Below are 72,089 nucleotides of genomic sequence, written 5' to 3' on the forward strand. Positions count from 1 at the left end.
CTTGTAAATCTCAATACCAGGAAGACAAACAATCCAATCAAAAAATGGCAAAAGAAATGAATAGACACTTCTCCAAAGAGGATCTACAGATGGCCAATAGGCATATGAAAAAATGCTCAACATCACTAATCATTAGAGAAATGCAAATTAAAACCACAATGAGATATCACCTCACACCAGCCAGAATGGAGCTCATCAACAAAACAACACAGAATAAGTGCTGGCGAGGATGTGGAGAAAAGGGAACCCTCCTGCACTGCTGGTGGGAATGCAGACTGGTGCAGCCACTGTGGAAAACAGTATGGAGATTCCTCAAAAAACTGAAAATCGAACTGCCTTTTGACCCAGCTATCCCACTTTTAGGAATATACCCCAAGAACACCATAGAACGGCTCCAAAAGGAGAAATGCACCCCCATGTTTGTGGCAGCATTGTTCACAATAGCGAAGATCTGGAAACAGCCCAAGTATCCGTTAGAGAACGAGTGGATTAAAAAGCTTTGGTACATATATAACTATGGAATACTACTCAGCCATAAGAAATGATGACATCGAGTCATTTACAATAACATGAATGGACCTCGATAACATTATATGGAGTGAAATAAGTAAATCAGAAAAAACTAAGAACTATATGAATCCATACATAGATGGGACATAAAAATGAGACTCAGAGACATGAACAAGAATGTGATGGCAATGGAGGTGGGGGGGTAGGGGCGAAGGGACGAGGAAGGAGAGAAGGGGTGGGGGAGGGGAGAGGCACAAAGAAAACCAGATAGAAGGTGACAGACGACAATTTGACTTTGGGGGAGGGGTATACAGCACAATCAAATGTCAAAATAATCTAAAGATGTTTTCTCTCAACATATGTAGCCTGATTTATCAATGTCACTGCATTAAATTTAATAATAAAAATAAATAAATAAATAAATAAATAAATAAAATAGTACAAACTTTCAGTTACAAAATGAATAAATTTGGGGGATCTAATATACATCATGGTGATTGTTGTCAACAACATTGTTTTATATAAAGTTGCAAAAAGAGTACATCTTCGATATCTCACCACAAAAGTGAAATGTGAGGTGATGGAGGTGTCAGCTGATGCTATGGTGGTGATTAATTTGCAATTTATATATGTGTGTCAAATACACTGTAGATCTTAAACACAGACACTGTTATATGTCATTAATATCTGAATAAATCTAGAAAAAACTTCTTAAATTAAAAAAGAAGAGTACAGTGAAGTACAGATGTTATACGAAGAAGAACTGGAGACATGGGCTGGGTGCCAGCTGGCCATTCTCCCCAGTGTACACTGCTCCAGCGCACCAGCCTCCCTGCTCTCCTACTGTGACAAACACACTGCCACCTCTTGTTCCTAGCGCTAGCTGTTTCTTCTGCCTAAAATCCCTTTTATCTTCTTGGTTTGTCCCCTCATTTTTTTAAGCTTCTTCTCAAATGCTACTGTCTCTGTTAAACTTTCCTTAAAACATTATTTATAAAAGTCCAAGTCTTGCCCATTTCCAATCCATCCTACTCCTATGCTTCACTTATTTCAAATAAAGATTAATTCACTTGTTCACTAACTGTTTATTTTTCTGTTGTTCTTCACCCCCAATTGAATTGTTCTAGGTAAGTAGAATTTTTTTTCAAGTTTGATTATTCTGCTATAATCCTAGTATCCATTAAGTACTCTATAAACATTATTGAACAACCTATACCAATCTTAGCGCTTAAAATATAATTTTTCTAATGGCTATCATAAAATTGTAACAGAAATGTCTCAAAATCACAAATTTGAGAATATCAGTTGGTAAAGAATTGTTTCTCTTTCTTCAAGATAAATACAGGGAATCTAATGGTCCATCTTCTTATTGCAGCTATTACAACAAACTCTATTACTATTTAATGATTCCCCAGGAACCTTTTGCAATGTCTGGTTAGTAGAAGCACAAGAGAAGATAAGAAACTAGTTCTGTTAAGTGCATTGTTCCTCAGGGAAGGGCAAAACATGGGATTTCATTATAGAGTAATAAAATCCAAAGACTATCCCATTTGTTGAACAAATACTTAAATTATCAGGGGAGAGGGTCCTGAATCTCAAAAGGCCATGATGCAAGGAAATACATTTAGATAATACCTTCATCTAGGCTTTCATCTTTACTATAAATATGAGTTTCAATCTGGGGAGAAAAACATTTTTTAAATTTATTCTTTACAATTCATGGAAGGTTACAAACTGGATCATCCAGTTCTCCAGAAGTCCTTCACATGCTTTAAACTCTGTGGGGTAATATTTTATCCATCCTCTCTGACTTTTCTTCTCAGCATGTATCCAAAGAGTGAGTTAAAACTTTGCATGCGTTATTATGAGTGATGACTTTTCTGCATAAATGGATTTACTGGAAAGCACTTCTTGCTCTGAAAATGTAAATATCTGGTTAAAATAAAATTCAGAAAGAAAAGTTTGAAAATATTAATTTTTCTCACTTCTCCAAATCTTGGGAAATACAATTATGTAATTTTCTTATCCCTTTTAAATATTAATGAGTATTGTTTACAAAGAGGCTTAGGAATTTTGTGTGAAATGTGTAACTGATAAATTTCTGAAGGTAGACTTATTATCAATATTAGAATCAATTTTGTTACTAGTTCAATAGAGAAAATATGACAAATCTCTGATACCACTCATAACTCTCTGACATATATTTCTCTTAATTAAATATAGCACTACTGTAATGTGTCTTGTTTTAATGTGAAATAACTCTTCCTTAAATGGCAAAACCATTCGGTATCTGTATGCTGTTTCTTGCATTTATAGGCTCTTCTTTGAATTATGACCTTATAAAGTTTGTATTTCCAAGAAGTACTGTAACAGGAAACCAAAATAGGGTGAGTATTGACCCTAATTTCATATAACAATTATCGGTGAAAATGACTAAGATTGCCTGACTTGTGGTGGCGCAGTGGATAAAGCATCAACCTGAAATGGGGAGGTTGCAGGTTCAAAACCCTGGGCTTGCCTGATCAAGGCATGTATGAGGAGCAGCTACTATGAGTTAATGCTTTCTGCTTCTCCCCCCTCTTTCTCTCCTATCTAAAAAATCAATAAATAAAATAATTTTTTAATTGAAAATGACTAAGATTGCACAGAGTAGGACCCAGCAAGGTATCAGAAGACAGGTCAGTGTGAAAGACAACAATTAAATGAGTTTAAAAAATTAAGTCAAATGAGTTATAAAGATAGCAACTAAGACCTCTGTGCAGCTAAGTGAGTGTTTTTCTCAATGAAAGCAGCAGAATAATTTGTGGGCATCTCATCAGTTAAGGAATGTTTGAAACATTTCTATCAATTGCCTCTTACATTAATATTAATATTATGCTTTCTCTCTCTTTGCTTCTGTATATGTACTATATATAGAATCTCACTGTATGTATTTAAGTATATTTTAAATGTTCTAGCAAATGGCCAAGATTCATTAGCTCTGTAGTTTGTTGTCTCTGGACAAGATGACATTTATTGTTTTTCAGATACTATATGACAACCTCAGCTAAGAAAAATCAAACAATTATTCTGCATAAAATAAATCTTAAATAATTTTTTTAATCTTACTCTGCAATCACAACAGATCAAAGGGAATCAATGTCTTCCAGGACAACACACACACACACACACACACACACACACATCCTCTTATAATTTGAGAAATTCTGGTGCCTGCCTTCCATTATCACCTATATGATGTGATTACTGTGAGAAACAAATAGATTGAATTACCACATTGCATTCAGACTTGATGCGATCTACCTTGCCCCAAGAGCAATGAGGATACATAAATGGCAGTTCTTCCACTTTAGATTGCAAACATGCTAGCCAAGAATAGGCTCTAAGAAACCAAGATGTATAAAATATTTAATTGAGTAACAATAAACTGGGAACCAGGGGAAAGCAGGAATGAGTGAAGCAAGGCATTCCATGTTTCAAGGTTGTCTCAAAAAAACGCCTAGAATGGGTGTAAAAATGTATCGGAGGTATGTGTAAAAAGAGAAAAAAAAGACCAAACATAGAAAGTCACTATGAAAGTAATATGGAAATGCCATGCACATAAATCTAAAAATTTTTCTCTCCTTCACAACATTTTTTGGAGCAACACTGGCCAATCCTGATCACATTCAGTAATCCAGTCAGAGCAGTGTTCTCTCTAAATCAGATGCCTTCAGTGGCACATTTAGTTCTCACATTCACAAGAGACTGCATCAAAATTTTCAACCTCTAATTTTAGGTGTCAAAGTGTAAGGATCTTTCCCACATGTGAAGCTGAATCCAACAGCTGGATATAGAGAAAACCTGTCTTTTATACCAAACATGTGTTGAGTATGATCAGATATTATACCATTTATGTTGGACCCAGAAAAGCCCTTTGGGTCATCACTTTAACAATGCCAATAACAAGCACAAAAGGGAGTATTCATTGTGTCCTTTCGCTGTATCTCAGTGAGACATAACCTTTTGAAGTGTCTTAATGTAACTAGTATTTCATTTGGTATTATCAATATTACTAACTATAATAAATTACTTTTGCATACTGCTTTAGAAAGAAATTTTACATATACAGATTTAAATATATGATAATCTATATAGTGAACAGATGAAGTAGACAAAAGTTCAGTGACATACTCAAAATTACAAATTTTGTATTATCACATAATCCAGTATCCTGACCTGGTTTAATGAATGCCCCAATGCATTTTTTTTACTTATTTGTATTTTATCAAAATAAAATCATACTCTTGGGGAACAGATTGTAATGATCACAATTTTGTTGCTTTAACAGAAACCTCACTATGCTGGGGGGAGGTGGAGAAGGGTATGGGGGAATAAATAGTGATGGAGGAAGACGGGACTCAGCAGAGATGAGTGGTGGTGAAACACAATATGGTGCACAGAGATGTGATGTAAAATTAGGCACCTGAAACCTGTATAATTATGTTAACCACTGTCACCCAATAAACACAATTTAAAAAAAGAAAGAAAAAGAGAAACCTCATTGTTTATTTCAAAAATTATAAAGAAATTTGGTATTTTCAAGAACCATGCTCTACTAAAGTACAATAACCAGGGAGAGGGGTGGCTAAAGGGTGTAGAGAGGGACATTTATGGATCTTGATAACATTATACTGAGTGGCCTGACCAGGCAGTGGTGCAGTGGGTAGAGCGTCGAACTGGGTATGCGGAAGACTCAAGTTCGAGACCCCGAGGTTGCCAGCTTGAGCGCGGGCTCATCTGGTTTGAGCAAAGCTCACCAGCTTGGACCCAAGGTCGCTGGCTTGAGCAAGAGGTTACTCAGTCTGCTGAAGGCCTGCGGTTAAGGCACATATGAAAAAGCAATCAATGAACAACTAAGGTGTCGCAACAAAAAACTGATGATTGATGCTTCTCATCTCTCTCCATTCCCGTCTGTCTATCCCTCTCTCTGACTCTCTCTGTCTCTGAAAAAAAAAATTACACTGAGTGAAATAAGTAAATCAGAAAAAACAAGAACTATATGATTCCATACATAGATGAGACAAGAAAATGAGACACTGAGGTCACCGGTTCAAAACCCTGGGCTTGCCTGGTCAAGGCACATATGGGAGTTGATGCTTCCAGCTCCTCCCCCCTTCTCTCTCTCTCTCTCTCTCTCTCTCTCTCTCTCTCCCTCTCCTCTTTAAAAATGAATATATAAAAATAAAAAATAAAAAAAAAGAAAATGAGACACATGGACAAGAGTGTGGTGGTTACCAGGGGGAGGGGAAGGGAGGAGAGGAAAGGTGGGTGATACAACATAATCAACAGTTCAAATGCTATAGAAACGTTTACCTAAAACCTTTGTACTCTTATTGAGCAATGTCACCCTGTTAAAGTTAATTTTCTAAATAAAATTTAAAAATTAAAAAAAAAAGTACACTAACCAATGTCATCTCCATGTCTTCCAGACTAATGAATGTATCCAGCAGAGAAACCAATTCTGTGAGTCACTTTATCCTCATGGGCTTTCCCTCAAGCCCAGAAATGCAGCTCCTCTACTTTGGGCTCTTCTCAGTAGCCTATACCTTGACCCTGATGGGGAACTCAGCCATTGCTTGTGCTGTGAGGTGGGACCGACGCCTTCACACCCCCATGTACATCTTCTTAGGTAATTTCTCTTTCCTGGAAATATGTTATGTTACCACAACCATTCCTAACATGTTGGTCAATTTTCTTTCCACAAGCAAGTCCATCTCCTTTGTGAGTTGTTTTGCACAGTTCTACTTCTTCTTCTCTTTAGGGTGTGATGAGGGCTTCTTCCTTTGCATCATGGCTTTTGACAGGTACCTTGCCATCTGCCGTCCTCTTCATTACCCACGCATCATGACTAAACAGCTATACACTGGCCTCCTCATCTTTGGATGGTCGTGTGGATTCATCCTCTTCCTAACCCCAGTTGTTCTCATTTCACGGTTGCCCTATTGTGGCCCAAATATCATCAATCATTTTTTTTGTGATCCTGTCCCATTGATGATGCTGTCCTGTGCAGAAGATACCACAACACAGTTCATTTACTCTACTTTCAATTCTGTTTTTATAACTGGAACATTTCTCTTTATTCTTTGCTCCTATGCTCTGGTGATTTTGGCTGTGTTACGAATGCCCACAGCAGCAAGCAAGTACAGGGCTTTCTCCACATGTGCTTCTCATCTGGCTGTGGTGATCTTGTTTTTTGGATCTGTTATGGTGATGTATGTTGGTCCTACATCTGAACACCCAGTGGAAGTGCAGAAAATTGTGACCTTATTTTATTCTGTGATAACACCCCTCTGCAATCCTCTAATTTATAGCTTCAGGAACAAAGAGATGAAGGCTGCCCTAAAAAAATGTCTTTGGCACAGAAATACCTATTTATAAAACATAAATCAGAAGTAATAGTAAATCAAGTTCCATCACAGCTTATCTTAATAAAATATAAGCAATATCGTTTTCTAGAAAATTTAATAGTTTTGGATAGGAAACAATAAAACCTGTTGTCACCTTAACTGTCACTCACTACATGATGGGTTAGTCTTGAGAAATAAAATTGAACTCCTTTATATAACTGAGTTTTTGAAAGTATAAATAAACTTTGTATTTCAAAACTGAAGCTACATAAAAGGATGTAACCTAGGTTATAACTTTGTTTTGGGATTAACATTGTAAACAAATTTTTCTTCACTAAGAGTTACTGACTAAAAGGAAGGATTTCTATATTAAATAAGTCTAACTTTGCAGATATGACCTTATCAGTAACCTCCAAAGAATGATAATTTTTAATCTAAGGGTTTAAAAATAAACTAATAGATCCAGATGAATATTAAATAAGTCACCCCTCAGTATCAAAGAGGAATTGGTTCTAGCACCCACCTTCCTCACCCCCACCCCTGCAAATACCAAAGTCTATGCAATTGTTCAAGTCCCTATGTGAAATTGTGTGCTATTTGCATATAACCTGCACACATCTTAACATATACTTTAAATCAGTGGTTTCCAACATTTTTACACCTGGGGGCCAGTGAAAATAGGAGAATTAGTTTGGGCACAACTAACACAGAAATCACCTGAGCATAAGCAAATTTGACTGAAATCATTGGGTCTATAATCTTCATACAACATCAGGGTGGTAAACTCACAGAGAAGCACAAGTTTCTGGCAGACCAGTCCTCAACAGGCAGTCTCTACATTATCTATATAGCCATGTGCTGCATGAAAACATTTTTGTCAATAATGGACTGTACATAAAATGGTGGTCCCATAAGACTATAATGAGCTTTAAAAAATAACTATTATTTAGTGATATTGTAGCTATTGCAATGCCAAAACAAAATTTACTACTCACATGTTTTGGTGATGCTAGTATAAACAAGCCTACTGCCCTGTCAGTCATATAAAGGTATACCACATACAATTATGTACATTATATAATACTTGATAAAGATATTAAATAAGCCCTGGCCAATTTGCTCAGTGGTAGAGCAACAGTCCAGCATGTGGATGTCCCAGGTTTGATTCTGGTCAGAGCACACTGGAGAAGCCACCATCTGCTTCTCCACCCCTTCTCCTTCCCTCTCCCCCCACCCCTGCCCCGCAGCCATGGCTCAACTGATTCGAGTGTACCAGCCCAGGTATTGAGGATGGCTTTGTGGAGGCTCTGCCTCAGGCACTAAAAGTAGCTCAGTTGCAAGCATGGTCCCCAAATGAGCAGAGCATCAGCTCCAGACGGAGGTTGCTGGATGGATCTCCGTCAAGGCAAATGCAGGATTCTGTCTATCTCCCCTCCTCTCACTTGGAAAAAAAGAGAAAAAAATTAAATGACTGTACTACTGTTTTGTGTATTTGCTATACTATACTTTTTACCATTACTTTGGAGTGTAGTTTCTACTTATAAAAAATTTAGCTGTAAAACAGTAGGTTGTATTCTGCCATCAGTCTCATATATCTGTTTACTAAGTCTTGATTGGACCATTTTCGCTTGTGATTTATTTACTCTTGTGTTGTTTTATATAGTAACATGCTGTACAGGCGTGTAGTCAAGGAGCAATAGGTTATACTGTACAGCGTAGATATGCAGTAAGCTAGGTCATCTAGGTTTGTGTGAGCATACTCTATGATGTTTACACATAAACAGAATTGCCTAATGGCTTATTTCTCAAAATGTATCCTGTCCTGAAGTGGTGCATAGCTGTAATACCTAACACAATGTAAATGCTATGTAAATATTTGTTATACTATATTGTTTAGGAAATAATAACAAGAAAAACAGTCTTTACATGTTCAGTACAGATGCAGCCATCAATCCACAGTTGATTGAATCTATAGTGCTAAACCTGAGAGTATGGAGGCTAACTTTAGTAGGTTAGAAAGCACCCAAAATAAATATTAGGAATCTAGTGGCTATTGTTTATCTTCAACAGAGTTAAAAAAGATGCTAAATGAAAAGGGTCAGGCATTGGTCAGGACTAAACTCCCATTGCTACAAATTCAGTGTTAATTGACAGATTTTAGGACCATACTTTGTTTCAGTATTTTTGCAGTGTAACATATTATTCAAAATGTCGATAAAGATCTTCTCTTCTTTAAAATATAGAATCACAATTGTTTGTTTGATTATACATTTTATTTTCACCATTTGCCATCTACTTTTTTAAGGATAATTCTCTAAGATGCAAAAAAAGGCAATAGGGAAACAAGATACAATTTACAGAGCTACCTATACAGCCTTAGAAAAGTCATTGATTCCACAAAGTGAGGTACAAATGTAATTAAACTTCCTTTAGGGTCCAGGATGCTCAGTTGGTTACAGCATTGTCCCAACATGCCCAGGTTGCGAGTTCTATCCCCAGTCAGGGCACAAATAAGTAACCACCAATGATGACATGAGTAAGTGAAAAACAAGTTGGTGTTTCTCTCTCTTTCTCTCCCTTCTTATCTTTCTAAAAGTCAATTAAAAAAAAGAGTCTTGCCTGACCTGTGGTGGCACAGTGGATGGAGTGCTGACCTGGAGTGCTGAAGTCAATAGTTCGGAATCCTGGGGTCGCCCAGTCAAGGCTCATACAAGTAATCAATGAACAACAAAAATGAAGCAACTATGAATTGATACTGCTCGTTTCTCCCCTCCTTCTCTCTGTAAAATCAATAAATAAATTTTAAAATCTTAAACTTCCTTTAGGAAAAAATCAAAGATTTTAGTTTGTCTGGACTTGAAAGGACTAGCTTTCTGGGAGTTTCATGACAACAGGGAAGTTTGTTCTCTTTCACAGAAGTAAAGTGAACTAAATAGACAAACAGTTGCCTGGACAAATTATTTTTATAAGCAAAACTTCATCCAAAGTATGTTTAATATAAGTGTAAGATGTTCTCTTCCTGATTGTTTTAATTATGGTTTCCCTTTGAGAGCTTGTCGTTCATTCATTCTGAAGTGATCTATCTTTCTTAGCAGATTTGGAAAAGAGATGAAAATGTGTGATAACTAATAAAATGTACTGTTGATTGCTTCTAATAGTGTGCAGTTTCTGCATCTGTAGCCAACTTTGAGATAATAATTAACTAAGCTCTTTACATCTCAGAGTTTCCATGTCCCAGAAAGATGTTCACCTCATATTTCATGTTGCTGACACTTAATGGGATGAAATACAACTTAATTTAATAACTTTGGCTTAATTCAGGACTTTATAAATTAAGAATATAGTGATGACAAAATTTGAACTTTAAATTTGTCTAATTCATATTAAGATAAACTATAAGAATACGAAGAAAAGTATTTTTTCTTACTTAATAGATGATTTCTTGTCTTCATAATTTCCCTCACACACTGCCCTAGCCACTATCAAAAAGCTACAATCTTGCCTTGGCTGGATAGCTCAGTTGGTTTGAGTGTCGTTCTGAGCCCAAAGGTTGTTGGTTCTATTCACAGTCAGGGCACATACAGGAACAGATTGACATCCTGTCTCTTTCATTCTCTCCCTCCTCTTCTCTCTCTAAAACAATAAATAAAACAAATTTTTTGAAACTACAATCTTTTCATACCATGTAATAAATTCTTACTTCCACACATAGAGGACAGCCTTTCAGCCTTCTTCACTTATTTTAATACATGCACTACTCTTTGAGCATTTATCACCTGCTAGTCACTGAGATAAATCACTTATGTAACCTATCTCCCAGTGTTTCAACATGTTTTTCTAGGAATAATCCATGTGGAGTTAATATGAAAGAAAAAATAATTATGCTCAATTAAAAAAATTATATTTAAGTAAAGCAAGTAATAGGGTATACCAAATTCATGAATCCTTCAAGAATATCATAAGCATTGTGAATCTCCAAAATAGATGTATCAGAATGGACCATTATCCACTTCTGATAGGAGAGCTTCCTTTTCCCTCAAATTGCCTCGTTGGACTATTATTCCATTGACTGTTTTAAGAACAGTCACTGCATTTATTATATACAACAGCCCTCTTGAGCAAGCTGTTCTATTATTATTAATACCATGTCAATAAATTAGAAAACTAACAGTTTTAATGAGGGTTAGCAATTTCTCTAATGTCACATACGTAGTAAATTATAATGAAACTGGAAGATTATTGTAGCAATGCTTTTAGCAAGCTTCTCTTTTCAGCTACAGCTGTGTTGAACAGTTCTGTAAATTTTGACTCATACTGGCAGTGTCCCACATGGAAAGCACCATGTTATCTTTTAAATTCCTGACTCAGAGGTTCTCAGAAGCTACCAGAGCTTCTACAGCTATGTGTAGAGGCAGTATTATGAAGTATTATGGGATCAGAACAAACGCATCAAACAATTTTTCCTTTTGGGAGACATTTCCTATGCTTTTCAGAGACCCTTGAATCAAGTCTTCTTCTACAGTGACTTTTCTTCCTCCCCTCTTACTCTCCCTGCTCCTTTTTTCTTTCTAAGGTCACTTCACATATGTAACATCAGTACCCAAGTCCTTGTCTCACGTCTTCTTCTAACAGAGCTGATATTAATACAGTTATAATATAAGTGGCCCTAGAAATTAAACCTTCAGTATAAGATCCTGGAAGAATAGCAGCAAAGACCCCAGCACAGTGAATAAGTCAGGTGGTGATAACCACTAGTATAAAAAAGCATTGCACTTGCTAAGACTTTGAATTTGGAGGAGGCACAGGTGAAGGGAAAGCACTGTCTATGGAATGGTTCCAGTACTTGAATGGATGACAATGGTAATTATAAGAGTCATAAAATTTGGTGACTTTTTATCTCCTTGACATATTCAAAAAGGATGACAAACTCAGAGCAACCAATTATCAAGTCAGGGCACATCTCTTCTAAAATAAAAGATAAGTTTTTATATTTTGCAACCCCTGCTATTAAGAGGCAAAGGAATTTGTAGGGCTCATGATATTTAGGAAGCAGATAAAACCAAATTGGTTAAATAAGGCTCTGACACATTTTGTTTAATACTATTCTGACACATTAATCAAATGATTGACTTGTAAGACTGCTCCTGATTTTGAGTGGGGTTTGGTGCAAAAAAAATCTCTACAATCAGCTAAGGCTGCTGTTTGTGTTGCCCTACTCAGTCTATACAAATACAAATATAATGATAAGCATCATTAGACTTGTAGAGCATTTCCTTAGAGTCCCAGAATAAGGTTATGCTTTTTATTGCATAGAACTGCTGATTATTAGCAAAGAATATACTGATTTCCATTGATTGAAAAAGACTAAACATCTTACCATGAAAAATCAAGTTGCTATGCAAAGAGAGCTTCCCAGAATGAGCTGGATATTGTCACATACAGAAGTCATACATTGAGTTACTAATAGCAGCAAGTCATAATGCATTAGAAATGATATATTAGTGAACTTGTCAAGAACGTTCAGAGGACACATCACCTATCTCTGCTGTAACAACACCTTGTCCTTAGTTTACACCTGTGGCTTCATCAAGAGTTTCCAACAACCAGTAATTAATGGGAAAAGCTCTGTCTTAGTTTACGTATGAGTTGACTCCATATATTCAGGTGAACCAACAATAGATGGATGCTGCATTCAGCCTAACTCAGAGCCTGACTCTATATGATAATGGTGATGGCAAGTTCTTCCAATACACACATAAAAGTAAACTTAGTTGTTCAGTTGTATGATGTGAGGGGATGGGATGACCCTGAAGTAAGAACGTAACTAGGCTCTTGGGTTGTAATAAATGACTTTCCTAATTAGTCAGGGATCAAGAAGAAACAAGTTTGGAAAATTAAAGGTAGGAAGAAGACATGTGGATGGATCTGTGAGAATGGACACAAAATGTGAAAATCCTCATGCTTCATATCAATGCCCACCACCGTGGATAAGCTTGAAAGCCAGTGAATAGAATTATTTATACTGCATGTCAGGCAGCTTCTGTCCTGTCATCTGAATGCTTGCACATGGAGGGATTGAGCAAAAAAGGACAAAAAAAAGAGAGAGAAAAAATCATGACACAGACAACGAGGTGGTGATTGCTAGGGAAGCGGAGAAGGGCATAGGCAGTATAAATGGTGATGGACAGAGACTTGACTTGGGGTGGGGGGTGAACACAATACAGTGTACAGAAGATGTGTTTTAGAATTGTGCACCTGAAACCTGTATAATCTTGTTAACCATTTTCATACCAATAAATTCAATTTAAAAAGAGAAAAAACAGTTTTATACCCCATCTATATGTGAAATCATATAGTTCTTAGCTTTTCCTGATTTACTTATTTTACTCAGTGTAATGCTCTTAAGGTCCAACCATGTTGTCATAGATGGCAATAGGTTACTATTTCTTATGGATGAGTAGTATTCCAGTGTATATATGTACCACATCTTCTTTATCCAGTCTTCTATCGAGAGACACTTTGGTTGTTTCCATGTCTTGGCCACTGTGAATAATGTTGTGATGAACATGGGGGAGCATATGTCTTTTCACACCAATGTTTTCAAGTATTTCGGGGAAGATACCCAGTAGAGGGATTTCTAGGTCACATGTTATTCTATTCTTAATTTTTTGTAGAACTACTATACTTTCTAGAAGAATTTAAATTATAAAAACAATATGCTGGGAGTGACATCACGGAAATGGCGCCGTGAGCAGCGCGTCCGACAGATCTCCCCAAAATCTCAACAAATTTATCAACTAGAAACAAAAATTTATCCTCGGAGCATTCCGGAGTTCCACACAAACTGAAAGCGAAAGGACTGTTATCACTTGAATCTGAGAGACGAGTCAGAGCTGAGGGTGTGGAGGAAGTCAACTACCGCACGGACGTTCATTCAAGCCGAGGAGGGAGTACGCCTGTGGTGAGTCAACCCACACATGCAACTGCCCGCCCACACTGGGGAGCGGCAGCCTGGGCGCTGCGAGCAGCCGCCGGCATGCCAGTGTCGCGGTCCGGTCGCAGAGCGAACTCCCTTGCACCGCCAGCGTACCCAGCGACCCGCGCACTGCGAGTGAGAGTCCCCAGCCACCGGTGCCCAGAGCACCCCACTCGCGCGCATGCCCTGAACATCTCACTCGCCCACACGCCCAGAGCACCCCACTTGCCAGCACACCCAGAGTGCCTCATTTTCCCACGCTCCCAGTGCACCCCAGCCGCCAGCGGCAAGGCGAGCGGGAGAGGCGCCAAGGCTATCTTTCCTAATCGGGAGATTCTCTCCGTGGGTGGGGCACCTCACCCAGCCATTCAAGCTAACAATCAAGTGTTGGGGGAGGGACGCACGGGAAGCCTGAAATACTTTCTGGAGCACAGCTGCGGATCCAATCACTGAAATTAGCTTAGCCCACGAAAACTGCGCACCCATGGGGCTCTAATTGATAAGATCTCTCTCAGTTCAGCGATCCAAGACAAGAGGCATAATATTTTTTAGTGCCTCTCACTAAAGGGGCGGGGGCAACTTCTGATTGACAGAGCCTCCATATTCAGGGATATACGCTAACAAGAGGGACTTGGCAGATATTAAGATCTATACAGCAAGCAGCAACTAGTGCCTCTTCTTCCCAGCCAAAACAGGCTACAAAGTGTGGAAAGCCTGGGTTGAGTGGTCCAACTGAATGCTAGGCGCTGAACAGTCACCTTGACAACAATTGACTCCCAGCCCCGCCTGATTATGCTGGAGGCTCTGACTGCCAGAGCCTTACCCAAAGCCTTGAGCTGAGTGGGGATAGAGTGGGGATATCCCAGCTCTTTGGCCTCTTACTCCCTAGGCAGAAGCAGTAGCAGCCTTATAGCTGGATCACCAGGCTGCTAATTCAGGAAGGGGGGACTAGGAGAGAGACTCCAGGAAAGCAAACTCTCTCATCGTTGGACCCTGCAAACGCCAACAAGCCTTGACTACCAGCAAGACTAAAGCCAATTATATGACATTGCCATAGAATCCCATCAACTGCAAATCCCTACCTAAGCGTGACACAGGGGCAGAGCCTGGGGTACAGAGTCACCAACCAGGAAGAGGGAGAGAAAAGAAAAAGGAAGAAGTTAACCTCTCTTTTTTTTTTTTTTATAAATTTTTATTAATGTTAATGGGATGACATTAATAAATCAGGGTACATATATTCAAAGAAAACATGTCTAGGTTATTTTGTCATTAAATTATGTTGCGTACCCCTCGCCCAAAGTCAGATTGTCCTCCGCCACCCTCTATCTAGTTCTCTGTGCTCCTCCCCCTCCCCCTAACTCTCTCCCTCCCTCCCTCCCATGTCCTCCCTCCCCCCACCCCTGGTAACCACCACACTCTTATCCATGTCTCTTAGTCTCATTTTTATGTTCCACCAATGTATGGAATCATGTAGTTCTTGTTTTTTTCTGATTTACTTATTTCACTCCTTATAATGTTATCAAGATCCCACCATTTTGCTGTAAATGATCTGATGTCATCATTTCTTATGGATGAGTAGTATTCCATAGTGTATATGTGCCACATCTTCTTTATCCAGTCTTCTATTGAAGGGCTTTTTGGTTGTTTCCATGTCTTGGCCACTGTGAACAGTGCTGCAATGAACACGGGGCTGCATGTGTCTTCACGTATCAATGTTTCTGAGGTTTTGGGGTATATACCCAGTAGAGGGATTGCTGGGTCATAAGGTAGTTCTATTTGCAGTTTTTTGAGGAACCACCATACTTTCCTCCATAATGGTTGTACTACTTTACACTCCCACCAACAGTGAATGAGGGCTCCTTTTTCTCCACAGCCTCTCCAACATTTGCTATTACCCGTCTTGTTGATAATAGCTAATCTAACAGGGGTGAGGTGGTATCTCATTGTAGTTTTGATTTGCATTTCTCTAATAACTAATGAAGCTGAGCATCTTTTCATATATCTGTTGGCCATTTGTATCTCTTCCTGGGAGAAGTGTCTGTTCATGTCCTCTTCCCATTTTTTTATGAGATTGTTTGTTTGTTTGTTGTTGAGTTTTATGAGTTCTTTGTAAATTTTGGAAATTAGGCCCTTATCTGAGCTGTGGTTTGTAAATATCATTTCCCATTTAGTTGGCTGTCTGTTTATTTTGTTGTCAGTTTTACTTGCTGAGCAAAAACTTTTTATTCTGATGTAGTCCCATTCATTTATCTTTGCCTTCACTTCTCTTGCCATTGGAGTCAAGTTCATAAAATGTTCTTTAAAACCCAGGTCCATGAGTTTAGTACCTATGTCTTCTTCTATGTACTTTATTGTTTCAGGTCTTATATTTAGGTCTTTGATCCATTTTGAATTAATTTTAGTACACGGGGACAGGCTATAGTCGAGATTCATTCTTTTGCATGTGGCTTTCCAGTTTTCCCAACACCATTTGTTGAAGAGGCTTTCTTTTCTCCATTGTGTGTTGTTGGCCCCTTTATCAAAGATTATTTGACCATATATATGTGGTTTTATTTCTGGACTTTCTATTCTGTTCCATTGGTCTGAGTGTCTATTTTTCTGCCAATACCATGCTGTTTTGATTATCGTGGCCCTATAATATAGTTTAAAGTCAGGTATTGTAATGCCCCCAGCTTCATTCTTTTTCCTTAGGATTGTTTTGGCTATTCGGGGTTTTTTATAGTTCCATATAAATCTGATGATTTTTTGTTCCATTTCTTTAAAAAATCTCATAGGGATTTTGATGGGAATTGCATTAAATTTGTATATTGCTTTGGGTAATATGGCCATTTTGATTATATTTATTCTTCCTATCCAAGAACAAGGAATATTTTTCCATCTCATTGTATCTTTTTCGATTTACCTTAACAATGCTTTGTAATTTTCATTATATAGGTCCTTTACATTCTTTGTTATGTTTATTCCTAGGTATTTTTTGTTGTTGTTGCAATCGTGAAGGGGATTATTTTTTTGAGTTCGTTTTCTAATATTTCATTGTTGGCATATAGAAAGGCTATGGAGAGAGAGAAGATGGCAGCGGAGTAGGCGGATGCACAGACACCCAGCTCTCAACACCAAACTGGAATACAAATCAATTTAGAAAAAATCAGCATGAAAAACCAACACTGAACTGCAAGAACAGCTCTCAAAAACCAAGGAGCAAAGAGGAAGCCACAATAATCCTGGTAAGGAGTGCCTGAATCTCCTCTGCTTACAGGAAGGGAAGGAGGGGGGTGAGGCTGAGAGCCCAGAAAGGATTTCACAGAGGAAAAAGAGCAGAAACTACTGCTCACAGCCACTTACCTGGCGACCAGGGAGCAAGGTGGGTTGAAAAGACCAGCTTATCTCCCAAGTGGAAAAGACAGGGAGAGGGACAGACTGTGAGGGGCTAAGGTATGCAAGAAACAAAATTAAAAAGCTGACTCATTCGTGCTGGAGGCGGCCATAGCTGGGGGAGGGACTGAACCTTTCACAAAACAGAGCTGAAGTGCTTCCGGATCAGAGATCTCCGGACATCTATCCAACTCCAATCAGCACAACAAGACACAGCTGAAAACAAGAAGTGGGGAGGAGGGGCAGTAACTCAGGTCTCCATGGAGATCTGAGATACACCTCCCCCTACTGAAGCTGAGAGAAAAAACCCTGCCCCCAGTGAGATTAGTTGGAGGAAGAGACCTTCAGCGTCTCAGGTTACACCCACAGCATTCCTGGATACAGTTTCAAGGAAGCCCCCTGCTGAGATCAGTTAACAAGACTATCACCTGTTAAGAAAACAAACAAATCAAGACTTCAAAGCTGCCCAAATCCGAAAGTGGATTACAAATAATAGCTGATACCAACCCACGAAGACCTAAAAATAACACAACTGAAAACTGGAGGCAGACAACACCAAGCCTAGACTCAATCAACTCTACAAATAAAAAAAAAGAAGAGGAAGATGAGAAAACAAAGGAGTGCAATCCAAATGAAACCACAAGAGACACTTTCGAGAGATGAACTGAGTGATATGGAAATAATCAAACTTCCAGATGCGGAGTTCAAAATAATGATTGTAAGGATGCTTAGGGATCTTAGAACAACAATGGAGGGGGAGTTTGAAAACCTAAATAAAGAAATAGCAAGTATAAAAAAGAATCAGTTGGAGACGACAAATACAATATCAGAAATAAATACCACAATGGAAGGAATTAAAAACAGGATAGATAGAGCAGAGGATCGAATCAGCGAGTTAGAAGACAACTGGAATGAAGGCATGAAAGCAGAGAATAAAAGAGAAAAAAGACTCAAAAAGTCAGAGGAAACTCTTAGAGAGCTCTGTGACAACATGAAGAGAAATAACATCCGCATCATAGGGGTTCCTGAAGAAGAAGAAAAAGAACAAGGGATAGAGACTTTGTTCAATCATATCATAGCTGAAAACTTCCCTAAATTAATGCAAGAGAAACTCTCACAAATCCAAGAAGCACAGAGGACTCCATTAAAGAGAAACCCAAAGAAACCTACACCAAGACACATCATAATTAAAATACCAAAGCTAAGCGATAAAGAGAAAATATTAAAAGCTGCAAGAGAAAAAAAAGTTATCACCTACAAAGGAGCCCCCATAAGGATGACATCTGACTTCTCAACAGAAACATTTGAGGCCAGAAGGGAATGGCAAGAAATATTCAAAGTAATGCAGAACAAGAACCTACAACCAAGACTACTTTATCCAGCAAGGCTATCGTTTAAAATTGAAGAAGAAATAAAAAGCTTCCCAGACAAAAAACAACTCAAGGAATTCATTACAACCAAACCAATGCTGCAGGAAATATTAAGGGGCCTGGTAAAAACAGATAAAGTGGGAAAAGAATACAGGAAAAAAGAAAAAGGAATACACCTTTAAAGAAGAAAATGGCAATAAACAACTACATATCAATAATAACCTTAAATGTAAATGGATTAAATGATCCAATCAAAAGACATAGGGTAGCTGCTTGGATAAGAAAACAGGACCCATACATATGTTGTCTACAAGAGACACACCTTAGAACAAAAGACACACACAGATTGAAGGTAAAAGGATGGAAAAAAATGTTTCATGCAAACAGAAATGAAAAAAAAGCTGGGGTAGCAATACTTATATCAGACAAATTGGACTTTAAAACAAAGGATATAGTAAGAGATAAAGAAGGCCACTACATAATGATAAAGGGAGTAATCCAACAAGAAGATATAACTATTATAAATATCTATGCACCTAATATAGGAGCACCCAAATATATAAAACAGACTTTGATGGATTTAAAGGGTGAGATCAACAGCAATACTATAATAGTAGGGGATTTCAATACCCCAATAACATCACTAGATAGATCCTCAAGAAAGAAAATTAACAAAGAAACAGCAGACTTATTGGAAACACTAGATCAACTCGATTTAATAGATATCTTCAGAACCTTTCACCCTAAAGCAGCAGAATATACATTCTTTTCAAGTGCTCATGATACATTCTCTAGGATAGACCACATATTAGGGCACAAAAGTGCTCTCAACAATTTAAGAAGACTGAAATCATATCAAGCACTTTTTCTGATCACAACGGCATGAAACTAGAAATGAATCACAGCAGAAAAGCTCAAAAATTCTCAAACACATGGAAACTAAATAGCAGGGTGTTAAATAATGAATGGATTAAGAATGAGATCAAAGAAGAAACAAAGAAATTCCTAGAAACAAATGACAATGAGAATACAACAACTCAAAATATATGGGACACAGCAAAAGCAGTGCTGAGAGGGAAGTTCATAGCACTACAGGCACACTTTCAGAAGCTAGAAAAAGCTCAAATAAACAACTTAACCCTGCATCTAAAAGAATTAGAAAAAGAACAGCAAGGAAAGCCCAAATGTAGTAGAAGGAAGGAAATAATAAAGATCAGAGCAGAAATAAATGACATAGAGGCTAAAGAAACAATACAGAGGATCAATGAAACTAGGAGCTGGTTCTTTGAAAAGGTAAACAAGATTGATGCACCTTTAAGTAGACTCACCAAGAAAAAGAGAAAGAGGACTCAAATAAATAAAATTAGAAATGAGAGAGGAGAAATAACAACTGACACAACAGAAATACAAAATATTGTAAGAAAATACTATGAAGAACTGTATGCCAAAAAACTAGACAACCTAGATGAAATGGACAAATTCCTTGAAACGTACAATCTTCCAAAAATCAATCTGGAAGAATCAGAAAACTTAAACAGACCAATTACACCAAAGGAGATCGAAACAGTTATCAAAAAACTCCCAACAAAGAAAAGTACGGGGCCCGATGGCTTCACAACGGAATTCTACCAAATATTCAAAGAAGAACTAACTCCTATCCTTCTCAAACTATTTCAAAAAATTCAAGAGGAAGGAAGATTTCCAAACTCTTTTTATGAGGCGAGCATAATTCTGATTCCAAAACCAGGCAAAGACCACACAAAGAAAGAAAATTATAGGCCAATATCTCTGATGAATATAGATGCTAAAATCCTCAACAAAATATTAGCAAACCGGATCCAACAATATATGGAAAAAATCATACACCATGATCAAGTGGGATTTATTCTGGGGAGGCAAGGCTGGTACAATATTCGTAAATCAATCAATGTGATTCATCACATAAACAAAAAGAAGGAGAAAAACCATATGATAATTTCAATAGATGCAGAAAAAGCATTTGATAAAATCCAGCACCCATTCAAGATCAAAACTCTCAGCAAAGTGGGAATACAGGGAACATACCTCAACATGATAAAAGCCATCTATGACAAACCCACAGCCAACATCATACTCAATGGGCAAAAATTAAAAGCAATACCCTTAAGATCAGGAACAAGGCAGGGGTGCCCCCTTTCACCACTCTTATTTAACATAGTCCTGGAAGTCCTAGCCACAGCAATCAGACAAGAAGAAGAAATAAAAGGCATTCAAGTTGGAAAAGAAGAAGTAAAACTATCATTATTTGCAGATGATATGATATTGTATATAGAAAACCCTAAAGTCTCAGTCAAAAAACTACTGGACCTGATAAATAAATTCAGCAAAGTGGCAGGATATAAAATCAATACTCAGAAATCAGAAGCATTTTTATACACCAACAATGAACAGTCAGAAAGAGAAATTAAGGAAACAATCCCCTTCACAATTACAACCAAAAAAATAAAGTACCTAGGAGTAAACTTAACCAAGGAGAATAAAGACTTGTACTCGGAAAATTACAAAACATTGATAAAAGAAATCAAGGAAGATACTAACAAGTGGAAGCATCTACCGTGCTCATGGTTAGGAAGAATAAACATCATTAAAATGTCTATATTACCCAAAGCAATTTATAAATTCAATGCAATACCAATTAAAATACCAATGACATACTTCAAAGATATAGAACACATATTCCAAAAATTTATATGGAACCAAAAAAGGACACGAATAGCCTCAGCAATCTTAAAAAAGAAGAATAAAGTGGGAGGTATCACACTTCCTGATATCAAGTTATACTACAAGGCCATTGTACTCAAAACAGCCTGGTACTGACATAAGAACAGGCATATAGAACAATGGAATAGAAAAGAGAACCCAGAAATAAACCCACAGTTCTATGGACAACTGATATTTGACAAAGGAGGTAAGGAAATACAATGGAGTAAAGACAGCCTCTTTAACAAATGGTGTTGGGAAAATTGGACAGCTACCTGCAAAAAAATGAAACTAGATCACCAGCTTACACCACTCACAAAAATAAACTCAAAATGGATAAAAGACTTGAATGTAGGCCGTGAAACCATAAGCATCTTAGAAGAAAACATAGGCAGTAAGCTCTCCGACATCTCTCGGAGCAATATATTTGCTGATTTATCTCCACGGGGAAGTGAAATAAAAGACAGGATAAACAAATGGGACTATATCAAACTAAAAAGCTTTTGCACAGCTAAAGACAACAAGAACAGAATAAAAAGACAAACTACACAATGGGAGAACATATTTGACAATACATCTGATAAGAGGTTAATAACCAAAATTTATAAAGAACTTGTAAAACTCAACACCAGGAAGACAAACAACCCAATCCAAAAATGGGCAAAAGAGATGAATAGACACTTCTCCAAAGAGGACATACAGATGGCCAATAGGCATATGAAGAAATGCTCAACATCACTAATCATTAGAGAAATGCAAATTAAAACCACAATGAGATATCACCTTACACCAGTCAGAATGGCGCTTATCAACAAAACAACACAAAATAAGTGCTGGCGAGGATGTGGAGAAAAGGGGACCCTCCTGCACTGCTGGTGGGAATGCAGACTGGTGCAGCCACTGTGGAAAACAGTATGGAGATTCCTCAAAAAACTGAAAATCAAACCGCCTTTTGACCCAGCTATCCCACTTTTAGGAATATACCCCAAGGACACCATAGAACAGCTCGAAAAGGAGAAATGCACCCGCATGTTTGTGGCAGCATTGTTCACAATAGCGAAGATCTGGAAACAGCCCAAGTGTCCATCAGAGGACGAGTGGATTAAAAAACTTTGGTACATATATACTATGGAATACTACTCAGCCATAAGAAATGATGACATCGGATCATTTACAATAACATGGATGGACCTTGATAACATTATACGGAATGAAATAAGTAAATCAGAAAAAAAACTGAGATGAATCCATACATAGAAGGGACATAAAAATGAGACTCAGAGACATGAACAAGAATGTGATGGCAACAGGGGCGGGGGGGTTGGGGGAGGGGGGAGGGGGTGAAGAAAAAGAGAGGGGTTAGGGGAGGGGAGGGGCACAAAGAAAACCAGATAGAAGGTGACAGAAGACAATTTAACTTTGCGGGCGGGGTATACAGCACAATCAAATGTCAAAATAATCTAGAGATATTTTCTCTCAACATATGTACCCTGATTTATCAATGTCACTGCATTAAATTTAATAAAAAAATATTAATATTAAAAAAAAAAAGAAAGGCTATGGACTTTTGTATGTTAATTTTGTATCCTGCGACCTTACTGTATTGGTTTATTGTTTCTAATAATCTTTTTGTGGAGTCCTTCGGGTATTCGATGTATAGGATCATATCATCAGCAAAAAGTGATACCTTTACTTCTTCTTTTCCGATATGGATGCCTTTTATTTCTTTGTCTTGTCTGATTGCTCTGGCCAGAACTTCTAGCACCACGTTAAATAAGAGTGGAGAGAATGGACAACCCTGTCTTGTTCCTGATTTAAGGTAGAAAGTCCTCAGTTTTATGCCGTTTAATATGATGTTGGCTGATGGTTTATCATATATGGCCTTTATCATGTTGAGATATTTTCCTTCTATACCCATTTTGTTGAGAGTCTTAAACATAAAATTGTGTTGTATTTTATCAAAAGCCTTTTCTGCGTCTATTGATAAGATCATGTGGTTTTTGTTCTTTGTTTTGTTGATATGGTGTATTACGTTAACCGTTTTGCGTATGTTGAACCATCCTTGAGATTCTGGGATCAATCCCACTTGATCATGATGTATTATTTTTTTAACATGTTGTTGTATTCGGTTTGCCAGTATTTTGTTTAGTATTTTAGCATCTGTATTCATTAGAGATATTGGTCTGTAGTTTTCTTTCTTTGTGCCATCCTTGCCAGGTTTTGGTATGAGGGTTATGTTGGCCTCATAAAATGTATTTGGAAGTATTGCTTCTTCTTCAATTTTTTGGAAGACTTTGAGTAGAATAGGAACCAAGTCTTCTTTGAATGTTTGATAGAATTCACTAGTATAACCGTCTGGGCCTGGACTTTTATTTTTGGGGAGGTTTTTAATAGTTTTTTCTATTTCCTTCCTGCTGATTGGTCTGTTTAGGCTTTCTCCTTCTTCATGACTCAGTCTAGGAAGGTTGTATTGTTCTAGGAATTTATTCATTTCTTCTAGATTGTTGTATTTGGTGGCATATAATTTTTCATAGTATTCTACAATAATTCTTTGTATATCTATGATGTCTGTGGTGATCTCTCCTCTTTCATTTTGGATTTTATTTATTTGAGTCCTGTGCCTTTTTTCCTTGGTGAGTCTTGCCAAGGGTTTGTCAATTTTGTTGTTCTTTTCAAAGAATCAGCTCCTTGTTTTATTGATTTTTTCTATAGTTTTTCTGTTCTCTATTTCATTTATTTCTGCTCTGATTTTTATTATCTCCTTTCTTCGGCTGGTTTTGGGTTGTCTTTGTTCTTCTTTTTCTAGTTCCTTAAGGTGTGAAGTTAAGTGGTTTACTTCGGCTCTCTCTTGTTTGTTCCTATAGGCCTGAAGTGATATGAACTTTCCTCTTATTACTGCTTTTGCTGCATCCCAGAAATTCTGATATGTCGTATTTTCATTTTCATTTGTCTGTATATATCTTTTGATCTCTGCGCTTATTTCTTCTTTGACCCATTCATTTTTTAGAAGTATGTTGTTTAGTTTCCACATTTTTGTGGGTTTTCCCCCCTCTTTTTTGCAGTTGAATTCTAGTATCAAGGCTTTATGATCAGAAAATATGCTTGGTACAATTTCAATTTTTCTAAATTTGCTGATATTGTCTTTGTGGCCCAACATATGGTCAATTCTTGAGAATGTTCCATGTACACTAGAGAAAAATGTATACTCTGTCGCTTTGGGATGAAGTGTCCTGTAGATGTCTATCATATCCAGGTGTTCTAGTATTTCATTTAAGGCCACTATATCTTTATTGATTCTCTGTTTGGATGACTGATCTAGAGCCGTCAGTGGTATATTGAGGTCTCCAAGTATGATTGTATTTTTGTTAGTTTTTGTTTTAAGGTCAATAAGTAGCTGTCTTATATATTTTGGTGCTCCTTGGTTTGGTGCATATATATTAAGGATTGTTATGTCTTCTTGATTCAGTGTCCCCTTAATCATTATGAAATGACCATTTTTGTCTCTGAGTACTTTTTCTGTCTTGTAGTCAGCATTATTAGATATGAGTATTGCTACACCTGCTTTTTTTTGGGTGTTGTTTGCTTGGAGTATTGTTTTCCAGCCTTTCACTTTGAATTTGTTTTTATCTTTGTTGCTTAGATGTGTTTCTTGTAGGCAGCATATAGTTGGATTTTCTTTTTTAATCCATTCTGCTACTCTGTGTCTTTTTATTGGTAAGTTTAATCCATTTACATTTAGTGTAATTATTGACACTTGTGTGTTCCCTATTGCCATTTTACAAATTGTTTTCTTTTAGTTTTGTATCTTGTTTGATTCTTCTCTTTTGTTTTTCTATCATTTGTTTTTGTTTGTTTGTATTCCATACTTCTTTCCTCTGTTGCTACCTTTTTTAAGTCAAGTGTTTTTGTGGTGGTTTTTTCAAGGGTGGTTACCATTAAGTAATGAAAAGGGTACCTACCATATTCATTGTAGTACCCTATCTTATGAGTATTTCTGCACTTCATCGTCCTTTGCTACTGTTAATCTCCATCCTCTCCTCCCTTTTTTTCTTTTGTTGTCACAGTTTAAATTTGGTTTTATTGTGTTCTTGGTGGAGCTGTTACTTGTGGTTTTGTTTTCCTTTGTTCTTTGAATCTGGTTGGAAAACCCCCTTTAGTATTTCCTGGAGTGGGGGCTTTCTGATTATAAGCTCTCTCATCTTTTCTGTATTTGTGAATGTTTTTATATCTCCTTCATACTTGAAAGATAGCTTTGATGGGTATGGTATTCTTGGCTGAAAGTTCCTCTCTTTCAGGGCTTTAAATATTGGGGTTCACTCTCTTCTAGCTTGTAGAGTTTCTGCTGAGAAATCTGATGATAATCTAATAGGCCTTCCTTTATATGTTGTACTCTTCTTTTCCCTGGCTGCCTTGAAAATTTTTTCTCTGTCATTGGTTTGTGTCATCTTTATTATGATGTGCCTTGGAGTGGGTTTGTTGGGGTTAAGAAAACTCAGTGTTCTGTTTGCTTCTTGAATTTCAGGCTTTAGTTCTTTCCACAGGCTTGGGAAGTTCTCATCTATTATTTGTTTGAGTATATTCTCCATTCCATTTTCTTTCCCTTCTCCCTCTGATATACCTATTATTCTTATGTTATTCTTTCTGATAGAGTCAGACAATTTCTGTAGGGCTTTCTCATTTTTTATTATTTTTGAGTCTCTTTCTTCTTCTCTCTGTTGTGCCTCAAGTTGTTTGTCTTCTATTTCACTAATCCTATCCTCAATCTGGGCTGTTCTGTTAGCTAAGCTTGTTACCTCGTTTTTCAGCTTGTGAATTGAGTTTTTCATTTCTGTTTGATTTGTTTTAATAGTTTCAATTTCCTTGGTAATATATTCTTTGTGTTCATTGAGTTGTTTTCTGATCTCCCTATATTGCCTTTCTGTGTTTTCTTGTATATCTCTGAGTTTTTTTTAAGATTTCTATTTTAAATTCTCTGTCATTTAGCTCCAAGGCTTCCAATATGTTAAGTCTTTTCTCCATAGATTTTTCCACATCTATTTGTGTTACCTCTCTTTCTTTTGTATCCATAATATTCGATTTCCTCTTTCTTATTGGCATCTGAGGGTGGTCTTGTTGATAGCACTAATTAGAATTAATAAAAAGTATAAAGTAAAAAAAAAAAAAAGGTAAAACACCCCACAAAAAAAACAGTAATAATTTATTATTTCCCCCTTTTTTTCTTTCTTCTCTTTCCCTCCTCTCCCCTCCTCAGGGAAATATCATGCCTATAATGGAGGGCCTGATTTGGGGTGAAGACTTCAAGGGGCAAAAAAAGGAGTAGAAACCTACTAAATGCAAAAAAAAAAAAGGAAGAAAATTTTAGACAAGCATAAGATGATTTGCTTGTAAGTGATGGTCAACTAAGAGATATAATGAGAGGAATAAGAGGGAACCAGAAAAAAGGACCAAAAAAAGAATAATAGAGAAGAAAAAAATAAAAATAATAAGTAAAAATCTGTTGTATTAAGTGGAGCGAAGACTAAATACAATGGAGACCTTGGGTTGGGAGGACCCAAAATGCCACAAAAATAAACAAACAAGAAAAAAACAAAAACAAAAGCAAAAAAGAAAAATAAAGCCAAAAAAAGCCTTGAGTCCCAAATTAACTAATTTGTTCGTGATTGAGGATTAAATGGGAGGAAAGTAAAATGAGAAAAGAAAAAACGAATAGAAAGGAAAAAATAAGAAAAAGAGAAAAACGAAGGAAGTAATAAAAAAGGAAGAGAAAAAAACAAAATAAAGCAAATAAAAAAAAAAACAAAAGAGGAGAGAGTGAGAGTTAAGTGTTTTGGAGTATAACCTTAAAAGAGGGTGAGGATGAAGAAGAGAAATAAAATGTAACAGTTATGGGTAGTGTAGTTCAAAAAAAGGGAAGCATAAGATGGGCAGAGAAAAGAAGGACCGAGGTGGAGGAAATAAAGGCAATAAGATAGAAGAAACAAACAACAACAAAAAAAAAATTAGTGGAACAAGTTGTAAAGTCTGTGGATTTTTCTTGATTTTGAGAGGTTAACTTCTTCCTTTTTCTTTTCTCTCCCTCTTCCTGGTCGGTGACTCTGTACCCCAGGCTCTGCCCCTGTGTCACACTTAGGTAGGGATTTGCAGTTTATGGGATTCTATGGCAATGTCATATAATTGGCTTTAGTCTTGCTGGTAGTCAAGGCTTGTTGGCATTTGCAGGGTCCAACGATGAGAGAGTTTGCTTTCCTGGATTCTCTCTCCTAGTCCCCCCTTCCTGAATTAGCAGCCTGGTGATCCAGCTATAAGGCTGCAACTGCTTCTGCCTGGGGAGTAAGAGGCTCAAAGAGCTGGGGATTCCCCACTCTATCCCCACTCAGTGCAAGGCTTTGGGAAAGGCTCTGGCAGTCAGGGCCTCCAGTGTAATCAGGCGGGGGTGGGAGTCAATTGTTGTCAAGGTGACTGTTCAACGCCTAGCATTCAGTTGGACCTCTCAACCCAGGCTTTCCACACTTTGTAGCCTGTTTTGGCTGGGAAGAAGAGGCACTAGTCTCTGCTTGCGACTAGTGTAGTATAGATCTTATTATCTGCCAAGTCCCTCTTGTTAGCATTTATCCCTGAATATGGAGGCTCTATCAATCAGAAGTTGCCCCCGCCCCTTTAGCGAGAGGCACTAAAAAATATCACGCCTCTTGTCTTGGGTTGCTGAACTGAGAGAGATCTTATCAATTAGAACCGAGGGTGTGCAGATTTCATGGGTTAAGCTAATTTCAGTGATTGGGTCGCAGCTGTGCTCCCGAAGGTATTTTAGGCTGCCTGCGAGCGCCCCTCCTCAAACGCTTGATTGTTAACTTGAATGGCTGGGTGAGGTGCCCCGCCCACGGAGAGAATCTCCCAAGTAGAAGACCACCCTGGTGCCTCTCCCGCTCGCCCTGCCGCTGGCGGCTGAATCGTACCAGTCACAGGATAATGGGGCACCCTGGGTGTGCGAGCCAGTAAGGCGCTCTGGGCGTGTGGAATGCCCAGGGCACACGCGCAAATGGGGTGCTCCGGGCACCAGTGGCTGGCGACTCTCACTCGCAGTGCGCCGGCCGCTGGGAACGTTAGCGGTGCTCGCTCTGCAACCGGACCGGGCACGCCGGTGGCTGCTCGCGCTCCGGAGTGTGGGCGGTGCTCGCTCTGCAACCGTACCGGGCGCGCGCCCGCGGCTGCTCGCGGCTCCCGAGTGTGGGCTGACTCACCACAGGCGCACTCCCTCGCGGCTTGAATGAACATTGCTGCGGTAGCTTCCTCCACACCCTCATCTCTCAGACTCAAGTGATAACAGTCCTTTCGCTTTCAGTTTGTGTGGAACTCAGGAATGCTCCGAGGATAAATTTTTCTGTTTCTAGTTGATAAATTTGTTGTGATTTAGGGGAGATCTGTCGGACGCGCTGCTCACGGCGCCATTTCCATGACGTCACTCCAGTTAACCTCTCAAAATCAAGAAAAATCCACAGACTTTATAACTTGTTCCACTAATTTTTCGTTGTTGTTGTTTGTTTCTTCTATCTTATTGCCTTTATTATTATTATTTCTATTTCCTCCACCTCAGTCCTTTTATTCTCTGCCCATCTTATGCTTCCTTTTTCTTGAACTACACTACCCATGAGTGTTACATTTTATTTCTTTTCTTCATCCTCACTCTCCTTTAGGGTTACAGTCCAAAACTCTTAAGTCTCGCTCTCTCCCCTTTTGTTTTTTTTTTCTTTTCCTTTTTTTCTTCCTTTGTTTTTCTCTTTTTCTTATATTTCCTTTATATTCATTTCTTCTTTTCTCCTTTTACTTTTCCTCCCATTCAATCCTCAATCACGAACAAATTAGTTAATTTGGGACTCAAGTTTTTTGGGGGGTTTTTTTTTGGCTTTTGTTTTTGGTTTTCTTTTGTTTGTTTGTTTTTGTGGCATTTTGGGTACTTTTTATGTTGCTTTTTAACTCACTAGCATTCCTCCCAACCCAAGGTCTCCATTGTATTTAGTCTTCGTTCCACTTAATACAACAGATTTTTACTTATTATTTTTATTTTTTTCTTCTTTATTATTTTTTTCTCCTTATTTCTGTTTCCCTCTTATCCCTCTCATTATATCTCTTAGTTGACCATCACTTACAAGCAAATCATTTTATGCTTGTCTAAGATTTTCTCCTTTTTTTTTTTTTGAATTTAGTAGGTCCCTACTCCCTTTCTTGCCCCTTGAACTCTTCACCCCAAATCAGGCCCTCTGTTATAGGCAGTTTTTATTCCATTTAGCATGATATAATTCACAGGTCATCACAATATTTCCCTGAGGAGGGGAAAGGAGGGGAAGAAAAGAAAGAAAAAAGGGGGAAATAATCAATTATTACTGGGTTTTTTGTGGGGTGTTTTCCTTTTTTTTTTTTTTTTACTTTTTACTTTTTATTAATTCTAATTAGTGCTATCAATAAGACCACCCTCAGATGCCAATAAGAAAGAGGAAATAGAATATTATGGATACAATAGATAGAGAGGTAACACAAATAGATGTGGAAAAATCTATAGAGAAAAGATTTAACATATTGGAAGTCTTGGAGCTAAGTGACAGAGAATTTAAAATAGAAATCTTAAAAATACTCAGAGATATATAAGAAAAAACAGAAAGGCAATTTAGGGAGATCAGAAAACAACTCAATGAACACAAAGAATATATTACCAAGGAAATTGAAACTATAAAAACAAATCAAACAAATGAAAAACTCAATTCACGAGCTGAAAAATGAGGTAACAAGCTTAGCTAACAGAACAGGCCAGATAGAAGATAGGATTAGTGAAATAGAAGACAAGTAACTTGAGGCACAACAGAGAGAAGAAGAAAGAGACTCAAAAATAATAAAATAAAAACAAGAAAGCCCTACAGGAATTGTCTGACTCCATCAGAAAGAATAACATAAGAATAATAGGTATATCAGAGGGAGAAGAGAAAGAAAATGGAATGGAGAATATACTCAAACAAATAATAGACGAGAACTTCCCAAGCTTGTGGAAAGAACTAAAGCCTCAAATTCAAGAAGCAAACAGAACACTGAGTTTTCTTAACCCCAACAAACCCACTCCAAGGCACATCATAATAAAGGTGACACAAACCAATGACAGAGAAAAAATTTTCAAGGCAGCCAGGGAAAAGAAGAGTACAACATATAAAGGAAGGCCTATTAGATTATCATCAGATTTCTCAGCAGAAACTCTACAAGCTAGAAGAGAGTGAACCCCAATATTTAAAGCCCTGAAAGAGAGGAACTTTCAGCCAAGAATACCATACCCATCAAAGCTATCCTTCAAGTATGAAGGAGATATAAAAACATTCACAAATACAGAAAAGATGAGAGAACTTATAATCAGAAAGCCCCCACTCCAGGAAATACTAAAGGGGGTTTTCCAACCAGATTCAAAGAAAAAAACAAAACAATACTACAAGTAACAGCTCCACCAAGAACACAATAAAACCAAATTTATACTGTGACAACAAAAGAAAAAAGGGGAGGAGAGGATGGAGATTAACAGTAGCAAAGGACGATGAAGCGCAGAAATACTCATAAGATAGGGTACTACATTGAATATGGTAGGTACCCTTTTCATTACTTAATGGTAACCACCCTTGTAAAAACCACCACAAAAACACTTGACTTATAAAAAGTAGCAACTGAGGAAAGAAGTATGGAATACAAACAAACAAAAACAAATGATAGAGAAACAAAAGAGAAGAATCAAACAAGATACAAAACTAACAGAAAGCAATTTGTAAAATGGCAATAGGGAACACACAAGTGTCAATAATTACACTAAATGTAAATGGATTAAACTTACCAATAAAAAGACACAGAGTAGCAGAATGGATTAAAAAAGAAAATCCAACTATATGCTGCCTACAAGAAACACATCTAAGCAACAAGGATAAAAACAAATTCAAAGTGAAAGGCTGGAAAACAATACTCCAAGCAAACAACACCCAAAAAAAAGCAGGTGTAGCAATACTCATATCTAATAATGCTGACTACAAGACAGAAAAAGTACTCAGAAACAAAAATGGTCATTTCATAATGATTAAGGGGACACTGAATCAAGAAGACATAACAATCCTTAATATATATGCACCAAACCAAGGAGCACCAAAATATATAAGACAGCTACTTATTGACCTTAAAACAAAAACTAACAAAAATACAATTATACTTGGAGACCTCAATACACCGCTGACGGCTCTAGATCGGTCATCCAAACAGAGAATCAATAAAGATATAGTGGCCTTAAACGAAATACTAGAACACCTGGATATGATAGACATCTACAGGACACTTCATCCCAAACTGACAGAATATACATTTTTCTCTAGTGTACATGGAACATTCTCAAGAATTGACCATATGTTGGGCCACAAAGACAATATCAGCAAATTTAGAAAAATTGAAATTGTACCAAGCATATTCCCTGATCATAAAACCTTGACACTAGAATTCAACTGCAAAAAAGAGGAGGAAAAACCCACAAAAATGTGGAAATTAACAACATACTTCTAAAAAATGAATGGGTCAAAGAAGAAATAAGCGCAGAGATCAAAAGATATATACAGACAAATAAAAATGAAAATATGACATATCAGAATCTCTGGGATGCAGCAAAAGCAGTAATAAGAGGAAAGTTCATATCACTTCAGGCCTATATGAACAAACGAGAGAGAGCCCAAGTATACCACTTAACTTCACACCTTAAGGAACTAGAAAAAGAAAAACAAAGACAACCCAAAACCAGCCGAAGAAAGGAGATAATAAAAATCAGAGCAGAAATAAATGAAATAGAGAACAGAAAAACTATTTAAAAAATCAATAAAACAAGGAGCTGGTTCTTTGAAAAGATCAACAAAATTGACAAAACCTTGGCAAGACTCACCAAGAAAAAAAGGCACAGGACTCAAATAAATAAAATCCAAAATGAAAAAGGAGAGATCACCACAGACATCATAGATATACAAAGAATTATTGTAGAATACTATGAAAAACTATATGCCACCAAATACAACTATCTAGAAGAAATGGATAAATTCCTAGAACAATACAACCTTCCTAGACTGAGTCATGAAGAAGCAGAAAGCCTAAACAGACCAATCAACAGGGAGGAAATAGAAAAATCTATTTAAAAAACCCCCAAAAATAAAAGTCCAGGCCCTGACGGCTATACCAGTGAATTCTATCAAACATTCAAAGAAGACTTGGTTCCTATTCTACTCAAAGTCTTCCAAAAAATTGAAGAAGAAGCAATACTTCCAAACACATTTTATGAGGCCAACATAACCCTCATACCAAAACCTGGCAAGGATGGCACAAAGAAAGAAAACTACAGACCAATATCTCTAATGAATACAGATGCTAAAATACTAAACAAAATACTAGCAAATCGAATACAACAATATATTAAAAAAATAATACATCGTGATCAAGTGGGATTGATCCCAGAATCTCAAGGATGGTTCAACATACGTAAAACGGTTAACATAATACACCATATCAACAAAACAAAGAACAAAAACCACATGATCTTATCAATAGATGCAGAAAAGGCTTTTGATAAAATACAACACAATTTTATGTTTAAGACTCTCAACAAAATGGGTATAGAAGGAAAATATCTTAACATGATAAAGGCCATATATGATAAACCATCAGCCAACATCATATTAAATGACATAAAACTGAGGACTTTCCCCCTTAAATCAGGAATAAGACAGGGTTGTCCACTCTCCACTCTTATTTAACGTGGTGCTAGAAGTTCTGGCCAGAGCAATCAGACAAGACAAAGAAATAAAACGCATCCATATCGAAAAAGAAGAAGTAAAGGTATCACTTTTTGCTGATGATATGATCCTATACATCAGGGGTCTCAAACTCGCAGCCCCCGGGCCGCATGCGGCCCATCAAACAATTTTGTGCGGCCCGCAGACTAATCCACGAAGTTCAAAATATTTTGGATAAAATTAAGTAAGCCTAGGAGCCTACTTGTATTTTTCATTTCTCTAGCATCCTAGCTAGATATTAGCTTAGTTAACAGCAGTTGTGATGCGAACTACAGTTTCTGGTCATTTTGTGACACTGAGTAAACTGCATGTACGATTGTGCTTGTTATACTGATTTTTTTTTTGCTTTCAACTGCAGTGAGAAAAGTGTTGCGTAACAGTTGCCTTTTGTAGACCTAGTGCGGCCCGCCGAACGTCTGTGATCTTGCTCTGCGGCCCACATGCTGAGTTGAGTTTGAGACCCCTAATATACATCAAAAACCCGAAGGACTCCACAAAAAGATTACTAGAAACAATAAACCAATACAGTAAGGTCGCAGGATACAAAATTAACATACAAACGTCCATAGCCTTTCTATATGCCAACAATGAAATATTAGAAAACGAGCTCAAAAAAATAATCCCCTTCACGATTGCAACAAAAAAAATAAAATACCTAGGAATAAACATAACAAAGAATGTAAAGGACCTATATAACGAAAACTACAAGGCATTTTTAAGAGAAATAGAAAAAGACACAATGAGATGGAAAAATATTTCTTGTTCTTGGATAGGAAGAATAAATATAATTAAAATGGCCATATTACCCAAAGCAATATACAAATTTAATGCAATTCCCATCAAAATTCCAATGACATTTTTTAAAGAAATGGAACAAAAAATCTTCAGATTTATATGGAACTATAAAAAACCCTGAATAGCCAAAGCAATCCTAAGGAAAAAGAATGAAGCTGGGGGCATTACAATACCTGACTTTAAACTATATTATAGGGCCACGATAATCAAAACAGCATGGTATTGGCAGAAAAATAGACACTCAGACCAATGGAACAGAATAGAAAGCCCAGAAATAAAACCACATATATATGGTCAAATAATCTTTGATAAAGGGGCCAACAACACACAATGGAGAAAAGAAAGCCTCTTCAATAAATGGTGTTGGGAAAACTGGAAAGCCACATGCAAAAGAATGAAACTCGACTACAGCCTGTCCCATGTACTAAAATTAATTCAAAATGGATCAAAGACCTAAATATAAGACCTGAAACAATAAAGTACATAGAAGAAGACATAGGTACTAAACTCATGGACCTGGGTTTTAAAGAACATTTTATGAACTTGACTCCAATGGCAAGAGAAGTGAAGGCAAAGATAAATGAATGGGACTACATCAGAATAAAAAGGTTTTGCTCAGCAAGAGAAACTGATATCAAAATAAACAGACAGCCAACTATACGGGAAATGTTATTTTCGAGCAACAGCTCAGATAAGGGCCTAATATCCAAAATTTAGAAAGAACTCATAAAACTCAACAACAAACAATCCAATAAAAAAATGGGAAGAGGACATGAACAGACACTTCTCCCAGGAAGAAATACAAATGGCCAACAGATATATGAAAAGATGCTCAGCTTCATTAGTTATTAGAGAAATCCAAATCAAAACTACAATGAGATACCACCTCACCCATTAGATTAGCTATTATCAACAAGACGGTAATAGCAAATGTTGGAGAGGCTGCAGAGAAAAGGGAACTCTCATCCACTGTTGGTGGGACTGTAAAGTAGTACAACCATTATGGAGGAAAGTATGGTGGTTCCTCAAAAACCTGAAAATAGAACTACCTTATGACCCAGCAATCCCTCTACTGGGTATATACCCCAAAACCTCAAAAACATTGATACGTAAAGACACATGTAGCCCCATGTTCATTGCAGCACTGTTCACAGTGGCCAAGACATGGAAACAACCAAAAAGCCCTTCAATAGAAGACTGGATAAAGAAGATGTGGCACATATACACTATGGAATACTACTCAGCCATAAGAAATGATGACATCAGATCATTTACAGCAAAATGGTGGGATCTTGATAACATTATACGGAGTGAAATAAGTAAATAAGAAAAAAACAAGAACTACATCATTCCATACATTGGTGGAACATAAAAATGAGACTAAGAGACATGGATAAGAGTGTGGTGGTTACCAGGGGTGGGGGAAGGGAGAACGCAGGAGGGAGGGAGGGAGAGAGTTAGGGGGAGGGGGAGGGGCACAGAGAACTAGATAGAGGGTGACGGAGGACAATCTGACTCTGGGCAAGGGGTATGCAACATAATTTAATGACAAGATAACCTAGACATGTTTTCTTTGAATATATGTACCCTGATTTATTAATGTCATCCCATTAACATTAATAAAAATTTATATTAAAAAAAACAATATGCTTAGACAACCAGGAGACTTAGTTGTAAATTTGATCTGAACTCACATGTTTTTTAAAAAATTGTTAGAACAATAAAGACCACAGGAAATATGCCAAGTTTTTACCTGAATGGCTATCTGCTTGATAAAATTATTACTAATTTCTTAGCTCCCTTAATTCTTCTGAATCTTCCAAATTTTGTTTAAATATATTACTTTGATAATCAGAATTCTTTTTTTTAGTTACAGCCATGATATTGGCCCTCAGGGTGTTGCAAGAATTAAAAGAAATTATTTATATGTAAGAATTTGCCACGGTAACTGACATAAGATGAGTTAGTTATCTATAAGGATTGTTTCCCTTTCCTGCCAAGTAAAGATTCAGGGTAAATAGTTTTAGTATTTAAGAACTCAGGCTTGCTCTTAAAGACAATTTAATTTGAATGTTGGCTTTCCCAATTATAAGATGTAACACCTTGAGCAAACTAATTTATCTAAGCATCAATAATTTTACCTATAAAATAAAAAGCATGGTAATAGCTATCATACTGAATTAAATTAGCTTATTCATAAAAGTTACTTATCTTACTGCCTCACTTAACTCATGCTTTCAAAAAATATTAACTGTTAATATATGTCTGGCAAGTTAAAGGCAGGTACTTGCATGTGATGAATTCAAAAATGAGTAAACAAACTAAGAGAAAGAGACTCAGAATTGTATGCCAAATGGACAGTATGAACAGATGGAGACTTATTGGTCCAATGTGAGAAAAGGATTATGTTTGAAATAAACTCATCCAAGGATGAGACCCTGGGGTAATGTCCATCTAGCTGAGGGAATCTCAACAAAGAGTCCCCTTAGGTAAGCTGGCTGTAGTCCAGCAATAGTTTCATTGGGGACAATCCAAGCTTTGGGGAGAATCCAAGATTTCACTCTCATCACTGCTGCAGGGGGAGGAAACACATCTTTTCCAACTTAAAAAAAAAAAAAAAATCCCAAATGCACTAATGGTGAAAGCACCAGAGATAGAACTCTGAGTTCCAGAGGAAGAGCAGGGGAAGGCTTATCTGCAGACACTGTTCCCTTTTCCTAATCAGTGCCTGAATCAACTGCTTCAACAAAGGGTGGATGCGCATATTTCACAAATGTGGGATGGAGAAAATATATGTTACATTTTCAGCATGGAAATGTAAGTTTGAGAAAGTAGCTTTCTACCTCTCTAGTTGAAAAAGAAACCATTACTTTCAAATTTTGTCAACTGAAAAGGCAAGTAATAATAATTATTATCATATTGCCTTCATCTCATTCTTTCTACTATTGCCATGGGTTTTTTAGACTTTATCTAAACTACAGGGTTCTCCTTAAAAAAAATTTTCTGAAGAAAAGTAAAACACAGACTGAAAACTAATATCATTTTGTTGTTGTTTCTTTTAGGGAAGAAAAGTAAGCTGAGGATGAGATATGACTTTTTCCAGTGGGAAAGAAGTAATAACACAAATTTTCTCCAGAAAGTGATGACTAGTATGTCTCATAACATTGCATTTGAATTTTTAAACTTACCTTCTCATCCTTGCCCTAGGTTTATGACATGGCATTAGTGGCCCAAAAGTAAAATACAGCCTTCAGGATGCCCTGCTGGAAATTTTCCCTTTCTCCTCAACCCTGGCACAGAAGCTGGCTGACCTTATTGTCTTGAATCCAAGAATCAAGTAAAGGGGAGATGATACCCTGCATGGTAAGTTAAACATAACACAAGTAGTGGGCTTCCTAGTACCTTGGAACATTCCAGGAATAGTAAAGGTAACAAAAAGAGCTTAGGGAAGATGGAAGATCCAGAAGGGTAAGTACCTCCAAAAACAATATTTTATAAAGATTATTTTATCACATTATAAAAGTAATAGATGTTGCTCATAGAAATTTTGGGAAATATAGGCAAATATAAAGAAGAAAATTATATAACCTATGATCTGACCTTGAAAAACTCACCACTATTAATTTTGTTTTATTTCTTTCCAAGAATTGTTTTATTTCCTTGTGTTATTTACTTTTTCTACAAAAATGTATATAAAGAACTAAATAAACCATGGCTACACAAAGAACTCTATTAAGTATAAAGAACTTTATAAAGCTTTATTACTCAAAGAATTAGCAATACCTATTAATTATCAGAAATTTAGAATCCCAAGCCCTATACATTTCTTTTGAGTCAGAACCTGTAATTTAACATGATCCAGAAAATCTTAATCACTGTTATAAACTTGCTTATTATTAATTTTTTCTACACCTCTGATTGTTTTGTAATGGGTTTAAATGTTTTAAAGTTCCAGTTATTCCCAAACTGCCTGCCAGAAAAATAGTTTCCAAGTTTTTATTCCCTCCAACAGTTCTTCTGAATGTCATTTCATTGCACCTTCACAACACTGCCACTAAGATTATTCACCTATGATAATTTGAAAAGCAACAAAAAATTATATTTTTTGTATTTAAATTAACAACCTTCATCTAAAAAAATGTGAAAGTTATAGACTTAACTCCACAATTTACACTGAAATTTCATATTCACTTCTTAAAATGCCCCTTAATTTTACTGAGAAGAATATAGCTAAGTGAGAGAAGTGGAGATAGTGAGATAGACTTCAGCATGCACCTGGGATTCACCCTGCAACCCCGTCTGGGGTCGATGCTGTAGTACTGAGTTATTTTTAGCACTTGGGGCTGATACACCTCTGTGCTGGAGCTACCCTCAAACCAATAAAGCCACTGGCTATGGGAGGGGAAGAAGAAGAGAAGGGGGAGAGAAAGAGGGGAGAAGCAGATGGCTGCTTCTCCTGTGGGCCCTAACTGGGAATCGAACCCAGGATGTCCATATGCTGGGCTGATGCTCTATCCACTGAGCCACTGGCCAAGGCTGAGAAGACTATATCTAATTGTTAAGACAGTTCACTATGCAGGAATATAAATATGCATTCTAAAACATTCTTTGCATTGAAAAGTATAAAAGAATACAGTAGGAATTCCATAAACCTTTGAGTTTTTGAAATGATTTAGGCCAGCTATAAAGTGAAATGAAGTTTAGAAGATAAGTTTGAAAAGATTGTTCCTATGACATGTGTTTCATAAATAGTAGCAAAGTGATAGCTAATAGAAAGTAAACTAAAGTTTATGATAAACAGCAATCAAAAAGTTAATGCTGCTATTTAAAAATATTTTACTGAATATGTTATGAAATATTGTTCTTTAATTATACAAGTACTGAAACTATATAAGCTTGACAGTATTATAGCTAGTTCTTAAATTTTCTAAGGTCAGAAATCCCAAGTCATATTGTTATCTTAGAAGTAATTTTAAGGAAAAAAATAAATAAAGAGAGGAAAGAGAAAGAAATAGACAAGCATACAAGGAGACAATTGAAATAAAGTGATTATAAAGAAAGAATGAGTTTCTTTAAGGAATTTAGTAAGCTTTTCCCTGGATTAATACTCAGAGAAGGTCTTTCCAACACCAGCTGATAGCACAGTGGGAGAGAGTCTTCTTCCTTGTAAAGTTTGTGAGATGAATAGAAAAGACTAGGCTATCACTTGTCCTCTGGAAAGAGAAAGAGATGTGACCCATCAATTTACACTAAGAGTATAGACAACTCTAAAAGAAAATCTCCCTACCAAAAGGAAAAGGAGTTAAAATTTGGATAGTCTGAATTGATACGTGCTGTAAGTATAAAACAGACCAGATATTATACACCAAGTATTTAAAACTGTAAAATAACACTTTTGTAACTTTAAAAATTCATTTCATGTTGAAATGACATTATTTTGGATACACTGAGTTAAACAATATATATTATTAAAATAATTTCACCAGAATAAAAGGGAGATTGACATGAAGATAAAGCACTCAATTATCTTAAATAAGCTAAAATTTTTAAACATAGGTAAATTATATCCAAGGGTGAAGATGGAATTTACTGAAATGCTTTCAAAGCCACTAATGGTGTTTTTAAAGAATTCTGAAGAATGAAAAAGTATTTTTTAAAAGCTGAAGTTGAACAAGGGTACCAATTCTAAGTCCAAAAATGCTTTCTAAAAACTTTTCATAAACTATCTGTTTAATAAATTTTGCCAGGATGTTTTCCAAAGATACAAGGTCATTTTCATCACCTTTGTATTACTTATCTGTCTTTAGCTTGGCATCCACCTATAGTTGTTGTTTTTTCCTTTCCTTTTCTTTTCTTTTGACAGAGAGTCAGAGAGAGAAACAGATAGGGACAAACAGAAAGGGAGAGAGATAAGAAACATCAATTCTTTACTGTGGCTTCTTAGTTGTTCATTGATTGCTTTCTCATAAGTGCCTTGACTGGGGGGCTACCACAGAGCGAGCAATCCCTTGCTCTAGCCAGTGACCTTAAACTCAAGCCAACGACCATGAGATCATGTCTATGATCCCACACTCAAGCCAGGGACCATACTCAAGCTGGTGAGCCGGCTCAAGCTAGATGAGCCAGCGCTCAAGCCAGAGACCTTTGGATTTCCAACCTGGGTCTTCCGCATTCCAGTCTGATGCTCTCTCCACTGCGCCACCACCTGGTCAGGCTATAATTGTTGATAATAACAGATGTTGACATAGAAAAAGTTTTATGTGATCTGAAAAATATTTTCACATGTTCTACATAATATTTTAATCAAAGACACAGATGAAACACACAAGAAATTGTATCAAATTTACAGACAATAAAATAGAAAAGAAAGCTAATATCTGAAAGTCTTAAGATATTAATAGACTGAAACAATTAGTAAAATGAGTCATTAACTTCCTTCACTTTAAAATTTGAATGACACAAGCATCAGATGGGGCCAATCTGATTTTAAAGAAGTTCTTGTGAACAAACTCTAAGAGCTTCAATAAAGTAAAAATCCAATAAAAGTAAAAGTATAAAGTTACTGTCCCCCCCAAAAAAACTAATGTCAATTAAATCAGCATGAATTTCTAGAGCAAAAGAGATTATTCTAACACCACTGTATATCATGTTAGTCACACAGTGTAAGGAGTAGTGTGTTCAGTTTTAGTAAGATCACATCTTCAGAAAGGTATGAGCAATCAAAAGGAAGCAACCAGGATGGTGAGCACCCTGGAAATTATGCCATATTCAGTTGAAGAAACCAGAGTGCTTAAGGTAAATAGAGAAGACTCAAAGAACACAAATACCTTCCTCAAATATTTGTTAAGTGCTGCTGTGTAGTAGACCTATTCTGAGCCATCGGCTTATTGTAGTTGAAAGAACACAAATCTCCCCAGCACTGCCTCTTACTGCTTTCATGTGGTTAATTTCTACTTCTGTAATTGTTGGAAGAATAAGAAGGTAAGTCATGAACAAAATCTTAACAAAGTGTGTACATATGATGGGCACATAATTTGTGTTCATCTCTTCCCTGAGGCAGAAGACCAAGAGGATAAGTTAAGATGTCCAAGTGACTCAGGAATATAATGAAGAAAAAGGAAGTTTATTACAATAGCTATAACAGAAAGCTGTCTGCTTTTCAGTGAGGTCTTTGTCATGGATTATTTCAGCAGAAGCTAGATAACCAACTAGCAAGAAGGTTGCTGGTTGAAGGAGAGGCTAGAGAACCCCATAAATCTCTTCCCATTCCAAGATTCAGTGAGTTTAGATCAATAAGAAAATGTGATTTTGTAGATCCCATTCTAATCCATGATATCTATGAAGCCAGTGAATATGAACAATATATTATCACAAGAAATTGAGGGCTAGACTTGACAATCTTTTTTTATTTCCTCCAGAGTATAGAAGGAAACAGGTGAACATGGAACAGAATTTAACTATTCCCTTGAGTTCCTAGGAAATAACACATTGAATCAGTCATCCTTTATGCTACAAAAACAACTGGAAAAGAAAATTTTAGGTAGTGGTAAAAATGAAATAACATCTAAATGATGAAAAATTTTTATACTTGATCTTAGCCAAAAGCTTTAAAAGTGATGATGAAAATGTTTTAAATGATGAAAGTAATGATAAATCAAAGGGCCCAACAAGTATAATTGTAGCATCCCAAAATACCAGGAAATGATTGCCTGTATTCGTTTCACATGTCTCCTCAGTGTCCATCATTGATTCTTAGTATCTACCTTATTTTTTAAATTTCTTATTTATCTTGATTTTGTATAAATGCATAGGGGTTATTGGCCTCAGATTATGGAGAACAGGGAACTGAATATTGCAGATCACAAAGTCAAGTAGGAATAAAATCGCTCTGCTAATTACTACCAGCTTTACCCTTCTCACTTCAGTTTATTTAAGAGGGATCACCTCTTTTTTTAACTACTGCCATGAAATAACACCTGAAACATCTCATTTTCAGTGGCCAGTTGATGCCATTTTATGACCACATTTGAAAATACATTAAGTTCAGCTCTTGAAGTATATATATGTAACTATTTTTATTACAAAAATAAGATAGCCATATAAAAATAACAAAATTAGGAACATAATTCTTCTTAAGTGGTATGATTGAGGGGTGCTAGGAAAACCCCACCTTCTTCCCTTCAGACAATGGGGTGATGTCTATAACAATAGCTATAGTTACTCATTTTATTAATCTGATTAACTTTTTCTTTGGGATGGGTGACACTTTAGCACATTTATGCTGGAGGTCCTCTAAAATGGTGGTGGGGGGGACAGTAAAATAAGAGCCAAAAAGCATGGAATCTTATCCTGTCCCTGTCACTTACTAGTTTGGGATTTAACCTCTTTTAGCCTTTATCGCCTCATATATGAAATAGAAGCCATAATCCTTGCTATGTTTCCCCTACAGAGTAATTAAGAAGTACCCCCCCACACGCGCACCAAAAATTAGACATAAGGGTTTAACTTGTTTAAAACGGATCTCTTTCAAACTGCCCTCCCAAAGAGGAAGTTGCCTCCTTCTTATCTCCATGGAAATGAAGCATCTGTTGCCCAGTGCTTAAGGCAATTACTTTCTCTGTCTCGTGGTTGATGTAAAGAATCCTGCTATTAGCTTGTCATTTCCTACAACTGCTGCTGCAAAGTTAAATCGCAGCCCCCAGTCACACCAGGAGAAGAGCTGGTGCCCCTTTCCTCCAGCCATAAACTCTGAGCCTGGAAATAGGACTAGAGCCAAGTTTTCTTCATCTTGACATTATAACCCAGCTCTAATTGTATTAAGGAAGGAGTTAGCACTGCCCTTTTAACTGTGAGTTAAAAGAAAACTCACAGTTCAAAATTGGGGTGTGCTCTTGGAATGGAATATCCTAGATCTCTGTTTGCCATTGTACTTGTAACGAGCAAAACGTCCTGCACGTCTGTGACTGACGCAGGTCTACATGTTTTCTCCAGTAATGTGGTGAGTGTGCCATCTGGTCATGAGCCCTTGTGTACATAACATGAGAAAGGAAAACTGTTCAAATCTTTACAGATGTTAGGTTTAAATTGATGAATGCATTTATTGGATATTTCCCCCTAGAGAACTGGTGTTGTTAAGAACACATGAATAGAGAATGTGAGCTCTGGGTTTCTAATATGGGAAAATAGGAAAAAAATAGGTGAAACGGAGATAATAGACCTATATCCCAAACTTCTAGGTTAAACTTTGGCCTAGGTCAAAGCCTAAAATTCCAAAACATTTCTTTCTATCCCCTGTGTTCAAAAGAATAATCAAGCTTTCTCCGGGGCTGAATAAACCACAAGATCAAAGAATACTGGGAAGAAAAAAGGTTACACTAAAACCTGATTTCCATAAGGCTGCCTGTGTTGAAATATTATTTGTTGGTGCTTCTGTGTTAAGATCATTTGAGTACAGTCTAATCCTCATTTCCCAGGAAATCCCACAGATAAACCAGATGTGTGTGGGGGAGGGGCTGAAGTGTGGGAAGAGATCATCGCTCAGGAGGCTTGGCAGATTCAACTAGGTGACCTTCATACAAACTACAGTCGTCGAAGTGATCCTGTCATTTATTTTTTATTAAATTTATTGAGGTAACATTGGTTAATAAGATTATATAGGTTTCAAATGTGCATTTCTATGATAATGATCTGTATATCACATTGTGTGCCCACCACTCAAAGTCAAATCATCTTCTGTTATAATACATTTAACCCCGTTTACCCTTACTGTCTCCCACCTTCTTCCTTCTGGTAACCACCATACTGTTTGTTTGGTTTTATTGTTTGTTCATTTGTTGTTTTCAACTTTATATCTCACATATGAGTGAAATCTTATGGTTCTTAACTTTTTTTGTCTGACATTTCATTTAGCAAGATATTCTCAATGTTCATCTATATGGTCTCGTGGCAGTATTTCATCTTTTCTTATGGCTGAGTAGTATTCCATTGTACATATATACCAATTCTTTATCCAATTATCTATCAAAGGACACTTCTGTTATTTCCACATCACGGCCACCAAGAATAATGATTGTTTAAAAACTGTACTGGTGTCTCTACAAAGATGATGGTTATAAAGAAAATGAGTGCTTTAATGTGTTTGATGGACAAAAAAATTGTCTTAAAAGAAAGAATATTAGGGAGTTGTATCTGGTGTGGTCTAAAAGGACTGAGGAGCACTCTCTTATTCATACATACACATGGCACACACACAGAGATATATACATGTGCTTAGCCTGTCACATGGCTAAAATTCCACAAGCAAAAACATTGTCTGGCACTTTTAAAAATTTTTATTTAGAAAATTATATTTAACAGGGTGATATTGATCAATAAGAGTATACAGGTTTCAGGTATACATTTCTATAGCATTTAAATTATTGATTATGTTGTATATCCATTACTCAAAGTCAAATTATTTACCGTCACCTTATGTCTGTCCTTCTTTACTCCCTTTCTTCCCTTCCCCCTCCCCCTGGTAACCACTTCACTTTCATCTATGTCTATGAGTCTCAGTTTTATATCCCATCTATGTGTGAAATCATACATTTATTAGATTTTCCTGCTTTATTTATTTCACTCAATATAATGTTCTCAAAGTCCATTCATGTTGTTGTAAATGGCAATGTCATCATTTCTTATGACTGAGTAGTATTCCATAGTATATATGTACCACTTTTTCTTTATCCAATCTTTTATCGAAGGACACTTTGATTGTTCCATGTTTTGGCCACTGTGAATATTTTCATATATCACTTAGCAAATACTACTGTTTTGTTCAGTACATTTGTCAATTCTAATTGTTTTAGAATTGAATTGTTCGTGTCAAAGTTTACATCTCAATTTAGCTTTAACCAGCCACCTATTCATATTCTCTAGACCAACATCTTCCAAATTTGGGTGTACCAGGCAATCCAATGAAAGGTACAGAAAGGAAATATCTGAACTATTATTTTCATTTTAATTCTAAGAAAGGTCTTTTCAAAATCTTTACCAGTATTTACGATATTGCTTCACAGTGTATACAGTTTAAAAGTAAACAGTCATATATAAGAGGGTATACCCAGCAACTGAATTGTTGGGTTGGGATGCCCCATTAAAAATAAATTTGCCCTATGAGCAGAAAAATATACTCACTCTCCTGGGGAGGAATCGGGAAACAAAAATTCCTTTGTATATATAATTTCTGCTTCACTTCTCACAGGATGAAAGAAAATGACCTCAGAGAGCAGTAATATTTCTCACACTGTGAGTGAGTTTATCCTCTTGGGCTTCCCTAGCCGCTGGGAAATACAGATCTTCTTCTTTTCCATATTCTTTCTGACTTACATGCTGACCCTCCTTGGAAACATGGCCATCGTGTGTGCAGTGCGCTGGGACCACCGGCTCCACACCCCGATGTACATCCTGCTTGCTAACTTCTCCTTCCTGGAGATCTGCTATGTCAACTCTGATGTGCCCAACATGCTGGCCAACTTCCTCTCCCAGACCAATACCATCTCTTTTGCTCAGTGCCTCCTCCAATTGTACTTCTTCTTCTCACTGGGCACAACTGAATGCTTATTCCTCTCCATCATGGCCTATGACCGGTTTCTGGCAATCTGCCGCCCCCTGCACTACCACACTGTCATGACTATTAAATTCTGCTGCAACCTGGTCATCTTTTGCTGGGTGTATGGTTTCCTCTGGTTTCTGATTCCAGTGATATTCGTTACCCAGCTCTCATTTTGTGGCCCAAATGTGATTGATGACTTTCTGTGTGACCTGGGTCCTCTGTTGGCCCTGGCTTCAGCTTGTGTCCCAATTCCAAGGACTGTTCTCATGTGTGGCACCATGAGCTCCCTCTTAATTTTTGCCACATTTTTCTACATTGTTGGCTCCTATACACTGGTGCTGAGGGCAGTAATGCAGATGCCCTCGGTTGCTGGACGGAAGAAGGCTTTCTCCACCTGCTCCTCACACCTGGCCGTTGTGTTTTTATTCTACGGTTCTGTCATGATGACATATGTAAGCCCAGGGAAAGGACAAGCAGAAAGCATGCAGAAGTTCACAACTTTGTTCTACTCAGTTTTGACCCCTTTTTTCAACCCCATGATTTACAGCCTTCGGAATAAAGAAATGAAGGATGCCTTAAAGAAAGTTCTAAGAGGTTCCTAAAATTGGTCTGTGATTTGGTGAGTTATTTCCAGATGAGTTCAGGCTGTGGGCCTCTTGTCAGTGCACAGTTAGGAAACTAGAAAGTAGATATGAAATTCTTGAAAGTCATTTTAACACCCTAAATGCCAGGACATTAATGAGTTCCTTCTCTAGGCAGAATTAATCACCTCTTCCTTAGCACATCATTTGTACTTCTATTTAAAATATCCTTCCTTCTTTCTTGTATTATAGTTAGCTGTTCACAAATCCATCTCTACATACCTCCCCATCTTTACTAGATACTGAGTTTTTTAAGAGCAAGGATTATGTTTTATTTCTGTAATTCCAAAACCCTGCACAGTACCTATCACAAAAATGTCAATGTCAATTTAAATAAATATATATATTCCTCATTTTTTTCTCTCTAGATTCTATCATTACGGACATTCAGAACAATATATAAAGAAACTTGGCAAACTATAAAAATTTATATTTTATATGTCCTATAGATAAAATGAATAGAACTTTCCCAGAAAAAATGTGAGACCTACCTGCACTAGACTAATCATTAAATAATAATCAAATTAATGGAAAAGTCTCATCAGATAAAAGTTAAAGTCTAAGAAATTACCTGCTTTCTACCCCTCATCAATCCTTTTATCAAATAATGTAATTATTTTACTTTCTCCTTGCTTCCACTACTAAAAATGTGGTTTGGGGGTCATCAGCTGGGCATGTCATCACTAGGGAACTTTTATTTACTCCTTTATTGAAAAAATATCTTTATTTTTTTAATTTTATTTTTCAATTATAGTCTACATTCAAAATTATTTTGTGTTAATTTAATCTGTACAGCATGGTGGTTAGACAATCATGTATTTTGTAAAATGATGCCACTAGAGAGCTTTTAGAAGGCAGGATGTCAGGGCTCCATCTTGGGCTTATTGATACAGAATCTACATTTATATTCAGTCATTAGGATGCAAATTAAAGCTGGAAAATCATTGATCTGCAACAGATTCTCTGAAAGGCTCACAGTAAACAATCACAACCACATGTGAGAGTTTCTTTCTTTCTTTCTTCCCTTTTATTATTATTTTTTTGACACCGGGTTTAAGACTTTTAATTTGTCTCAAGTTGCTGAAGCAAAATTATGATAAAACATTCTGCTTTCCTTTATACCCCCCAACACACACACACACACACATACACACACACACACATAATTTGTAAGAAAAAAATATTTTCTGCATGGGAAAAAAATAACAAATTCAAAACTTACAGATAAATGTTAGCTCTTTCACTCCTCTTTAAAAAGTTTATATGAATATCCAGTCAAAATCAACAAGGTATTTCCTCTGAAATGTTGTCTATATATATATTTCCAAGAAGACCACAGGATTGCAGACAGTCTTGGAATGTCCTTAGAAGGCTCTGTCATTGAGCAAGTAACAGAGTATAAAACCCAGAGTCCTTTCTTTCGAATGGAAGAGGGAAAGACAAGGATAGAAGAGACAATTCAAACTTTGTCTTTTCACTGTAGCTTGTGGTCTCCTTCTCCTCTGTGTCCTTGGAAGCATCCTCAATGTCCAAAACCTCCCTGGCCTCTGCCACCAAATCCCCCTTGGATCCTCTGCCACCACCTTTGCCTCTGAAGACACCTCAGCTTCTGATGATACTCCCAAAGCCACCTTCACCCTTAGGCTTGGCCCACTCCAAACTAACTTTATTTCCATCAATTTCACCATTTTTCATGACCTCCTTGGCAGCTTTAGGCATCTTCCTCACTATTGAAGTCTATAAGACCACACCCTTTGAAAGAGCCAGTCTCACTAGAGGTGATTATCTTTGCCTGAACATAGCCATCAAATGACTCCTTTAATTTCTCTTCTGTAGTCTCCTCAGACAAACAGACCTTTGACAGAGTTTTGGAAGGCTGGCCTCTTGCATGGTGATCACATGGGTCCTTGCAATTCCAGCCTGATTGCTCTGGCCTCTATTTCTGTTTTATCACAGGAATATATATTTTCTTTAGCATCTTCAAATGAAACATATTCTATAAATGCATGCCCTTTACATTTGCCACTTTGTTTCCAGAGCACTTTGGTAAAAGTTGCTTTCACAGATAATTCCTTTATTTTCTTCTGTTGCCTGACTTGTTGTGGATCAATGAATAAAGCATTGACCTAGAATGCTGAGGTCGCTGGTTCAAAACCCTGGGCTGGCCTGGTCAAGGCACATACAAGAAAGAAGCAACTATAAGAATGCTTTCTGCTTTTCCTTTCAACTCTTTCTCTCTCCTCTCTCTCTCTCTCTCCTCCCTAAAAACAATGTACTTTAGGAGATATTGCTGAAAATCAGAGTTTCAAATTCACCATTCCAAATACTGTTCTTTTTTGTGTGTGTGTGACAGAGACAGGGTGGGGGGCAGATAGAGACAGGCAGGAAGGAAGAGAGATGAGAAGTATCAATTCTTCACCGCATCTCCTTAGTCTCCTTAGTTGTTCATTGATTTCTCATATGTGTCTTGACTGGGAGGCTGAAGCAGAGCGAGTGACCCCTTGCTCAAACCAGCAACCCGTGACTTCAAGCCAGCAACCTTTGGGTTCCAGCCAGCGACCATGGGGTCATATCTATGATCCCATGCTCAAGCCAGCAACCTCTGGGTTTCTAACCTGGGTCCTCTGCATCCAAGTCAGACACTATCCACTGCACCACCATCTGGTCAAGCCCAAATACTATTCTTTCCATTTCTATAGTCTTTTCCTTTTTTTTAGAACATTAAATTTAGCAGGGTAACATTGATCAACAAGAGTACATAGATTTTAGGTAAACATTTCTACAGCATTTGAGCAGTTGATTATGTTGTATACCCATCACCCAAAGTCAAATTATTTTTCCTCACCTTATATTTGTCCCTCTTTACACACTTCCTCCCAATGCCTACCCTTTCCCCTCTTTCTCTCCCACATTCTTTTTTCCCTCCCCCACAACCCCTCCCTCTCATAACCACCAAACTCTTATCTATGTCCATGAGTCTCAGCTTTGTATCCCACCTATATGCACCTCTATAGTCTTGAATTTGACTCTTCTCTCCAGTAAAGCCTTCTTGCTTTTGTTCTAAGAAATAATAACTTCTTCTCCACTGTTTTCATCATCTCATATTTTCTTATCTTCACTATTTTCTTCTACCTCCTTTGGAGGAGGACTCATTTTCTTGGGGTCACCTTTTTACCAGCCTTTGCAACCCTCAGCATGATGGCAACTTATGACAGCAAAGTATGTGTCAGGTGAATGCTGTACATGAGCCCAAAGAAACTAAACAACGTCAATGGAGGCATTCACATATATAATATTCTATTGATACCACCTCTACCTGAGCAGTGGTTCTCAATTAACTGACTCAGAATTAGGGGTGGGGCATAAGCACAGATGTTTTGAAATGTTCTCAAGGAAATTGTAATACACAGAGAGGGTTGGAAACCACAACATTCACCTTTAGGAATGTCTAAACTCTGCAATAACACAGAATTAGACTACATCCACATTCCTTTTCTTTTCAAAAACTATCTTGGTATAAATCAACCAAACATTATTAGATAACAATAAGACATGTTATGACACAAGTATAATAATAATTGCTTTGCCAAAAAATAATAAATTTTTTATGCAAGATAGGTAAGTCTCTTTCACAAGTTTTCACATTCTTATTTTTTGGGAGATTATGCATAGTAAATTTTAAAAACTATAGTAAAAAGAAAATGTGAAAAGCTATCTTGGCATTATAGTAGCCTTTTGAGTTACCCAGATTAGCAATATTTCTTATATTTCTTTTCTGCCTTCAGAAGGACAACAACCCAGTGATGGAAACAAATTTTTTAACCTGTTTGTTTGTGTGTTTGTTTGTTTGTTTTGTAACAACTTGATTGAAAAATAGTTTGTATACCATAAAATTTATCTTTTTAAAGTGAGAAATTTCATGAGGTTTAATTTATTGCCATAATTATACAATCATCACCACTAACAAATTTTAGAAATTTTTATCACTTCAAAAAGAAATTTCAATCCCATGCCATTAGCAGTCACTTCTTATTCCCCTCTCCCTCAGCCTCTGCCAACCACTTATCTATTTTCTTTTTCTGAACACTTTATGTAATGTGCAGCCCTTTGTGGCTGGCTTATTTTACTTAGCATAATGTTCATCCATGAAAAATTCATCTATGTTGTAGCATGCGTGAGTACTTTGCTCCTTAAATTTTCAAATAATATTTCATTGTATGGATAGACAGCATTTTGTTCATACATTCGTTAGTTAGGGACATTTCTATTGACTGCTGGGTTTTTTTTCAGTATATAAGCCATACTCTCTGTTCTTTAGCATTTATCCTTTTTTCACTTAAACCTGGATGTGATAAATAATATAATGTGACAAATTTGAAAATCAAACTCCCCCCCACTTCTCCAGATTTTGTTGCTATTTCTGTTTCTTGTGATTGCTATTGTGGCTAATACTGCTGTTTATTTCTTTAATGATATTTTTTAGAAATTTTGTGAAGTCTGTATCAAATGTTATGTGTGGTTACTTAAATTTCTGCTTGGTTAGCTTAGTGATCAGATCATAATTACACAGAGATTTTCTTTAACTAATAGCTTATCCGCTCTTTGCTGAGGGGTTTTGTTTTAGGACATAGCTTCAGTGCCACATCAGTTTATAAATCTACTTTAGTCTTCATTTACTACTTGTGCAGGGCCTCCGATACAGCCACAGGTAAACATTATGATATTTCTAACTCTTTAGAAATGTGCACAGCCCTGCACATGTATGTGGCCTTCTAAATCCCCAGGAATATGTTTGCAAATTTCAAAGATCACTATGACTATCTCATTCCCCAGAGCTTCCTTTTAAGTTTTCTGTCCAGCTCCCCATTTTTCCCAGCTGACATCACTACTTCATGCAGCTGCAATGTCAAACAGCTGCCATTGACTGTTTGCAACAATATCTTAGTGACAAGGCTTTTCCCAGTGAACATTCAGGCCATGTAACAAGTCCTGCATATAAGGCTCTTCTAGAGAGTTGTAAAACAGATCAAATAGTGAAAGTTCTCAGGGGATGAGACTTTTTAAAGAGACCTCCAATAGCAGCTACTCTGCTGGTTCCCACAGAAACCATGGTTGCAAGGCTGCTGGTTGTCAAGGCTAATGTGAAGCTGAAAATAAGGGGATGGGAATAAGACCAGTTAGGATGCCATAAAGCTCACATTTCGTACTCAAGTTTAGCTATTTTATTGAATAAATGTTTCTTGAATTGTTGCAAGCCTAAGAGAAGCTAATTTTTATCAGTTCTGCCAGGTTTCTTAATTGTTTTTTTAGGAGGAGTTGGTTTTGGAAGCCTTTATTCTTCCATTCTGTAAGTCCCTCCCTAAACTTTTAACCTCTTACAATACAACAATATGAGTTAGTAACTTGAATGTCATATAGTGCAATTGTGTGAACAATGTTATAAAAACAGAGTCATAGTCAATTCTGCCTGGAAGGGTGAGATATAAAAAGTAATACAAAGATAATATCCTTTGAGTTGATCCTTTGAAAGATGAGTAAGAGATATGTGGACATAGATACTAGGAGAACAAGAAATACAAAGTCATAAAAAATAATAAAGTTAATCTCATAATCATATAAGAAGAAACTAAGTTTAGAGCATTTGGAGTTTTACAATATAATGGAACAGAACATTGACTAACTGACCAGAAGATTATAATTCTCTTCTCTTGATCTCTTTAATTTGGAGGATCCCTTTAATTTCCCCACACTTTATCTTATTTTACCTACAGTTTACATAATAACATTACTTAGGACAGATTTTATGCTTTCTTTTATTTTTTTTTAATAAATTTTTATTAATGGTAATGGGATGACATTAATAAATCAGGGTGGGTACATATATTCAAAGAAAACATGTCTAGGTTATTTTGTCATTAAATTATGTTGCATACCCCTCGCCCAAAGTCAGATTGTCCTCCGCCACCCTCTGTCTAGTTCTCTGTGCCCCTCCCCCTCCCCCTAATTCTCTCCCTCCCTCCCTCCCATATCCTCCCTCCCCCCACCCCTGGTAACCACCACACTCTTGTCCATGTGCTTTCTTTTAATTCTTACCTCAGGACATAAAATATTCATTATTTCACCACTTCAACAACTTTTTATTACGTTATCCATTTCTGCCAGAAATTGCTTCAGGTTCTGGTAACATAGAAGTGAACAAGACAAAGACTTCTTTCTCATATGTAAATTACCCCAGGAGAGTATAAGAGAGTGACGATAGAGAGATATATATTCCCGTATGCTGTTAACTGAGAGAAACAAATACAGAGTAAGGGAATAGAAGGAGTGAGATGTATATTTCTAACAAAGAGGTCAAAGAAGTATTCTTCTAAAGAGGGAACAGAGGTTAGAATTGAATTAAGCTAGAAAGTGAGATGTATAAATACCTGAAACAAAAATATTTCAGGCTGAAAGAATAAACAAAGGCCTTGAAGTTGGTGCATAACCAGCATGTTCAAGATATATCTCTTATATGACTAACTTTGAGTGAATGAGAATGAGATAATTAAAGTAACCAGAATCTATAATATGAGGTTTTGAAGGCTACAGTAAAGAAAATGAGTTTATCTTAAGATGATATTAATAATAATAGCAGTAGTGGTAGTAATTATATTTACTAGTTTGCTGCAGCAAGGGAAAATATCTCAAATGACCCATAGGAAAACTCAATAAGAGCTTGAAGGAGTTTTGTTTTTTTAAAAAATAAGATTTGGACTTGGTGTTATTGGATTTGAGGGAAAGTTCAAGAAAACATGAGTCTGTTTTAGAAAGGGTCTGTCACAAAATGAGCAATTCAGCGATGGGCATCTTAGTCATTTTTATCTAGTAACTGGGAAGAATAAAGCAAGACTAGTCAATAGTAAATTACCAATAGTCACCCACCTTAATGAGGGAAAGGTGATGTTCAATTATTTTTGTGGTTGTAGAGCATCTTTGCTCTTATCTCTCAATACTTGAATACAGAATAGTCTTGGTTTTTCTTAATCATCATGCAGTACCTCGTCTGTTTCTGATACTCTATGCAAATATTTAGGTTTAGCAGGTACACCATTGCATAGATGCTAGGCATAGGTTCTCTGGACTATATTATTCTCTTTCTCAATAATATTAGAAAATACATACTTTGTATATATTAAAAGTGCCTGGTTAACAGCAACCACATGAAGTAAATAACATTATTATCATCTCATAGATTATAAAATGGAGGCACTGAGAAAAAAGAGAATTTACCTTAGATTACTTGCTTCCTGGGAATATTTCTTAAGATCAAGTTTCCTGAGGGGGCAAGTGCCAAGTGGAAGGAACAATTGCTCTAAGGCTGTCTCCTTCTCAACTACAAATTGATTTCCTAAGAGAAAAAGTGGAAAGTCATAGTCTGCTTATCACAGAATGAACTACACTGCATCTTCTTATTTCTGTATAGTATCTTTTAGAATGTGATACAGAAGATAGTAAAAGGAGGCCCTAGCTTGTTGACTTAGGGAATCAGTTGGTTCAAATGTAGGCCCTAGGCACTGAGAATAGCTAATTTGGTCCAAGCATTGGCCTTAGGTGCTGAGGATAGCTTGGTTGATTTGAGCATCAGCTCCAGATGGGGTAGCCAGGTGGATCCCAGTTGGGGCATGTGTGAGAGTCTGTCACTCTATCTCTCCTTCTCTCACTGAAAAAAAGAAAGGAAGAAGTAGAAGAAGAAGATAGTGAAAAGAGACTTAGACTCAAAACAATTTTATTCTTTCCCCTGTTTCAGAGAGAAAAGTGATATAGTCGCTATTCAAATCTGAAAATAAATATGAAATGAGATATTACTACTTATCTAACCATTTATTTCTGATTATTATGTTATTATTCCATGTATAATGTCTCACCCTGTTTGCTCAAGGAAGAGAAATATTTAAAATAATGACCAAGAATTTTCCCAAATTAATAACAGTTGCCAAATTACAGATCCAAGAAGCCTAAAGAACAAAATGCATAACAAACACAACACACAAACACACACTCGCATGTATACTTAAACATATGATATTTAAATGACTAGAAAATTATAGGCCAATATCTTTGATGAATACAAAAATAAAACTCCTCAACAAAATACTAACCAATGAAATTCAGTAGCACATTAGAAGGATCACACACCATGATCAAGTGAGATCTATCTCTGGGATACAAGGAAGGCTCAACATATGCAAGTCAGTAATTATAATACATCATCTTAACAAAATGAAGAATAAAAATTATACAGTCATTTCAATAAATGCAGGAAAAGTATTTGACAACTTAACATTCATTCATGATAAAAATTTTAAAAACTTTCAACAAAATTAGGTATAGCAGAAACATACTTCAACATAATGAAAGCCATATGAAACAAGCAAGCCTACAGTTAACGTCATACTCAAAAGTGAAAGCTGAGAGCTTTCCTCTAAGATCAGGAGCAAGACAATGGTGCCAGCTATCAGAACTCTTAAGAGCAATTAGACAAGAAAAAGAAAAAAAAAGCATCCAAATTTTTAAAAAATAAATAAAGTTGTATTGATTGCAGATGATGTGATCTTATTTAAAAAAAAAAAACCTGAATACTCTACCAAAAAAAAAGAAAACCTGTTAGTACTAAAAAACTATTTTAGTAAAGTTGCAGGGTATAAAATCAATATACAAAAATCAGTTATGTTTTTATACAATAACAACAAACTATCCGCCAAAAAAGAAATTACAAAAAGATTCCATTTGCAATAGCATCAAAAAAGTATAATATGGCTGGCCTGTGGTCATGCAGTGGATAGCATCAATCTGGAATGCTGAGGTTGCCAGTTCAAGGCCCTGGGCTTGCCTGGTCAAGGCACATACGATAGGAAATCAATGAACAACCAAACTGAAGCAACTATGAGTTGATGCTTCTTGCGCTCCACCATTGCTCTCTCTTCTCTCTGAAAAATCAATAAATAAAAATTAATAAAATACATGAGTAAATTTAACAAAGAAGGTGAGAAATCTGTACACTGATAACAATGAGACCTTGAAGAAAGAAACTGAATAAGAGGCAAATAAGTGGAAACATATCCTGTTTTAGTGGATTAAAAGAATTCATATTATTAAAATGTTTACAGCACCCAAAGCAATCTATAGATTCATACAATGTCTATCAAAATTCCAGTGGCATTTTATACTAAAATAGAAAAAATAATTTTAAACTTTGTATAAAACAGCAAAAGATCCTGAACAGCCAAAACAATCTTGAGAAAAAAGAACAAAGCTGGAAGCATCACACATTCTTATATCAAACTCTACTGCAAAAATGTGTCAATCAAAAGAATGTGGCACTAGCAAAACAAACAACAGAAACGAAGACCAATGTAATAGAATTGAAAGTCTTGGATGACGTCAGAGTAATGGCGGAGTAGGAAGCGATACCGATAAATCTCCCCCAAAACTCAACAAGATCTTCAACCAGAAACAGAAAAACCTATACTTGGAGCTTCCAGATTCTTCGCAATACACCCAAAGGTATGATTGAGTGAAAAATTGGCTAAATATATAACCAAACCCCGAAGGAAATAGGGAGTAAGAAATGCTCCGCCTTCCTCACTAACCTAAACAGGGCGGCTTTCTCTGGTAACTGTGAATATAGAAACTGAGGCGGGCAAAGGGGGTGAATAGATCCAGGCCGCCGCAGCAAAAACGGCCGAACCAGGCTGTGGCTCAGAAATCCAAGCCGAGGAAAATCTGATCCTGTGGCAACCCGGGCAATACAAGCTAACACTCGCGCCAAACCCAAACAAAGAAAGACAAGCGGAGCGGCCATTTTACCCGGTCTCCTGGTCGGTGCGCAGTTAGTGGAAGAGAGATTTCTTCCTAAGCCGCGGAAGTGGGTGCCCGTGTTGCCCCACGGAGAGGCAGGGTCAGAGGCCTTTCTGTGGGCTGAGGGCAGAGTCTCTGGGCAGCCCCAGCGCCCTGGGAAAGCCACGCACGGGAGGGAGTGAGAACTAATCCCAACGGTGGAGATTTTCCGTGCTGGAGGCTGTTTCACTCAGAGGGAACCGCGGCCGGCCTCATATCCTGGTTTGCGCGCGCAGATAAGGAGTGAGCGATTCCTCCGAGTGCCTCGGCAGTGCGCGCCCGTGTTATCGCACAGAGGGGCAGAGTCAGGGGCCTTTGTGTGGGCCAAAGTGGAATCTCGGGCCGCCCCAGCGCCTTGCAAAAGCCGCACACGGGGACGGAGCGAGACTCAATTCCAACGCTGCAACTTATCCCTGCGGTTGGGGGTTTCACTCAGAGCGTGAGACTGCTGGCCGGATATCCTGGTTGCAGACAGTGAGTGAGAGTTTCCTCCAAGCACCCCGGAAGTGGGTGCCCGCTTGTGTTACCGGACAGAGTGGCAGAGCCAGAGGTCTTCGAGTGGGCGGAAAGCCCGCCTGATTATGCTAGCAGCTCTGACTGACTGAGCCTTACCCAGAGCCCTGTGCTGAGTGGAAATAGAGTGGGGAGTTGCCAGCAATTTGAGCCTATTACTATCCAGGCAGAGGCAGCAGCAACCCCATACCTGGACTATCAGGCTACTAATTGAGGAAGGAAAGACTAGGAGAAAGGCTCCAGGAACACGGCCTCTCTCACTGTCGGAGCCTATAAATGCTAATGAGCCTCGACTCCCAACGAGAATAAAGCACAATACATGACATTGCCATAGAGACTTATCAACTGCAAACCTCTACCTGAGCGTGCCAAAGGGGCAGAACCCGGGGTACAGAGTCACCGACCAGGAAGAGGGAGAGAAAAGAAAAAGCAAGAAGATAACCTCTCAAAATCAAGAATAATCTGCAGACTTTATAACCTATCCCATTTTATTATATTTGTTCGTTTGTTTCTCTTATCTTCATTCTTGAGACTTTTTTTTCCTCCTCCAATTTGGCCGATTAACTCTCTACCGGTCTTACTCTCTCCTCTCCCTGAACTACACTACCCATAAGTGTTACATCTCCCATTATCATTTCTCTTCTCTTCCTTTCTCTCTATGAGGGTTGCACTCCAAAACCCTTAAGTCTCTCTCTCTCTCTCCTTTCTTTTTTCTTCTTTTAGTGGTTCCCTCTTTTTTTCTCTCTCTCTCTTTCTTTTCTCCCTCTATATTAGTTTCTTCCTTTCTCCTTTACATCTCCTCTCATTCAAACCTCAATAACAAACAAATTTTCTTATCAGGGACTCAAACCTATGTTTGTGGCATTTTGGGGGGTTTTTACTTCACCTTTTTAACTCACTAGCAGTGCTCCCATCCCTGGCTCTCCATATTATCTAGTTCTTGTTCCACTAAATACAATAGTAAGTTTTTAATTTGTCCCCCCATTTTTCCATTTTCCTCTTATTCCTCTCATCATAACTCTTAGAAAACCAACACCTAAAAGCAAATCATTTTATTCTTGACCCAAATTTTTTCCTTATTTGCTTTTTGTGGGTCCATACGCTCTTTTTTTTTTTTTTTTTTTTTCTTTCTCTCTTTTTTGCCCCTTTATTACTTTTCCCCAATTCAGGCCCTCCATCACAGGCATTGTTTGTTATAACTCACAGTCCACCACAAGATTTTCCCAAGAAAGAGGGGAGAGGAGAGGAGAGGAAAAAAAGAGGGGGGGAATAATTTCCTTTTTTAAAAAAAATTTTTATTTTATTTTATTTTTCTTTATTTCATTATTAATTTTTTTTAAAAAAAAACAACTCTTTTCGATTTGTTATTTTTTTATTTTTTTAACTTTTTATTCTTTATTAAATCTCATTAATACTACCAACAAAACCACCCTCAGATGCCATTAAGGAAGAGAAAATCGAATATCATGGATACAAAAGAAAGAGAGGTAACACAGCTAGATGAGGAAAAATCTATGGAGAAAAAATTTAATATATTGGAAACCTTGGAGCTAAATGACAGAGAATTCAAGATAGAAATCCTAAAAATCCTCCGAGATATACAAGAAAACACAGAAAGGCAATATAGGGAGCTCAGAAAACAACTCCATAAACACAAAGAATATATGTCCAAGGAAATTGAAACTATAAAAACAAATCAAACAGAGATGAAAAACTCAATTCACGAGCTGAAAAACGAAGTAACAAGCTTAGCTAATAGAACAGGTCAGATAGAAGAGAGGATTAGTGAAATAGAAGACAAGCAACTTGAGGCACAACAGAGAGAAGAAGAAAGAGACTCAAAAATTAAAAAAAATGAGATAGCCCTACAAGAATTATCTGACTCCATCAAAAAGAATAACATAAGAATAATAGGTATATCAGAGGGAGAAGAGAGAGAAAATGGAATGGAGAACATACTTAAACAAATAATTGATAAGAACTTCCCAAGCCTGTGGAAAGAACTAAAGCCTCAAGTTCAAGAAGCAAACAGAACTCCAAGTTTTCTTAACCCCAACAAACCTACTCCAAGGCATATCATAATGAAATTGACACAAACCAACAGCAAAGAAAAAATTCTCAAGGCAGCCAGGGAAAAGAAGAATACAACATATAAAGGAAGGCCCATTAGATTATTATCAGATTTCTCAGCAGAAACTCTACAAGCTAGAAGAGAGTGGACCCCAATATTTAAAGTCCTGAAAGAGAGGAACTTTCAGCCATGAATACTATACCCATCAAAGCTATCTTTCAAATACGAAGGAGAAATAAAAACATTCACAGATACAGAAAAGATGAGGGAATTTATCATCAGAAAACCCCCACTCCAGGAATTACTAAAGGGGGTTCTCCAATCAGATACAAAGAACAAAAAAAAAACAGAGCCACAAGTAAAAGCTCCAAGAAGAACACAATAAAACCAAATTTAAACTGTGACAACAACAAAAAGAAAGAGGGGGAGAAGACGGAGATTAACAGTAGCAAAGGACGATGGAGTGCAAAAGTACTCACAAAATAGTTCGCTACAATGAACAGGGTAGGGACCCTTTTCATTACTCAAAGGTAACCACCATTGAAAAAACCACCACAGAAGCACATGAGATAAAAAAGATAGCAACAGAGGAAAGATGTATGGAATACAACCAAATAAAAACAAAAGATAGAAAAACGAAAGAGAAGGATCAAACAAGACACAAAACTAACAGAAAGCAAGATATAAAATGGCAATAGGGAACTCACAAGTATCAATAATTACACTAAATGTAAATGGATTAAACTCACCAATAAAAAGGCACAGAGTAGCAGAATGGATTAAAAAAGAAAATCCAACTGTATGCTGCCTACAGGAAACTCATCTAAGTAACAAGGATAAAAACAAATTCAAAGTGAAAGGCTGGAAAACAATACTCCAAGCAAATAACATCCAAAAAAAAGCAGGTGTAGCAATACTCATATCGGATAATGCTGACTACAAGACAGGAAAAGTACTTAGAGACAAAAATGGCCATTTCATAATGGCTAAGGGGACACTGAATCAAGAAGACATAACAATTCTTAATATATATGCACCAAACCAAGGAGCACCAAAATATATAAGACAGCTACTTATTGATCTTAAAACAAAAACTGACAAAAATACAATCATACTTGGAGACCTCAATACACCGCTGACGGCTCTAGATCGGTCATCCAAACAGAGAATCAACAAAGACATAGTGGCCTTAAACAAAACACTAGAGCACCTGGATATGATAGACATCTACAGGACATTTCATCCCAAAGTGACTGAGTATACATTTTTCTCCAGTGTACATGGATCATTCTCAAGAATTGACCATATGTTGGGCCACAAAAACAATATCAGCAAATTCAGAAAAATTGAAGTTGTACCAAGCATATTTTCTGATCATAAAGCCTTGAAACTAGAATTCAACTGCAAAAAAGAGGAAAAAAATCCCACAAAAATGTGGAAACTAAACAACATACTTTTAAAAAATGAATGGGTCAAAGAAGAAATAAGTGCAGAGATCAAAAGATATATACAGACTAATGAAAATGACAATACGACATATCAGAATCTATGGGATGCAGCAAAAGCAGTGATAAGAGGGAAGTTCATATCGCTTCAGGCATATATGAACAAACAAGAGAGAGCCCAAGTGAACCACTTAACTTCACACCTTAAGGAACTAGAAAAAGAAGAACAAAGACAACCCAAAACCAGCCGAAGAAAGGAGATAATAAAAATCAGAGCAGAAATAAATGAATTAGAGAACAGAAAAACTATAGAAAAAATTAATAGAACAAGGAGCTGGTTCTTTGAAAAGATCAACAAAATTGACAAACCCTTGGCAAGACTTACCAAGGAAAAAAGAGAAAGAACTCATATAAACAAAATCCAAAATGAAAGAGGAGAAATCACCACGGACACCGTAGATATACAAAGAATTATTGTAGAATACTATGAAAAACTTTATGCCACTAAATTCAACAACCTAGAAGAAATGGATAAATTCCTAGAAAAATACAACCTTCCTAGACTGAGTCAAGAAGAAGCAGAAAGCCTAAACAGACCTATCAGTAGAGAAGAAATAGAAAAAACCATTAAAAACCTCCCCAAAAATAAAAGTCCAGGCCCTGACGGCTATACCAGCGTATTTTATCAAACATTCAAAGAAGACTTGGTTCCTATTCTACTCAAAGTCTTCCAAAAAATTGAAGAAGAAGCAATACTTCCAAACACATTTTATGAGGCCAACATAACCCTCATACCAAAACCAGGCAAGGATGGCACAAAAAAAGAAAACTACAGACCAATATCTCTAATGAATACAGATGCTAAAATACTAAACAAAATACTAGCAAATCGAATACAACAACATATTAAAAAAATAATACATCATGATCAAGTGGGATTCATCCCAGAATCTCAAGGATGGTTCAACATACGTAAAACGGTTAATGTAATACACCATATCAACAAAACAAAGAACAAAAACCACATGATCTTATCAATAGACGCAGAAAAGGCTTTCGATAAAATACAACACAATTTTATGTTTAAGACTCTCAACAAAATGGGTATAGAAGGAAAATATCTCAACATGATAAAGGCCATATATGATAAACCATCAGCTAACATCATATTAAATGGCACTAAACTGAAGGCTTTCCCCCTTAAATCAGGAACAAGACAGGGTTGTCCACTCTCTCCACTCTTATTTAATGTGGTACTAGAGGTTCTAGCCAGAGCAATCAGACAAGACAAAGAAATAAAAGGCATCCATATCGGAAAAGAAGAAGTAAAGGTATCACTTTTTGCAGATGATATGATCCTATACATCGAAAACCCCAAAGAATCCACAAAAAGACTACTAGAAATAATAAGCCAATACAGTAAGGTCGCAGGATACAAAATTAACATACAGAAGTCAATAGCCTTTCTATATGCCAACAATGAAACAACTGAGAAGGAACTCAAAAGAATAATCCCCTTCACGATTGCAACAAAAAAAATAAAATACTTAGGAATAAACATAACAAAGAATGTAAAGGACTTATATAATGAAAACTATAAACCATTGTTAAGGGAAATCGAAAAAGATATAATGAGATGGAAGAATATACCTTGTTCTTGGCTAGGAAGAATAAATATAATCAAGATGGCTATATTACCCAAAGCAATATACAAATTTAATGCAATTCCCATCAAAATTCCAATGACATTTTTTAAAGAAATAGAGCAAAAAATCATCAGATTTATATGGAACTATAAAAAACCCCGAATAGCCAAAGCAATCCTAAAGAAAAAGAATGAAGATGGGGGCATAACAATACCTGACTTCAAACTCTATTATAGGGCCACGACAATCAAAACAGCATGGTATTGGCAGAAAAATAGACACTCAGACCAATGGAACAGAATAGAAAGTCCAGAAATAAAACCACATATATATAGTCAAATAATTTTTGATAAAGGGGCCAACAACACACAATGGAGAAAAGAAAGCCTCTTCAATAAATGGTGCTGGGAAAACTGGAAAGCCACATGCAAAAGAATGAAACTGGACTACAGTCTCTCCCCCTGTACAAAAATTAACTCAAAATGGATCAAAGATCTAAACATAAGACCTGAAACAATTAAGTACATAGAAGAAGACATAGGTACTCAACTCATGGACCTGGGTTTTAAAGAGCATTTTATGAATTTGACTCCAATGGCAAGAGAAGTGAAGGCAAAAATTAATGAATGGGACTACATCAGACTAAGAAGTTTTTGCTCAGCAAGGGAAACTGATAACAAAATAAACAGAAAGCCAACTAAATGGGAAATGATATTTTCAAACAACAGCTCAGATAAGGGCCTAATATCCAAAATATACAAAGAACTCATAAAACTCAACAACAAACAAACAAACAATCCAATAAAAAATGGGAAGAGGATATGAATAGACACTTCTCCCAGGAAGAAATACAAATGGCCAACAGATATATGAAAAGATGCTCATCTTCTTTAGCTATTAGAGAAATGCAAATCAAAACGGCAATGAGATACCACCTCACACCTGTTCGATTAGCTGTTATTAGCAAGTCAGGTAATAGCAAATGTTGGAGAGGCTGTGGAGAAAAAGGAACCCTCATCCACTGTTGGTGGGAATGTAAAGTAGTACAACCATTATGGAAGAAAGTATGGTGGTTCCTCAAAAAACTGAAAATAGAACTACCTTATGACCCAGCAATCCCTCTACTGGGTATATATCCCCAAAACTCAGAAACATTGATACGTAAAGACACATGCAGCCCCATGTTTATTGCAGCATTGTTCACAGTGGCCAGGACATGGAAACAACCAAAAAGCCCGTCAATAGATGACTGGATAAAGAAGATGTGGCACATATATACTATGGAATACTACTCAGCCATAAGAAATGATGACATCGGAACATTTACAGCAAAATGGTGGGATCTTGATAACATGATACGAAGCGAAATAAGTAAATCAGAAAAAAACAGGAACTGTATTATTCCATACGTAGGTGGGACATAATAGTGAAACTAAGAGACATTGATAAGAGTGTGGTGGTTACGGGGGGGAGGGGGGAATGGGAGAGGGATAGGGGGTGGGAGGGGCACAAAGAAAACAAGATAGAAGGTGACAGAGGACAATCTGACTTTGGGTGGTGGGTATGCAACATAATTGAACGACAAGATAACCTGGACTTGTTATCTTTGAATATATGTATCCTGATTTATTGATGTCACCCCATTAAAAAAATAAAATTATAAAAAAAAAAAAAAAAAAGTCTAGGTGAAAACACATACATATATAATAAACTAATCTTGACAAAGACACAAAGAATACACAGTGAAGAAAGTATGGTCTCTTCAATAAAGGGTTGAAAAAGAACCCTAAATATTCACATGCAAAAAGAATAAACTTGGAATAATATCTTATATCAAACTTAACTCGAAATGAATTAAAGGCTTAAAAAATAAATAAAGTTGTATTGATGCAAGACCTGAAACTATGCAACTCCTAGAAGAAAACATAGGGGAAAAGATCCCTGACATTGATTTAGCAATGATTTTTTGGATACAATACCAAAAACCCAAGCAACAAAAGCAAAAAAAGCTGGGATGGGGGAACTACATCAAACTAAAAAGTTTCAGTAGAGCAAAGAAAACAATAAACAAAATGAGAAAGCAACCTATGCAATGGGAGAATATTTGCAAACCATCTATCAAAAAAGAGTTTCATATCCAAAATGTGTAAAGAATCCTCATAATTCAATAACAAAAATAAGTAATCTTATTAAAAATGGGCAAAGGACCCAAAAAGGCATTTTTCCAAAGAAGATATGTGAGTGACTAACAGATACAGGAAAAAGTGCTCAACATTACTAATCAACAGGAAAATGCAAACCAAAACCACAATAAGATATTACCTCACACATGATAGAATGGCTTTTGTAAAAAAAGAAAAGAAAAGAAAAAGAAGAGAAAAGAAAAGAAAAAGAGAGATAACATATGCTAGTAGGAATGTAAAGTATTATTTACAATAGCCAAGACATGGAAACAACCTAAGTGTCCATCAATGAAATAATGAATAAAGAAATTGTAGAATACATATGCAATGAAATATTACTCAACTGTGAAAAAAGAATAAAATATTATCAAGCTAATTTTATTTACTTATTTATTTTTTGTTATCCACCATGCAGACTCTATTCAGATTTCATTTATGGTCTTACTTATCTTCTGTAGTATGAATTTTTCAGGGATATCATCCAATCCAAGATCACCTGTTGCATTTCAGGTGTCATTTCTCTTTAGTCTTACTTTATCTGAATCACTCTGTCTTTCTTTGTCCTCTCAACTTTAACATTTTGAATAAATGGGGCCAGTTATTTTGTAGAATGTCCCTCAATTTGGGTTCATCTGACACTTTATTAGATTCAGGTTATGCATAAACGGCAGGAATACCCCAGAAGTGATACTGTGTTGTTGTCATTGATCTTATCAGGTGGCAAGTGATTATAACTTGTTCCCATATTGATGATAACTTCAATTACCAGGTCCTGGACATGTCCTATAAGATTTTCTGATGTAAAGTCATTAATTTCCCCTTTGTAATTTACAACTAACCTGTAGGGAGATTATTTGAAGTTCTGTGACTATCCTTATACTATATTGGTGGCTCTTGCCTGAATTTCCTGAATCAAATTACTAGAATGATAACCAGATAGTAATTTTTAAACTATCATTCCTTCTGCATTTATTATTTAACATCTGAGTAAGTCTTTCCTTTTTTCATTATTTATTTACTTTAGTTAATACAGATTCATGGATTCTGATTGTATTCAATGAGTTATAATACAGTACTATCATTACGGTACACAGACTGCCTCAGATTTGGCAGTGGGAGCTCCTTTAAACTGGCTTCTATACATGTCATTCTTTTTTTAATCTTTTTATTTTTTAGAAAATTAAATTTAATGGGGTGACATTGATCAGTAAGAGTACATAGGTTTCAGGTAAACAACTCTATAGCATTTGAACTGTTGACAGTGTTGTGTACCCATCACCCAAAGTTAATACATACTTGTCCCTTTTTACTCCCCCATGCCCCTCCTCCACAATCACCTCCCCCTGTTAATCACTTCACTGTTTATCTATATCTATGAGTCTAAGGTTTATATCCTGCCTATGTGTGAAATCAGAGAGTTCTTAGGTTTTTTTTATTTACTTATTTTGTTCAGTATAATATTCTCAAGGTCCATCCATGTTGTCGTAAAAGGCAATATGTCATCATTTCTTATGGCTGAGTAGTAATCCATTGTATATATGTACCATATCTTCTTTATCCAATCTTCTATCAAAGGACACTTTGGTTGTTTCCATCTCTTGGCCACTGTTAATAGTACTGCAATTAACATAAGGGTGCATGTGTCTCTATGAACCAATGTTTTCAAATTTGGGGGGTAGATACCCAGTAGAAGAATTGCTGTGTCACATGGTAGTTTATTCTTAGATTTTTGAGGAACAACTGTATTTTCTTCCATAATGGCTATACCACTTTACATTCCCATGAGCAGTGAATGAGGGTTTTTTTTTCTCCAGAGCCTCTCCAACACTTCTTATTATCTATCTTGTTGATAATAGACAATCTAACTGGTGTGAAATGGTATCTCACTGTAGTTTTGATTTGCATTTTCTTAAATAGCTAGTGAAGATGAACATCTTTTCATATATCTGTTGGCCATTTGTATGTTTTCTTGGGAGAAGTATCTGTTCAGGTCCTCATTTTATAATTGGATTGTTTGCTTGTGTGTTGCTGAGCTTTGTGAGTTCTTTATATATTTTGGATATTAACTATTAACCCCTATTGGAGCTGTTGTTTACAAAAATCATCTCCCATTTGCTTGGCTGCCTATTTGTTTTGTTGTCAGTTTCTGTTGCTGTGCAGAAGCTTTTTAGTTTCATTTAGTCCCATTCATTTATTTTTGCCTTTGCTTCCCTTGCCTTTGGGGTCAGGGTCATAAATTTTTCCCTACAACCAAGGTCCATGAGTTTAGTACCTATGTTTTCTTCTATGTCATTTATTGTTTCAGATCTTATATTTAGGTCTTTGATCCATTTTGAATTAATTTTTGTGCAAGGGGACAAACTATAGTCAAGTTTCATTCTTTTTGCATGTGGCTTTTCAATTTTCCCAGGACCATTTATTAAAGAGTCTTTTCTCTGTTGTATGTATTTGGCTCCTTTATCAAAGATTATTTGTCCATATATTGGTGGTGTTATTTCTGGGCTCCTGGTTTTGTTCTATTGGTCTGTATGTCTGTTTTTCTGCCAATACCATGCTGTTTTTGTTATTGTGCCTCTTTAGTATACTTTGAAATCAGGTAGTGTGATACCTCTGGCTTCATTCTTTTCTCTCAGGATTGCTTTGGCGATTTGGGGTTTTTGTGGTCCCATACAAACTAGTAATATTGTTCTATTTCTTTTAAAAACCACATTGGGATTTTCATGGGGATTGCATTAAATTTGTGTATTGCTTCGGGTAATATAACCATTTTAACTATGTTGATTCTTCTAATTCCATGAATGAAATATTTTTCCATTTCTTTGTGTCTTTTTCAATTTCAACAGTTCTTTACAGTTTTCAGCATATAGGTCCTTCATACACTTTGTTAAGTCTATTCCTAAATTTTTTGTTGTGGCAATTATAAAAAAATTTTTTCTTGAGTTTATTATCTGAAATTTTATTGTTGGCATATAGGAAAGCAATAGACTTCTGTATATTGATTTTGTATTCTGTGAGTTTACTGTATTGGTTTATTGTTTATAATAGTTTTTCAGTGGATTCTTCAGTGTTTTCTATATACAGTATGATGTCATCTGCAAAAAATGATATCTTTACATTTTCTTTCCCAACATGGATGCCTTTTATATTTTTCTCTTGCCTGATTGCATGGACTAAAACTTCCAGAACTATGTTGAATAAAAGTGGAAAGAGTAGGCAGCCTTGTCTTGTCCCTGATTTTAGAAAAAAAGCCTTCATTTTTTCACCATTTATTATATTAGCTGATGGTTTGTCATAAATTGCCTTTATTATGTTGAGGTACTTTCCTTCTATACCCATTTCATTGAGTGTTTAAACATAAAGAGATGTTGTATCCTATCAAATGCCTTTTTTTTGCCTCTATTGATAGTGTCATATGGTTTTTGTTCTTGGTTTTGTTGATGTGGTGTATTACGTTGATTGATTTCTGTATGTTGAACCATCCTTGTGCTCCTGGAATGAATCCTACTTGATCATAATGTATTATTTTTTTGATGTGTGGTTGTGTTTGATTTGCTATTATTTTGTTTAGGATTTTTGCATCATATTCATTAGAGATATTGATTTGTAGATTTCCATTTTTATGCCAAAATATGGTATCAGGGTTATGTGGCCTCATAACATGTGTTAGGATGTATTGCTGCTTCTATTTTTTGGAAGGAAAGGTGCCAAATCTTCTTTGAAGGTCTGATAGAATTCACTAGTGTAGCCCTCTTGTCCTAGAATTTTATTTTTGGGAAGGTTTTTGATAGTTGCTTGTATTTCCTCTCTGCTTATAGGTCTATTTTGGTTTTCTACTTCTCTGTGACTCAGTCTAGGAAGATTATATAGTTATAGGAATTTATCCTTTTTCTCTGGATTGTTGAATTTGGTGGCATATAATCTTCCATGGTATTCTACTATAATCCTTTGTATATCTATGATGTCTGCAGTAATTTTTCCTCTTTCATTCTGGATTTTGTTTTATGCATTTTTTTATCTTTTTTCTTTAGTGAGTCTAGAGATTTGTCAGTTTTATTGATCTTTTCAAAGAACCAGCTCTTTGCTGTATTAATCGTTTCTATATTTTTTTGTTCTTTATTTCATTTAGTTCTGTTCTAAATTATACTATTTTTTTCTTCTGCTGACTTTGGGTTGCCTTTGTTCCTCTTTTTCTAGTTCCTTAAGATGTGATGTTAGGTTGTTTACTTGGGATCTCTCTTGTTTCTCGGTATAAGCCTGTAATGATATAAACTTCCCTCTTGTTACTGTTTTCATTAAATCCTAGAAGTTTTTGTATGTTGTGTTGTCATTCTCATTTGTATGTATATATCTTTTTATCTCTGCTTTCTTTCTTTTTTGACTCATTCATTTTTTAGAAGTCTGTGTTTAATTTGCACATTTTTGTGGGTTTCTTTTCTTCCTTTTTGCAGTTGAATTCTAATTTCAAAGCCTATGGTCTGAAAATATGCTTGGTATAATCTCAATCTTCTTGAATTTGTTGATGTTAGTTTTGTGGCCTAATATACAGTCTATCCTTGATAACATTCCAAACACACTGGAGAAGAATGTATACACTGATATTCTGGAATGAAATGTCCTGTAAATGTCTATTATGTCCATTTTGTCTAGAGTTTTGGTCAAGGCTGATATTTCTTTATTGATTTTTCTGTTTAGATGATCAATACAAATCCATCAATGGGGTTTTGGACATTTAAATATGATTGGGGTTTTTTTTGTTTTGATTTTTAGATCAGTTAGTATATCAATTATTCATGTATTTTGGTGCTTCCTGATTCAGTGCCTATATATTAAGAAGTGTTATGTCTTCTTGATATAATACCTCCTTTATCATTTTAAAATATCTATCTTTTCTCTTGTTACCTTTGTTGCCTTGAAGTCAGCATTGTCAGATATTACTATGAATGCATCTCCTTTTCTTTGAGTATTATTTGCTTAAAAAATTGTTTTTCAACCTTTCACTTTGAGTATACTTTTGTCCTTGCAGCTAAGATGTGTCTCTGGAAGGCTGAATATGATTGGGATTTGCTTTTTTATTACATCTGCTATTCTGTCCCTCTTTATTGGTGAGGTTAGTCCTTTTACATTTAGAGTAATCATTCCCACTTGAGGATCTCCTTGTGTTTTGTTTCTGGTAGCTCTCTGTCTCATTTGGTTCTTCTCTTCTGTTTCTGTTAACTGTTTTGGGGAGGTGGTATTCCATACTTCTTTCCCCTGTTTCTTCTTTTTTTAAGCTATGTGTTTTAGCAGTGGCTTTTTCATGGGTGGTTACTACTAGGTTCTGAAGAGAACAATTGTCATATGTATATATAAGTCCTTTGTCTTTTAAATCCTTCTGCAGTCCGTCCTCCTTTGCTACAGCATATCTTTGTCCTTTCCACTTTTCTGTTATTGTTGTCACAGATTACCCTTGTTTTTATTGTAACATTGTTGGAGCTTTTACTTGTAGATTTGATTTGTTTTATTCATTGTATTTGGTCAAATAACCTCCTTGAGTATTTCCTGCATTGGGGGTTTTTTGGTGGTAAATACCCTCAGCTACTGTATGTCTACAAAAGTTTTTTATTTCTTTTTCATATTTGAAGGATAAATTTGATTGAAATAGTATTCTTAGCTGGTAATTCTTCTATTTCAGTGATTTAAATATTTGGATCCACACTATTCTGGCTTATAGTGTCTGCTGAGGAGTTTGATAATAGCCTAATGGACCTTTCTTTAAATGTTATGTTCTTCTTTACACTTGAAGTTTTGAGGGTCCTTCCTTTGTCATTGATTTTTGACAATTATACATTGTGCCTTGGAGAAAACCTATTTGGGTTGAGGTTACTCAGTGTTCTTTTTCCTTCTTGGACTCGAGGAGCTAACTCTTTCTATAGGCTTAAGAAATGACTATTTGTTTGAATAGGTTCTTCATTCCCTTCTCCCTCTCTTCTTCTCTGAAATACACATTGTTTTTATATTGCTATTTCTGATGGAGTCAGATAATTCTCATAACACTTTCTCATTTCTAAAAATTCTTGAGTCTCTCTCTTCTTCCCTAACTTGTATCATCTCTAGTTGCCTGTCCTCAATGTTGCTTATTCTATTCTCTATCTGGCCTGTTCTATTAACTAAACTTGCTATCTCATTTTTCAATTCATGTATTAACTTCTTCACCTCTGTTTTTAAAGTTTCAGTCTCCTTGATGAGGTATTTGTTTAGTTTTTAGATCTCATTAAGTTGCCTATCAGTATTTTTTTGCATTTCATAGAGTATTTCAGAACCTCAGTTTTGAATTTTCTGTCATTTAACTACAAAGTAAATAAAATTGTAATTGTGATTTCTTTCTGTAGATTTTTCATTTTTATTATGAACTATATCTCTATCTTGTATAGTCATGATGTTCAATATCTTCTTCTTTGATGTATTTTTAGAGTGGTATTTTTAAGAACTTTAACAAAATACATCCTAAAATAATATTTAAACAAAAATATCAATAAAAATATTTTAAAAATTAAAATAAGTCATAAAGAAAAACAGAGCAAAACTTAAATAATCAAAAACAAACATAACACACACAAAAATAATAATAATACATATAAATGTTAAAGGAAATGAAATTCAACAGAAAAAAAAAGAGAAAAGGAAAATATATTTCAGTTTTGAGAGGTTGTTCTGTGTTCTTTCAATAGGTGGTGCTGTATTACAAGTTTTAGCTCTGTAAAATTCCTGGGCTGACCACTACTGAGATGTTACTGTTGCAGTGATGTAGACAGGGCTTTTTTATGTTGGCAGATAAATTGTGTTGTGATGGTTTTATAGCTTTACAACTTTAGCAAAGGCGATCTCAGTTGCCCAGGTTCTCCTCTTCATGTCTCAACAGATCAGGGGACCAAACATGGAGCACCTTTGTTTTTCAGGGAGAGAATGATTCTGAAGAGTTAGCTGTGGAGTCTGTCTCTGCCACTCTTCATAGCCCACTAGATGAGGGAGGCAGGATCTAGGAGGCTGGGGGACCACACATTGGTTTTCTATGGCTCTCTGCCAAAAGCAGGCTGAGGGCAGAATTTTGGTTTAGTATCTCCCCTTCTGCTCCTTAATCTCACCATTCTTTCCTGCAGAAGACCCAGTCACTCCCAGTTTCTTCCCTCTCCACAACCCTGGCAACAAAAAATTCAGTCACTCTGGACTTCTCCCCTTTCTATAGTCCTGGCAAAGAAAAACTCAGTCACTCGGGCATCTCCCATCTCCTAGCCTTGGCAGAGAAAAAACCCAGTCTCTATGGGCTTCTCTCCCCTCCATAGTCCTGGCAGGAAAAAATAAATAAAACCTAGAAACTCTGGACTTCTCCCCTCTCCAGAGCTTCAGCAGATGAAGTCATGAACAGTACATCCTCTCCTCTCTCCAGAGCTGACCACAAGTGCATTTTCTTTTCCACTCCCCCTTCTCTACCCTTTCCTCCTTTAGTCCATTTGGTGTGCAGATCTTTCAAGCAAGCAAGCCTGCCAACCTGGGGTTGCTTCGCTGCATTGTATTTGTTCAATATGTTGAAATTTCAAGGGAGAGTTCAGGATTATCTTTTATGCCATCATTATTATTCTTTGAGTAAATTATTACTTCTGGCACAATATGGTCCAGGCTTACTCTCCTAGCCCCACCCCTGGACTCAGCCATTTTGCTGAGGACCCCTGTTTCTTTTCAGTGGGAAATGATAGTTGAACCTGAGATCTGGAAGCTAAATGTGTTCATAGCCACTGAGATGTCACTGTTCATGTCTTTTCAATTGACAGACTGGGGGAAATAGCCATTTTATATTATTTTTTGCCTTTCACCATTTTTCTTTCTCTCACCATAGGAGCCTGGCTTCTAACAAAATCAATGTATTTACTTTTTTGCTCAAGTCTACAATACACATAAACTTGTTCCAGAATTGCTATATTCACACTATTAACAATAAACCTACTAAATTATTAAGTTAAATTTAAGTTTTCTTTGCATTTCTTTTAGTTCTTTTGCCTTCAGATCAAAAAGGATTTAAGTACTGTAGCTAAAATGTACTTGGACTCTTTCTTTTCCACTCGTCTTTAATATGTTTTTTACCTACAGTATTTGGTATAT

General features: G+C 36.5%; 2 protein-coding genes across 2 annotated transcripts; both read left to right on the plus strand.

Annotated features, from left to right (window-relative positions):
* Nucleotides 1-2,842: 2,842 nt before the first annotated feature.
* Nucleotides 2,843-6,930, plus strand: LOC136335479 (olfactory receptor 11G2-like). Its single transcript, XM_066276703.1, has 2 exons — nucleotides 2,843-2,897; nucleotides 5,982-6,930. Exon 2 carries the CDS (start codon nucleotides 5,986-5,988, stop codon nucleotides 6,928-6,930), a length of 945 nt encoding a protein of 314 aa, XP_066132800.1. The 5' UTR covers nucleotides 2,843-2,897; nucleotides 5,982-5,985.
* Nucleotides 6,931-37,271: 30,341 nt separating this feature from the next.
* On the plus strand, nucleotides 37,272-46,297 carry LOC136334451 (olfactory receptor 11H6-like). Its single transcript, XM_066274687.1, has 2 exons — nucleotides 37,272-37,351; nucleotides 45,231-46,297. Exon 2 carries the CDS (start codon nucleotides 45,242-45,244, stop codon nucleotides 46,181-46,183), a length of 942 nt encoding a protein of 313 aa, XP_066130784.1. The 5' UTR covers nucleotides 37,272-37,351; nucleotides 45,231-45,241; the 3' UTR covers nucleotides 46,184-46,297.
* The last annotated feature ends 25,792 nt before the right edge of the window (nucleotides 46,298-72,089 follow it).

Source organism: Saccopteryx bilineata, chromosome 4 (assembly GCF_036850765.1).
Source record: "Saccopteryx bilineata isolate mSacBil1 chromosome 4, mSacBil1_pri_phased_curated, whole genome shotgun sequence".
Classification (NCBI taxonomy): Eukaryota; Metazoa; Chordata; class Mammalia; order Chiroptera; family Emballonuridae; genus Saccopteryx; species Saccopteryx bilineata.

What these genes read in the sequence shown, in the direction of transcription:
- LOC136334451 (XM_066274687.1), top strand. Translation starts at nt 45,242, where the DNA reads ATGACCTCAGAGAGCAGTAATATTTCTCACACTGTGAGTGAGTTTATC.
- LOC136335479 (XM_066276703.1), top strand. Translation starts at nt 5,986, where the DNA reads ATGAATGTATCCAGCAGAGAAACCAATTCTGTGAGTCACTTTATCCTC.